Consider the following 72,089-nt stretch of genomic DNA (forward strand, 5'->3'; position numbering starts at 1 on the left):
ATACAATAAAGTTTTTGAATAAAATAAAAAAATAAAAGTTTTATGTAAAGTGTCGATATTGAAATTTTTAAAGGTTAGTAGTAAGTTGTTACAATCTAATGACTTTATATTCATTAGTGACGTTTTTGATGTCATATTTATACGTTTATGTAGCACTTTAAACTATTTTCGTTTCAAAGATGTCACTAAATTAATTATAATTTGAGTTTGTTTATTATTTGTAGTCTTTATATTTTTTTTTTAATTTTCGTTTCTGCAACGTAGTATCTTTTAATTGTACAATTACAATTTTAGTATATAAAACTAAAAGTTATAACTATACGTTTTTAACATCTGCATAATAGATATTAAAGTAAAGTAAACCCTAAGATTTTTAGTATTTATGAAAAACTAAACAAAAAAATTATTAATACTTAATTATCAAAATATGAATATAAATTTATATAATTGATGAAATTTAAATAGAATTTAAAGTTTTCATATGGAACTTAGTGAGTAAAAACTTTAGTTTTTAGTTGTTTGAAACCAGTGTTTTGCTTTTAAATTCATAATGAAACTATTAGGGTACACAATTTTTGAGAAAAAAAGAAAGTTTTCTAGAAATTAAGTTGTTAGTGTCAAAAGAAAAATCTATGTTTTGTTTCGTAAATCAACTACATATTTATTCAAACTAATGCGAAAACACAATGTTATTTACGATAAAGGTTAATTATTTTCATTACTGATATGCTTTGAACATTTTATTCTTGATTAAAAAGTTAGTTCAGTAAGCAAAAAAAAACTACCCATATTAAATAAAGTCAAAGGTCGGCAGGTATACTGTGGTCGCGGGCTAAGTTTAAAAAATAAAAACGTTTGCCAGCCGCAGTTGTAGCTCCTGTTTTGTCTCTTCACTTCAAACGTCAGAATGTACGTTTCAATATTTTTTTTGCGAGCCTCACTTCAAGCTCGCAGGCTGCAGGTTGAACCTTTCATGGGCTGTTTTGAAGTAAAAACATGCTTGCGAGCTAAACTTTTACCCTTGATGGGTCGCAGATTGCCGTTCCCTGCTTTTAGACATGTTTAACTAATTTTAGGTATCTTAAATAAGTGAAGTGTCAACATAAAGAAACTATTCTAGTGTTTTATAATATCAAACATTTAAAACATTAGGTATTTTTTAATAAAACAACTGTCTATTTTTTGTACTAAGTTAGTGATTTTATTAATTTTATCCGTTTAATTCGAGTATTAGGAGATACTATAAATTTAATTGTTTGTGTTTTACCGAACTAGAACTAAGAATTTAAACTAACTAACAACCAGAGAAATAAAAATTCAAAAACACCCTAAAATGTGTTTATAAGAAGTGGTAAGATCACTGGTTTTAGTAAGTTTAAATACTAATACAAACTTATAAGCTTTTCTATAAATTCCTTTTTTTAACAACTGGTTTTAGTTTAAAATAGTTTATGTTCAGAGTCAAGTTTACTAACAACGGAGTCTATAGGTATTCAGTTTTAATTATAAATGACTATGGTTTTTTTCTTTCAAGAACTTATTTTACAAACTAAGTTTCGGTCAAAGACCTCATTAAAACCAAAACATATAATATTATAAATGACTATGATGTAAAAAGTTATAGACTGCACTGCTTTAAATGATTTAATATTTCTAATGTAATTGATTTATAGATCCGATTTTATCTACTTAACTCATAATTTTTTTTACAATTCCAATTAAAAAAGTCTTAGTCGCTTTTTATATAGACTAGATACCGTTTAATTTATTATTCCAAAAGCTAGATCGTATAAATTTTATTTTTTTTTTAGTTAAAAAATTTAAACTTAGTGTAAAGAATTAAATAACGAAACAATGAAAAACAAAATTTTATTGAAACATTTGTTGTTAAATTTCTTTATATATAGCTAAAATATTATTTCCTACATTTAGTTAGATACATATTTTTTGATATATAAAGATTTAGCTTGAAAACATAATTAGTCAATCAAAACCGAATAAAAACCAAGGTATTCTTAACGGCGGAATTAAAAAAAAAATTAAATAGTGACGTTTTCAGTTGATAAACAATATAATTAAAAAACTACTAAGCTTACTAAGTATCTTTAATGTTGTTTTTTAAGAAAAGGTGAAGTTATTTAATGATTTATTTCAATAAAAAATGGTAAAAAATAAAAATATTCATACATTTTTCGTCTAGTTTAACTTGTGTGAAAAATAGTTAAAAATTTAGCTTTAGCTGTGAACTTTTATTTTAAACTGCTTTAGCTTATTTATAGTTTGTATTTTTTTTTGTAAACTACATCAACTTTTCACTGTACGCAATTTTGTCTGAATACGGATATTGAAGTTTAAATGCTTTTTAAAAATATATTCAAGAAAACGAAAACAAAAAATTCTTTGTTTTAATTAGAGTTTTCATATAAAAAGAAAATAAATTAAAAATAAGAATAGAAATTACAAAAGTATTACTGCACTCAAAGTATATTCTTTAAATATACAACAAGTATAACGAACAGTGCAGTCAGTTATACTTACATATATCTTTATTTAAACATAAAAAGTATAAAAGCCATAGAAATAATTGATAATAACTGATTAAAAGAAATAATGAACAGTAAAATTTACATATATTTAAATTTTTTTATTAAATTTGAAATACCAAATTATAATATTATACTTTAGTTTGTTTCAAGATTAGCTTGTTTATTGAACCTAGCAGTCATTTTTTTGTTGGAAAGTTTTGAAACAAGTCGTTAACTAATCTAGAAGTTAAGAAATACAAAATAACGAAACTGTCATTAACTAAATCATAAAATATTTATGGATGGTTGTTTATCTTTCGTTTTACATAATTTATTGATCAGTTATAAAAACTGTTGGTTTTTTATATAATCAAACAAGAGTTTTTAAAAACCAATTGCATCATACACGATATCCTAAAATTACTAGAAATTTTCCTACAATAGTATAATTAGATATGATGTATAAAATTTTAGAACAATACTTCTTGAGTACATACTAACGGTTGAGAACGTATTTTTCTTCAGTGTCTAAAGTTTTAACTAGAACTTGAGATTAATATAGTCTAATTAAAAAAAAAAGACAGAGACTTCAGTTATTGTTTGTATAAGTTTAACATTTATTTCTAGATATTTGTTTAAATTTTAAAACTAATATGCTTTTATTTATGGGATAGGATTCAGGCATAATTTAATATTTTAGTTAAGCTTTAAAGCATTAAGGTAAATGTTAGAGTATACGATTTACATGAAAAAATTTGTCAAAAAACATAACTATATTATGATAAGATGTAACGTTATAAGGCGTTAAATCCTGGAGATCCTGATAAGCTAAGCTTATCGGAATGTATATCACAGATGTTCTTGTGCTAAAACTTTATTTCAACTAACGGCGTTTCACTGCTCTCAAATAAATTGAGACTCCTTGAGCTTATTGAGACTCCGTAGATCTGTTCTTAAATTTATTTGAGAGCAGTGAAACGCCGTTAGTTGAAATAAAGTTTTAGCACAAGAACATCTGTGATATATTATGATATTATATTTATGACTTTTAGTTTTAAAATACTTGTTTTCAGGTCTAAAAATTGTACTTTATCTATTTACAAATGTTATCATCAAATTTTGCAATTTATTCACATACTTATATACTTAAAATCTTTAATATATTCTCAAATTTCTTTTAAACTTTTCCTAATCCAATTCAAAGTATCGGTTATATGTTGAATATTTTTATATATTTACCAAAAGAATTAACGGAATACCAATTATTTGAAAAAAAAAAGGCTTTTTTAACTTTTCTACTTATAATTTTTAGCAAACTATTGAACAAGTACAATTTTTTTAAGCTAAAAACTAGTTAAATTTTATCGTAAGTAAATACATGTACACTTTAGAAGCATTCAAACGAAATGTCTAAAAAATATTTTTAACAATTTTATTTTTACTGTTTCACAGTTTACAACTTTAAAGATTAAAAATTTTTCATTTACTAAAATTTTATTGGTATCCAATCAACATTTGTTTTAGCCAAAAAAATCTTGATAAGTGTATTCAATACAAATGTTTCAGGAGCTAAATATAAGTTTACTTTAGACTAAAACAGTAGCACGTTTCAATATTTTGCTTTATATACAAATAAAGCATAGTTTAAAGTTTAAATTACAGTTTTAAATTTTCTAGTACTAAGATATTAAAGCCTAAGAATTATAATTTACTTAAAAAAATAAAAATCACGAGTATAAAGCAACTATAAGAGCAAGTCAAAGTTTGATGTTCACAAAAATGTTGAAACTTTTTGTTTTAGAATAAGTAAAAAATTACTTAACTTGCAATTTAAAAAATTACACTATCATTTTATCAACATTTATACTTAATAGTACTAACTTCAGTATAAATAATTAAGCAGCACTAATTTTAATAAATAATTATTAATAATTATAATAATATTTATTGTTACATGTTAATGTTTTTTTTTATAAAATATATATCTTACCTAATTAATAAACTGCTGTTTTAAAACTAAGACTAATATGACTGTATAATTCCAAACAATACCTTCAATAGATTACATTAATGTTATCCGTCGATTAACGTGATAAACTTATTTTACTTTTTAAATTGTTTTCATTATTTTTTTAGTATATTTTAAATTTATTTGTTAAGTTACACTTTTGTTAAATTAAATAAATAAAACTTTACAGTTCTTAAATAAATAAAAAATAGATACGATTTCACTAGAATTATTTTTATCTTACTTGCATAAACGTTTCAAGTGTTTATATACTTAAAACAGTACACAGAGTGACATATGTTAGAGGCATATAAAAAATATATTACTTGTTTAAACACACGTCGTTTGAGTATTTTGTTTTTCACAAAGAGGACATAGAAAAATAAATGATGAACTGACAGCTTTAAATGCTACAGTAAATTTCTTGAAATCTGGAAACCTTTACAAACTCGTAGCAAAAAACTTTTTGATTAATAAGAAAATAAAACTTAAAAAAAAAAAGTTATCAACTAGTTCTTTATTCTTGAACCCTATTTGAGGTGATATGTGGTTGGAAATATTTAAATATAACTTAAGAAATCAAGGTAAACGGTGTTGCGTTTTGAAATTTCAGTTTAATTAAACGTTTTTTTACGTTAACTAATAACTAGTAAACTTCTTATTGAATCTTGAAATTTCGAATTTAACCTTGATTCAAACTTTACTAATCAATTGAAATATAAATCTAATAAAACGAAGTTAATTTAGAAACATAAATTAAAAAAATCTTAATAAAATTATTTCAGTAAAATATTTTTTTTACTTGGGAAAACAGATGTTTTTATGAAAAAAAAAAACTAAGTTAAAACGTTTTTTACTTTATTAATATTAAAGCGTAGTTTGTTTAGAAGTTATATAAATTGTACTAGTATAGATAACCAAAATAGTTGATTAAGTATTGCTTTAAATGAACATTTTTAGAAATTTTAAACACAGTAGGTAAGTAAATTTTAGTTAAAATATCCTACTGCCTACTAGTTATATACCCTTGGGCGCGTTGTTACCGTTAAAACTATAATTTAATTTGAAACATAATATTTTTTCTTACTGCTAATGTAAAAAGTCGATCAAAAGCAATCATCACAATAAATATATCTTGTTTTTTGTTGAATTTGCATTTTAACTACAAGTAAAGATAAAGTTGAAGCTATTTTTAAAGAACAACACTTGATTTTACTATCCAAATATTTTAAATGATATTTAATTTTTATAATAAGTATAAACCTTAGAAAAAGTTAAGTTTAATACAACAAAATAAAAACACAACAATTTATATTTTATGCAAAAAATGACCATTTTTTTTCGTTTGGTATATACCAAGTTAATATTGTTTCCAGAATACAAACTTAGGTTTTTTTTTTAGTTTATAATTCATAAAATAATGGTTTATATAACACATTTGGATAATATAATAAATTATTCGTATGAAGAAAAAACCTGTATATAGAAACTCAAATTCTAGTAGATTATTTTTTGACAGCTATAAAGATTATTAAAAAAAATAGTTTTTAAATTATTTCAAGTTCATAAAACTTCATCATTAAATTAAATATTTACTGTATAGTGTCTTATAAGGTTTAGTTTATGTTCAAAGCAATTTTATGAAAAATATAGCGTACTTTATTGTCCACTATAATTTTTTTATGTTTTTAGGTATAGTTTCATTTATAACTTTCTGATAAGTTTTTTTTTAAACAGGTTTAAACTATTAAAAGAAATAAGAAACCAAAATTTAATTATCGAAATAAAAAAATAGTATATAAAGGTCATTTTTAATTAGTTTATAACCCGTAGCACTATGTTCGAGAAAGTAAAAAGAGCGTTACAAAAGTTTTATAGAAACTAATACATACTTCTTCTTACTAAATTATCTTTTACCTACTTTTATTAAGAAACTTCAGATAAAAAACATAGTACGAATTGAGTTTAGAGCTTTTAAATAGTTTAAAATAAGTTGTTCCATTTAAGTTCGCATAGATTTCAAAATGATAAATTCTCGTAAAATAAAACACAAATAGGCTGTTAAATGTTCTAAACAGCTTCAAATATTTTATCTGATTTGTTTAGCGTAAATTAGTCTATTAGAAGCAATTTACAATTTAAATTTTTTATCTGACCAATTTTGTTATAAGTTTTCAATAACTGTAAATAATAAACCGTTGTTTAAATGGCTTGTTTGAATTAGATAAACTTTTTTTTTTGAAGTTAAGCAAGCTTTATGTTGATATTATAAACTATTTTAACTATTTTAAAAATATTTTTTTTGAAGACAGTGAAACCTTGAATTAATATCATACCTTTAAATAACAGCTCATTATAAAAAATAATGCATAGTTTTATTTTACAATAAGCTTTTTTTATTCAAAAATAATTACGTACATTTTTTACTGAACTAAATATTTTCTTTTGGGGTATTTTAACTTAAATAGTTAAGTAAAGTTATAAAATTGTAAAAAAATTAATAAAAAAAACCTTTAAAATAGGTTATAGTTTATTCTGTATTTATAACTTAAAATTTATTAAATGTATAGTGTCGAATTGTTTTTATTTTTTATTTTTATAGAGCTATATTAGTTTTTTTAAACAATAAATTCAAAAAAATGTCTAATATTTCAAGTTTAGTTTTTACTATATAATGTTTAAAAAAAGTTTATGCTGTTTCAAATTTCAAAAATGTTACTTATTTTTTTGAAACTTGCTTGTCTTAAAACTCTAAGCGTTTGTCAATTATGTTCGTTAGTTGTTTTTAACGAGTAGTTTTTTTTGTTTAATCTTTTATAAATTCTTTTGTTTGTTCTATTGTACTCTAACTTAAATAAAGTTTTTATAATTTTTAGAGAGACTAAATAAAGTACATTTCTTATCGCTATAGTAAGCTTAATCTTTTGTATAATATCTACCTTGCAGCAAAGTTTTAGTGAATAGTATTCAATATTAAGAACTTAGCAGCTATTAATCAATAACAGTTATTAAGTCACTAGCTTAAAAAAAGAGAGTATCTGCATTTTATGAATTTTCTTCGATTCTGAAAGTAAAATTATCTTGCTTTAAAAGTTAAAAGCCATGCATTAAGAAATGTAGTAAAATGTTAAAGTGTTTATAATGTATTTTGTTCTAAAACTTATTTGAAACGTAGTTATTATAAAATATGAATAAAACTCTAAGTATAAATAAATATATACATACAGGTATATATGTTTATAATATACTTTATTTTTGAAGTCCGTGGATGATAAATGAGACTCTCTAATTTTCGTAAATGCCAATTATAAAATTATTACTTAAAAATAACCTTTTTTGAAATCTAAATAAAAAAAATTCTGATGACCCGTAGTAAACAACTAGATTGCATTTCAGAATAAAGTTTTGTTATTGTGTACTAAGTTTACGTATGTATATATATATATACATAATATATATATGTATTTGTAGATAAAATAAAATCTAAGTATGTTAATAAATTTTGAGTTTGTTTAATAAGCTTTTAAATAAGTTTATTGCAAAAAACATTATAAAATGATAGTACAAATACTTTAAGTTACCGATTCTCACTTATTATTAGATTGAAAAAAAAAGGTTAAGCATTTATTTAAAAAAAAAAATTCATTAGAAAAACAAACATTAAGTTTGAAACCAATAAAGTAAAACTATTGAAAAATAATTTTGCTTTTAAATTTTGTTTTTACAAAATAAATCATTTTTATTACTTTAAAGTCACAAAAGTAATAAGTAAAGTTATAAATCAACGATAGAGTAAAATTGAAAAGTGAAGTATTGGTATTGCTTTAGTTGACATATGGTATTTCACAGATGATCTATCTTTTCCAATAATCAATATATTCCGATCTCTTATCATTTTAGAAAGAAACTTATCTAAAATTACCGAAAACTCGCATCGGGAGCCATAAAATTAATTTTTACAGTCATCAAGTTAATACTAAAGTATTATTGTTGAACGTTTGTATATTTAAATTAAAATGGAGTCCTTGAACAAAAAAAAATCTTAATATTAAGATGATTCTTAGGCTTTATCAAATGATGTTTTTTTTTTGAAATAATGAGTTTATTTAGATAAAAAGTCTAATTGCATTTATGTATGTAAGTATTTAAAGATCCTTATCAAATTTAATCGAGCATTTTATTAAACTTTGTACTTTCTTTTAAGTTTTAATTTTTCAACTAAAATAGAGTTTAATATTTAAATAACGACGTGTATTTAATTTACAAAAACTTTAAGTATTACTTACCTTTGAAAAAAATGATGACATAGATAAGACTAAAATTTATTTTAAATATTAGATTTTCAATAAAACGAAGTGCTTGAAAATTTTTATAGCCAGCAAATTTTGCAATTTGTCTCAATTTGAGTAAAATTAACTTTGATTTTTTTTACTGTTTAATTTAAGAGCAGTTATTTATTATTATCAATCAATAGATGAATAATCTTTAAAAACTAATGAAAAGTAACAAAATTAGTTATTTTTTTAGATATTTACTTAGATTAAAATGTTCTCAATAAATACTGAAATAAAACTTATAATTTATGTCTAGTCGTGTTTAAAAATCATAAAATAAACATATGTTTTGACAACTAATATCACTTTTAATAAGTTTAAATCAAAAATTAACCTTACTGAAACATGAAAAGATTAATGAATAAATTGGTATTTCTGAGATGTATATTAACTATTAATATTTGTAAGGAAGACAACTTCAAAAGTATTTCTAACATAGTATGCCACATTTTAAATTGGCTTTTAAAAAATATGAGCTAATTTAAAAACTAGTCGTAAGCTGTCAGAAACTATCTCTTAAGTTTTGAAATGATTTTAGCATAAACTAAGTAAGTTGAAGTGCTAATCAAAGTTCTAAACGTTAATGTTTTATTTAAAATCTATTTATTGGTATATAATTCAGAAAAAAATAGTTTTATTTAGACACTTAACTATTATTTAAAATTATAAAACTTTTACGTAAACAAAACTGCATCTAGCTGGTTTATTTATTTATTACATAAGAAAAAATGCAAGTTAATGATACGAAAAATGTAACAAAAATATATACCAACTAACAATAAAAAAGTTTATAAGGAATGATTTAAGGTACTGTGTTTTAAATTGAATATTTTCAACGAAACTAATGAAAAAGTATTTCTAAACTAAATGATACGTAAGTAAAAAAAAGGAACTAAAAGTAAGTAAATACAACTTATTATACTTATTTTATCGACTTTATGCGTAAAAAACTAATTAATAAAACTTTTTTTTAACTTCATGAAAAAAACATAGTACTTTTTTAAAAAAAGAAAGTTTGAAGATTAATAATTTTTTGTTAAACAATGCTGTTTTTGAGTTTGTATTTTAGGTATATTTGTAACCAAACTAAATACAAAGCTTTACCGACATAATACATAACAACAAAAATGCTTTTTTGCTGCGAATTCACTAAAAAGCATTAATTTTTTTATTTAAGCAATGTAAGGAAATTATAAAATCAATTCAAAGTTCAAACACAACACTATTACAATAAAAAAACGTTGAGTTAAATAAAACAATGTAAGTACGAAAAATTTCAAAGCTTAAGACTGTTACAAACAAACTAAGTGATACACCATTGATGAGTGAAAATGTATTTTGGTAATATTCTACTGTCTAAAAATTTTACTAGGTTCGACTGTAACTACTTCATATGTTGTTACATTTTACTGTAATTATCTTAAAAAACATATTTGAAAAACTGCATTTTTATTGATGTTCAAAATAACAGTTAAACATTTGGTTAACTTGTATTTAGTAAAACACAACACAAATGATAATTTGATTGAAAATCATTTTAAAAAGTCATAAACCTTTTTTTTAAATGAAATACATAAATGAAAAATTTTTGGAACTAATATTATACAATTTATCAGTCTAGTTCTAAAAGAACAATAGTTATTTTAGATAATAATAAAGTATAATGTGCATTAAATTTTTAGCATCAAATAAATGAAGTTGAAACAGTTTATAGTTATTAAGATTCGTAAGTATAAAACAAATAATTTTAAGCCTAAGGATTATTTGTACCACTTAATAAGCTTTAATACTACAGTATTTTTGAATAATAAACTGTAACTCAAGTTAAGTAAATAAGCACAGCTACAAAAATTAAAACGTATATTTTTGTAAAAACATGTTATTTTTAAGTTAATTTTATAAAACTAATGGTACAATTTAGTTCAGTCTGTAACTAATGAGGTTTTACATAATACAAAAATTAGTATTACTAGTAGCATTAACATATGTGTATTTAGAAAACGGCTTAAAAGAAAACACAAAATGTTATATTTTATAAATTCTCTTAGTTATCGATAGTTTAGCATACATCCTGATTCAATTGATTTTAACTGGTAATACTACATCATTACTACATCGAAAAAAATTGATAGACTGAAATGTTATAGTTTTTATAATTATCTTAAAATATAAGTACTCTATGTTTTATTTTATTTTTCTAATAAACTGATTATATAATATAATTATTTATAGTCTAAACCATAAAAGTTTATCTTTTTACTTAAATTTTAGTTCTTAAGTAAAGTTTATATTGTATTTAGTTCAGAAATTTATAGTAAAAAACTATTTTTTGTAAGCTTTTCTAATTTTTTCTACAGAGTGTTCAAGACAATCAATACAACAATTGTTAATTAAGGTACAAAGGCACAAAAAATAAAGAATTGAGAACAAAAAGAAATTTGAAAGATATTTCTTTAACACTTTAAAAGAAAATATATCAAAGCTATAGTTACTTTATGTCTAGCAAAAGTTAATTATTATCATAATTCAAATGCTTTTTCAAAGCCTCGCAGTAAAAATTATTAATTTTTTTTAGTTAGTTATAAGTTTTTGCTTGTAAAAAAGTTTAATATATTTTTCTAATAAATTACTTTAAAATTTTGAAAAATTTTTAGGTAGTTTAGTAGATGACGAAGTCAGAAAAAATAACGTCTATTTTATAACAAAAGTATACTAATATCTAAACAGTTGAAACTTTTTTTCTTCTTTTTGTTTGTAAACTTGAACAACTATCAAAAGTTATTAACCGTTCACCTCAAGTCTTCGTTTTTGTATGATCCCCCGGAAAACCAGATATGATTAAGTATCTGTTTGAATTTCAATCTATCTTTAGGGTTTTTTCGCAGCATTCGAGAAAGAAGATCTTTCGCATGTTCGCTAACATCTGAGGGGTACTTGGTTATTTCCCTGTTATGAAAAAAAAAAGTTTTAAGAAAAAGGAAAGAATCTTATTTTTAAACTATATCACTCCATAATTTAAAACTAAATGTTTAAAGAAAAAATAAATGTCGCTGTTTATAAATATTTAAATAAATTTATCAAGAAACTTAACAAAGCCAATAAGTTGAACCAATAAAATAGTTAAAAAAACAATCTAAAAATAATACACTTCAAAATTTCACTTTAAAAATTTCAAAGCACGTTTAAGAAAATTATAATACAACTTTTTAATATTTTTTTATGTTTTAGTTGGGAAACATAGCTATATTAAAAAAACCGTTTTAATTTAAAAGTAGCTAGTTTTTATTGTACGATTAAAACTACAAATTTTTTTTAGTATAAATTTAAAATAGGTTTTCGGTTGTATTTTACTGGTTTATGATAGTTTTTAAAAGTAGTTGAATCAATGTTTAAACCATAGAAAAAAACATGACGCCAGTATTAAACTGAAAAGCATTACAAACAAACCACCAAATAAAACAAACTGCAAGAAAACAACGTTAACCATAAATTGTTTTGAGTAATTACAGCCAATGTCACTACGTTACCCCAGGCTAAAAGGTTTTTCCCATACGTTAAAATGAGTATTGTATTTAAACGATAGAACCCTTTTTACGTCGAAAAAGCTAATTATTGGTAACGTTTATGTACAATAACAATCTTTATTAGTTGTACTTATACATCCCTTTTCTTAAATGTTTAGTAATCAAAGCATGAACTGAATAAGTATGTACTTCATTAATTATGTTTACAAAAGTTTACTTGGGAAATTCTGCTTCGTGACATTAATTGATAATTTACAAGCATTGACGTTTTTTTACACAAAGTTTTATTATATGTACTAAAACTAATGTAAGTGGAAGAAGTGAAATCAAGTTAAACTGTTTAGGATCTTTAAATCAAAAAGCTTAAAAAGACAAAGTTTTAAAATAAGTCAAACTATAACTATGAAAAAACTGTAAAAAAAATTAGGTTTCCTAAAAGTAACTAGCAACGTAATTGCAAAAAATGTTTGTTATACTAAATGTATAAAAGATTTATGAATAGATTTAGTAAACAACTTTAAGACAAGTCAATGAATTTTTGATGAATGTTTAGTATATTTACTACAACTCATGATGCATTTTATTTTGCTACTGTTTAAATGAAAAAATATACAACAAAATATCGATTATAAACATTTAATTATTATTAAATAGTAGTCTAAAGTATAAAAACTACTGAAATATTGTTGAAATCAAATTAGTTCCACTAGAACTTTAGTTGTTAAAGCTGGTATATAATCAACTGAACTTTTTTATTTGTATTGACCTTTAGTGAAGTATGGGCGCGCAAACTTTAATTTATATATATAAATTACATTATTAATTTTGTTAATCTTTTTTTTCTTTGAAGGTCTTAAGTTTAATGATAATATATTTTAAATTTTAATCAAATTTATAAGTTTTTTCCATATAAGATTAATATAATAATTTTAAAAGGTTATTTTAAATGTTTAGTAAAAGTATAACTATACTTTTAAAGTTGTACTTAAAACGTTTCATTTGTTTTTCTTAATAACTTTTCTGTACATAGTTTAGTTTTATATCATAAACCTAAAGTGAGAAAAAATAAGTATCAAACTGTTTTTAGAAAATAAGAATCGAAGAGTTTATAAATCTTGAGTTTATAAGTTGATGATTTTTTTTTTGTATAAATCAAAACATAGTTTAAGTAGTTGCTTTAAAACAGTTCAATTGTAGGATCATTAACAAGTATAAACTATTACATTCTACAACATGTTTTAGTTAATGATTTTGGACAATTACAGCTTGAAAATTGTTAAAAGAAAACCTTTACGAAAAACGTTTTGTCTTTTCACAGACAATTATATACTTCCAAAAAAACTTAAACTAATTGGTTGTAAAAATAAAAAAAATTAAATCCATAAGATAGAACCCTAAAAAGTTATTTTATCAGTTTTTTTATACATTTAATTGCTATATTACTTAATATAAATTTTATTTAATTGTATTATTAAACCTTTGCTTATGCATAGTTGCGTTTTAATAGTGATAAATATTAAAAGAAAAACAAAAAAACAGATTGTTTGAGAAAAAACATACAAACCAAATACCTCCTCCTTAATCTATAAATCTTCGACTTATAATTATATTTTTTTTTTTAAAGTTAAAACAAAATTTGATGCACATTAAAACAATATATAACGTACACTACGAAAAAGATATATTTATTTGTTACCAACGTTGCCTATAAGTTATTTTTTTAAGAACAAGGAATCGCTTTTATATGTTACTAAAAAGACAATTATCCATAGCCATCAATAAAAAAAAATACTAACATATTACCACAGGATGTAGTATCGTGTAAGAGGGTGGAACATTTTTGCTTAAAACTAAAAAGAATTGATTTAAACAGTATAAATGTCAATAAAATTCAGTAACTTTCCACGAAAATAATAAAGAAAATAAATAAATAAATTTTTTATAGCTTTTATCCCATCTAAACTAAATAGTGATTTCTTAATTTTTCTATTAGTAATATTAATTAGTTTTATTTCCCTACGCCTCCCCCTAACAGACTATCAATTTACTTTTATTAGTTTTGTACAAATGTGTTTGTATGTACTAAGTTATCGCCTTTTAAATCAACAAAAAAGTTTAAACTTACTAATGAGTTTTTTATAATTCTAACTTTGTTCAATGTTTTGTTTATGTTTATTTATTTGTGGAGAATAAATGTATTTTATTTATTTTTATATTTCACATTATGTGTCTTATTTAAGTGGCTCAGGTTTTGATGCCTGAGTCTAACATTGCAAAATAAACAAAATAATAATAATAAATCAACGGAACATTAAATCAAATTTATTAATACAAATCTAATGAAGTTCTCTTTTCATAGTTGCTTTATTTAAAATATTTTTACGCCAACTAAAGACGAAAAGAAAAGTATAAAACGATTTATATATTAAATTTTACTAAATATATATTTTTATTTTTTATTCAAGCGGTTGGTTTAAAAAGAACAAAAATTTAAAATCAAAAGTATGAAACTAGTTCTTACATGAAAAACTACCTAAATAAATTTTAAAATAGTACTGGATATATTGAAGTTCTACAATACTTTGTATAAATGAATAAAATGAAAGTATTATACTTTTATTAATTATGTTTCAAAAATTCTATTATGTTAGAAAAATATTTCTTTTTTAATAAAAAAAGCTGTTTAATTTTTTAGAACTTTTACGACTCTTAAGGCCAATAAATACAAGAAAAAAAGGCAAAAAAAGGATAACAGTCTAAAAATTTAAATTAATGTTGTTATAGAGTTAACATTTCTACTTAAATATTTAAATATTATGTTACATACAAAAGGTTCTTTTTCCGGAAGTTTGAGTAATTTAACCTACTTTAATATTATGTTACAAATATAGTATGGTATCTAAAAACTAAATTATTGATATGTATAAGAAAAGTTTAAACAAGTATTCAGCATTAAAACTGATAGTTAAGTCAATTCAACTAAACAGTAGTTCAAAAAATCACTTTGTTTGTAACTCAACTCAACTAAAACTTTGTTGTATAATTAAAAAAACAAACGTTTTCATTAAATTTGTAGTATCATACCACCAGAGTTTGTTTTTTTATTTCGTTTTACAGTATTGAAAACAAAAAATCTACAAGTTTTAAATTATAGTAACTTTATTAGTTTCAAGTTTATAAACAGAAAAAGCATAATAAACTTAAGGTTAACTACTAAACTTCTAATTAAAATAAATCTAGTTATTTTACACAACACACATTTTAAATATGATTTCTTCTTCATGGTAGTGAGCTAACACTTAAGGAATTAAAAAAACATAGGGTTGTTATTTATTTATTTATTAACCACGAGACAAAAAAGTTCTAACTTAATTTAGTCTAAAAAATAGTAAAAAAAATAACACAGTGTATATTAAATGTATACTTATGTATTATAACTAAAATCTTAAAGGTTTAAAAAATAATTTCAGACACACTTCATACCTACTTAGTTATTTATAAATGTCATTAAAAGTTTTTAAAGGTATTTAAAAGACAAGATCGATGAGTTGAAAAATGTTTTTTTAATGATAGATGACCAATAAGTAGCATATAACTTCTCTTTTCTAAAGTTCAATATTAGTACAGCAAGTAAGATATCAGTAAGACTTTTTTTTTAATTTTTCTGTCAAAACTTTAACATGTGAGTTTAATGCGTATTAAGCAATAGAACTATACAAAAAGTTTTTTTGTGTAGTGGCTTTTCTTTTAAAAACAGACCTAAATGTAACAAAAGTAGGAACAAAGAATACAAAGAAGCTATTTCTACTACTACAACTTTAGTAAAAAGTTAAAAGAAAACTTAATTCAAAACTCTGTATAGCGTTTTGTCACAAAGCGACTTACTTTTCAGTGATATCCTTAGGGCTTCTGAAAGGAAGGTGACCACAGATGACCGAGTAGAGTAAAATACCGACGCTCCACACAGTCAACTGGTCTCCGTCGTAACTCTTCTTGACGAACCATTCCGGCGGGTAGTACTCCGGTGTTCCCGCAAATTCTGTATTAAAATAAATTAATTAAAATTGAATATTTAACAGAATATTAAAACACATAAGCTAGAGAACGTTATAAAAAATCTAAACTTATATGAAAGAAATTCAAAAACGTATGAAGTATTTTTTTCTAATTTTAATAAACTTACAGGATATTATTAAACCTTGGTATTACTTCAGGAAAGTAAACAACTAATAGAAAATATTTCTTATAATGTTTTTGATTGAAAGACAGTTCAGTGATAAAAAGTACAAACAGAATTTGTTGTTTTCATCTAAAAACCACATTTTTCATTCTTTAAAAAATCGTAGACATTTTGGTGTAAGCTTCAACAAACTTGTTTTGTAAAAGTGCCAAGCTAAACTAAATCTAAATATAACACTGTCACAAGTTGAAGGCTTTATGTAAAAACGAGGAAACAGCGTAAAAAGTTTTCGCGACATTACTTTCATGTTGCTTAAGTTATGACATCATCCTTGACGTAACTTCGAAAAATCTTAAAGAATTTTTTTACTTTTATAGTTTTTGTCGTCAGCTTTCTTATAAATAATGCTTGTTTTAGTCTTTAATTTACTGATATGTCCAACACTTAAATAAAATGTTGCTCTTTGAATTTTACTAAGAAATTTATAACTTAACCCAAATGCTGAAAAACTTTGAAAATTAACTATATAGTTAACCACATTATGCAAGTTAATTTCTCAATTTTTTTTATTTTCTAAAATGTAAATTGCTTTTAAATTTTACTGTAAAGTAATAAAAATTTAATAATAGAAACAAAAAAACTTTTTTTTTTGAATTATTGAAAGAATATTAACTTTGTTAACTTTTTAGTAACAACCTTCTACAACTTTGAATTCATAAAGGTATTTAATATAAATTTTATGATCCTTTCCAAACTAGGTATTGTTTTATAGTTTTACGTTAATTTTTTATAAGATCATTATCAATTTTTTTTTTTAATTGATGCACTACTTAATTATATAAATGTTATAAATACATTTGAATTTTCTATCTCATATTAAAACTTAAAAAAAAATACAATTTAAAAATTATTTATGTTTGCACATAGTTAATCTATCTTAAAATTTTTGTTAACAAAATTTTAGTTTATTTTTCAATTTTAAAAAGCTTATCAACACAAGCATAAACCTTTGTATGAGTGGCTTCTGACGTAATCACCACATCCGAAGTCAATCAGTGTTACCTCATGAGTTTCAGGATTGAAGAGCATGTTCTCCAGCTTTACATCTCTGTGCAAGACTCCACTGGACTTACAATGTTGAAGCGCTATCATCATCTGTCTCCCTATGTGCCTATATTTTTTTTTACAATAATGTTTAAGGCTTTCGTTTATTTAACATTTTCATTTAAATAATTGTTAATAAAAGAAAGTAAGTAAAATATACATAACTTATTACGAGTAAAACAATTGAACCTTCACTGTTAATTTATAAATAAATAAAAATAATATAAAAATAAATGTTTATAAATTACTTTAAAAGTTTGCATCCAATTGAATCTTTTTAGTGCAATTATTTGTAGCAACAAAGAAATAAGAAAATAATTTAAGTGAAACAATATAGGTGCGGTCAATACAGTTTGTTTTGTTCTTAGAAAATAGTCGTGCTGAAGAACTGCGACTTATATTCATTGTTTAAATGTTATAAAAATGAGTTTCTGTTCTTTACTTTTTATTTGTTTCAGAACAATAATTTCAGCTTATAAATTATTTACCTTACCTGTTTGTACTACATTTTTACTACAAATTTTAAGGCTTTTAAAAGAAGACTTAATAAAAAACTTTGAAAATAAAACTTTTTATGCGATTTGTAAATATTGTTTTAATCTACTTAAAAAACAAAGTTACAATTTGATAAAAAAAATCTTCTTTGAAAAAATCTTCTTTAAAAAATCTTCTTTAAAAAATCTTCTTTAAAACAATCACTAATCGTACAATAAATGACAAAATTTGTAGCAGCACCTGGCCAGGTTTTCTTTCAATCTTCTGTGCTTGCTGACGTAATCGTACAAATCAACAGCCGGATGCGGTCGCACCATGACGATAAGAAACGCTTCAGTAGTTTCGTGCCACTCCAGCACTTCCACCACTCCGCTGCCTCTCACCTTAATAATATTGTTGATGTTTATCAATAAGAATAAAAATCACCTGAAGAGAATTAGCTGGTTAAAAAAAAGAGCCAAACAACATCAAAATGATTAAATAAGTAAATCTTGTTAAGATCGCATTTTGAAGTTTAATAGAGTTCAAATTCACAAAAATTTCGTTGTGTTTAAACACTTTTAGTACATTTATAGCTAATTATAGTTTTTTTTGTGCTTTTTGTTATAAAAAACGTTTTTTGTTAAATTAAGATAGTTTTAAAAACACTCTTGATAATCTGACAAGTTTTTTGGTATAGTGTAACAACAATGGTGTAACACTTTTAGGAGTTTTTAGCCTACTTAGTACGACAACTTTTAGATAAAATAAACTATCACAAACTACAAGTAAATAACTTAAAATTTATTGTTTTAGTAATTTTAGTGTACTACTTTTTTGCTCAAGTAGCAGCAAGCGCTTTCGTAATTCGGCTGGTATAAAACTTATAAACTCAAAATTATACTTACTTAACTAGTAAATTAAAAAAATCGAGAAAAGTATTGTATAGTTATAGTAAAAAGTAGATAAGCTGCATTTCACAAAGCTTATGTTTGATGAAAATTTAAATAAACAAAAATAACACGGTAACGACCCTTTAGGCTAGGATTGAACGTAATTGCGTATTAATTGACAATGTTTTCATTTAAACGAGTTTAACCTCACAAAGTTTGCCATTATATTCAAAAACTTTGTTCTAATTCTTATGAACTTATTTTTTACTAATTTATGAAATAGCTTAGAGTGATTAACTTTGAGGTTTTGAAATTTAAATTATCTTCTAGTAATAAAACTGTCTACTTAAGAAGTTAATGCAAGTTAACAAAGATTTCGAAATATTCTTACACGCGTGCTTTTAAATTATAACTTAATTATAACTGAAAAGAAAAAAATTACATTTAAAATCGTCTTATTATGCAGAAGTTATATTAGTTTTTTTTCTAAAACACCTCTACATATTTTTTATAAAAAAAGTGATATTTAAGTGATTCAGACAAAAATTAATTTTTATTTAGTTTTTAGAATTGTGTAACATTTTTTATGTAAACAAACTTTTAAAGTCATTAAAGTTAAGTTTCGTTTTTGTTTGTTCGTAAGTGGCTTATATTTTTGCACAGCAGAAGTAAGAAATTACCCAGCTCTTGTTTGAGGTAAACTTAATTTGCGGATAAAAGATCAATTTGAACATCTTTGTGCAACTAAACCTCAAAATAAAAATAAAAACACGACCTTGAATTGAACTTTTTGTTTAAATCTCAGTATTGTTTTGTTTTAGGACTTTTTTTTTGTTTAATTTTTTTTTACTATACGCTAAGTTTCACTTTATTTTTAGTTAAAAATTTTTGTTTAAAATTAGAAAAAGTATATTAGCTGAAAGCAATTTTTTTATGTAACTTCACAAAAGTTAAACTTGTATAAAATAAGTAAAATATGCTTTTGTTTGATTAAATAATAAACGTAGTTTTAAGTCTTAAAAAAAGTTAATGTTGTCATAACTAACCAGTTTGAACAGAAAAAAATATACAAAAGCAAAGTTTCAAAGCAGCAAAAGTCATCCAATAAAGCAAAAACTTCAAATATTATTGAGAAAAAAGTAGTATTTTTATTATTGCTTTGAATTTTTTGATGTAATCAGAGAATTCTTATCGTTAAAATTACAGCAATTGTTTATATAGCCTCTAGCTGCAGATACTGCTGGCGTAAACTGATGTTTCAAAAACTTTAAAGTCACACAGAGTTTTCAAACCAATAATGTTTTTTACTATTTCTAAATACGCTTTTACAAAAAAAAACATTTAATTTATGATTAATTAAGTTGTTGATTGAAAGCTTACAGATTGGTAATAAGAAAGAAAATTATTGTTTTAAGTTTAGTTAACTTGTATTGAATAAAATAAGTAATTTTTACTAAAATATTTTTATAATGTGTTTGATATTTTTGATATAAAATTAGTTTTTAACTGATTGAGTTAGAAAGTACTAACAAAAAAAAAATCAATCTTCAATAAAATACTTATATACAACAAAATTACAATAATAAACATTGAGTTTTCAAACTCTTGTATTGTTAAACTAAACTATTATTATTGTATTGAAGTTGTTTAACACAAACAGTAAAATACCAAACTATTTTTTGTCTAAACACAAAAAGCCATTTATTTTTTAAAGCAAATTATATTTGCTTTAACTACAGCTGAACTACAAACCTCGTTTACTTGGCACAGGAGAGTGAGTTCAAGAGGAACAACTTTACCACCCAGCCACCCCCACCTCGATGTTGCGCACTTGCTTATCCGTTTGATCGCCACACGAAGTCCATCCGATCTCCTGTACCCGGCTATAACCTGCGTTTTGAATTTTTAGTATGAAAGAATGTTGTGTAAAATGTTTGTGTTGCTATTAAATAAACAAAAGTGCTATTAATGTGTTTGAAAGCATTTTTAAAAATTAAGGCTTTAACTTTTACTGCACATTGTAAAAAAGTTTAAAAAATAGATAAAAGTCACTTCTCAACATTACCTAAAATGATACGCAAAGTTTATATCTTCTAAAAGTAACTTTTCTTACAACTTTTTAGAACAAAAAGCAATTTATCTTTTTGTTTTCTAAAAATAATCTTGTGGCTGATAATGTTTGTTTGTTCAAACTATTTTTGCACAAACCGCAAAACTATACTATAAGTTTGAGAAATTATATGTTTTTTTTTTGCAAATTAAAAAAAAAACTTTTTTAACGTTTTGATAGATTTTTAGCATTTAAGGTCGATAAGATATACATGACTATTGTTTTACTGAAATTTTGTAAACTATAAACTAATTTCATTTATGTAATTATGATCATGATTTGTATACACTCGTTTTACTGATCAGTCTAACTTACTTATCTACCTAACTTAAATTATCTAATAAAAGCTTGTATCTACACACAGCAGTTTTCACAGTGAGCATCAATTTATCGATTTTAAAGTATATACAAGCGGGCTCAAGTAAGAAGATTCAACACAGAACTTTCATGCACTTTTCCTCTCAATTTGTTTTATTGGCAGTCGCTTGTTTACGCCTATTATTTTTTGAGATCGTTTTTGCAATTCATTGGAAGCTTCAACTGATGTGACAAGTCTATTATTTTGTTCGTGTCTTCCTTATAGCATCAACACATATAAGTTTTTCATTTATTTAATATTTATTTGTTGCGGCAATATCATAAATTGAAATAAGTTTTTAAATGTATTTCATAAAAAAATACTTGGCCTTAAAGTAATTTTTGCAGCAGTTTCCAACAGATGGTATCGTTATAGAAAAGTAAAAATACTCCATGAATATTTGTTTTTACAGTTTGTTAAACCTTATTTAAAAAGTTTAGTTTAAGTTTAAACAAAAAAAAACAAAGTATTGTTTTTAAGAGTGGAGAGCTCACATAAAAATACGCAAAATTATTTGACAGTAAAGAATTTCTTCTGTTGCTGAAAAAATGTTCATTTCCTTTTATATGTTGCCTATTTTATCAAATTAAATTAAATGCTACCTTCATCTAACAACGTTAGATTGTGTTTTTTAACTTTAGCCATACAACTTTCAAACAGTTTTTTATACAAATTGCTCTAACTTGTAAACACGCTTACATTACGTAGGACAATTATATCGCAGCCTTATACAGTAATTATGGCAGAAAAAATGACAAACAGTTACCTTGTTTTTAAGGATGTTAATGTTATATAAAAAACTATTTTTGTACCTCAATAAATCATTCTGATAAAATTAACAACAAAGTTATTTTAGTATAACACTTCATACTTTTAGTTTAAATATCAAAGCACAATTTTTTTTAAGATTCACGTGATCTTAAGTACAACGAAGTACAACAAGGTTCTCATCTTTAATTTTATTTTTTCTATGATACTGAATAAAAAAAAAGTAATATTAAAGCGTTTATATAGCGTTGATAAACGACGAAAAAAAAATTATTGAGCAATTAAAACAAAAAAGTAACTTTTTAACTTTATATAAATAGATTTCTATACTTGCTGCTATTAAAACGAAAGTACTGCGTTTGATTTTGGTTTAAACTTGTTAAAAAGTTTATTTTAAAAAGCAATGTAGTTAGTGTACTTATATATTAAATTTTAAAGTAGACAAAAAGCTAAGGTTATTTTTTTATTTCTAACTACTTAGTAAACATGTTGATCTTACGCTTATAATAAAATTATGGATGCATTTTTGCTATTCTATTGTTGTTATTAGTAAAGTATTCAGCAAATGTACGTATCAAAGTTTAAATATTTTGTTTTAAAAAGTCTAAGTTTTAAGTATTATTTATCTCAATCTAAGTATGTAACTTTCTTAGTATGACTACTATTTTAAGACTTTAAATTTTTTGACGTAAAAAGCGAGTCAGCTTATATTTAAATATTAACTTTTTAAATAATTTTTTGCTTCCGTTGGTCAGGATTAAAATAAAAATAACATTATTTTAACCACAATTATTAAATTTGCGGTCAGTTTTCAATTCACATTGTACTATTTAAACTCGAAAAATAGTATATTTGTCGTAACCTACCAACACAAGGCACCTGCCGTTGCCATAACAATTTTATACCATGCCACAAATCCAATCTTGGAAATAATCTCAAACACCCAGTTTAGTTTGTTTCAATAAAACGTAGGAATTTCTAATAAAAAGTAGTTGCCAGAAACAATGGACCATTGATCGCTTTTAGACACCTTCGTTAGATTTATCGACGACATATGTTTATCCGAGCGACCACCGATAAAGTTGGTATTACCAAATGCATACGTGTTCCAAAGTATAAATATTTTACAGTTCAATTACACGTTGACAAAACTGTTTTTTTCAGAAGAAAAAAAGTTCCGAGAAGTCATAAATTTTTTATAGAGCATTAAAACACAAATAGTTTAAAACGAAAGTAAGGTTTTATTCTTTTTGATGAGCGTTTTATATTTAAAAAACTTTGTAAGTTATTTAACGTTTTAAAACAAAGACATTGTAAAATTTATAATAGTGTTAACACTTTAATATGTTAGCAAATTACATTAATAATTTTTTTCTTTAATATATAAAAAATCTCTCTCAACTCTTTTAAAAAACAAAAGTCAACAGATTCATAGATTTTTCTTTTGTTATATAAACGAAACATCTTTGAATCTATTGTTTATATAAATTTTGATTGATTCTAATGTTATGAAGTTAATGATTTTTTAAGGCTTACAGATGATGCTGTTCGTAAAACTTAGTTTCTAACTTTACAAATTTATACATCTATATAACAAAGAGTACAATTGCACTTAAGTTAAATAATTCGCGAATCAACGCTGTGTTTGAAAAACTTCGTAAAAAATATCTTAATCACAACTAATACATTTAGAACGCATTTAAACATTTTAAAACTCATCACAAATTGATAATTCGAGTTATGCTAAGTTTTCATATCTGCAAACATACAGGCCCTTGCAAGGTTAACTCGCTCGCAAACCGCTGTTCGAAGTGATTTCTCGTGTCACGGGTTCAGGGGTGAAATTCGTAGCTCGCTGTGTATCGATTTTGCAGCGGTTAGCGACGAAGTACAAGTGAAGCTGGCTCAATTAAACAAAGACAAAGCTTCGATTGCTTTTAGTGCTGCCAAAACAAGCTTGTATACTTTAGGAAAATGTCAATAAATGTCATTAAAAATTCAGTTTAAACTGAAGCTTTTTAAATAGTTAAATCTTGTTTGAAACAACTAATTTTTTGTTCGTTTATATATGTTTGGACGTAATTTACTATAGATTAGTTGTAGTTTTTGTGAATCGTAAACAATTGAAAAACCTAGACTACATATTTATTTGTATACAAAAGTTTTGAAATGTCTTGTTAGTAAGTCCAAAAGTTAGGAATGAATAACTCGTTTTTATTTATAAGTTTGTAAACAATAGACTTTAGTGAGTGTTATCGGTCTATTTTAACCTATAATGACAGTGTTTGTAAGAACTAATGTTTTTAACTTATAAGTTAATGGTATATACAATTATATGCAGTACAAATTTATCTCAAGTTTAATTAATCATTAAACATTTTCCAATATCTAAAAAATCTATTTAAGCAAACTTTAAGTATTTTTTTTCGATTTCATTTGTTTTTAAGAAGTTTTTAATATTCCTTTTGCTAGTTATAAATACTTTAAAACAATTTAAATTTAAAGTTTAAAGCTTACACTGATTTCAATTAAAGTTTGCTTTTACTTAATTAAAACAAAATTTCATTAAAGAAAACTATATTACAACTAAGGCTGTATAGTTTTCTTTAAAATAGAAAGGTATATAAACGAACAATCGATAGAATAAGAATTTAATTTATTTAAATATTAGTCTCCCACTTCTTATGAGGATTACTTTTTTTTACGATATAAAGCTTCAAAACTTTGCGACGTACACAAACAAGAAAATTTTCAACTTACTGTTTTTCGCGCAGTAGGGAAAAGGCTAAAGAATAATTAATAAATTAATTTAGCTAAGTGTTAAAAACCAGCACTTCACATATTAATACGTTTAATAAAACAGGCAAAGTATCGAACATTTAGAGAGCCGGGAGCGAACGTTTATTGAATTTTTTTTATAGCAGATTATCTATAACAGCTTGATTTTATCAATTTAATAATTTAATTTAGGCAAATGATTTCGTTCACTCAAACTACTTTACACTTGATGAATTTATACCGATATGTTTTAAAAAGCAATTTTTAAATTAAGTTAAGATTAAACTGGCAAGGTTACAAATTTTGATGTTATCTAACAACAGTTAATTAGGTTTACTGATAGTTTTATGGCTCAGTATTCTAATGATAAAAATCTAATATTATAGGCTACTTCAGAATAAAAAGTAACTATATTTTTTCTTAGTTTGTTTATATACATTTACTGAAACCTTAAGTTGTTTTGTTTCTCTTAGCTTTTGATAACAAAGTTAGGTTATAAAGTTATTCAAGCATACTTTTTCATTTTATAAATAAACAAATATTTGCATACATGCTAAAAACAGCTCTAATACTTTAGTTTCGATTTTTTTTTTCATATGTTGCTTGTAAAGCTTGAAACAATTTTAAGATTTATAAAATGTTACCAAGTTTTCATGGTGTGCTTAAACTTTAATGTCAGTAAAGTATAAAATATCCGCATAAAATTGTTGAGCCTAAAATTGTTTCATTTTAATCTTAATTCAAGATTTTATACGAACTTTTACAACGAACACACATTGCAGATTAAAAAAAACTTAGTTTAATCTTTAATTAAAGTTTTTTAAACAATTTTTTCCAACAGTTTAAATTTTTCTATTTAATATAAAAAAAATATAACACTACCTACCGTTCCGTTTTGTGTGTCAGATAGGACGTTGTGAAGCGAATAAAGATCCCTTATCGTCATGCGACTCCCGTCTTTCCTAGTTTGAACGTTTCTATTCCGACTCTTCCCGACAAACCTCTTCTTTTCCAACTTTGTCGGAGGTACGACCATTTTTCTTCCTTCGTTCGCATTGCTGTCGGCAACTGCGTCTCGATCGCCAGGCTTCCTCGAGACGACCACCAACTGGTGATGCTGCCACTTCGAATGGCACTCTTCGTCTTCCGCCTTCGCGCTCATCCTAGACGGCCGCTCCTTCCTCGGGCCGAGCCGATGAATTCCCTTCTGCGCATCCTTTGGCTTTTTGTTGAAACGGGACATTCTTTTGTTTTCCGTCGACGCTAGGCGTCTATTTGCCTGTAAATTAGAGGATTTAGACTTGTACTTTTGGTTTTTGAGAGCGGTGTCTTCCTGATCAGAGTCGGATCTCAACGCCGCTTGCTTTAATCTTGGCTTCCAGTCTTTGTTTGTAGCCGAACATTCGCTGCCCTCGGAATTGGTCACGCACGTGTAAGATTGGTATGACGAGTGGGAGGTCGCTTCCGATGATATGTTGCTGGAGGAGGTCGACGCGGAAGGACAGCTGTTCTCGTAACTGCCCACTTGCAGCCACTTGTTGTGAGCCGAGGGTTCCTTCGGCTGGTGCGTCGCAGTTGTGAAGTAAACCGGATCTGCTTTGCTTGCTTTCGCTCGGTTTTTCGCGTTGCTTTCTAGCTCGGCGAAGATCTTTGTCATTTTGAAGTTGTTTTCTTTTGTCGGCTGCCACGCCGTGTTCTTTTTAGTTACTTTCTTTTCTTCTTTGATAACCGGATGGCTTTTTTCGGCAATAGGTTTTACATCACCGCTATGGTAATCATTCCATTTACGCGCTGTTTCTTTGTTTATTTTGTCGATATTTGTAGATGCATTTATCTTGTCGAGACGTTTATCTTTTGTCACAGTTTTTTTTTTGTTTTTCTTTTCTTTTACAGGCGAATAACCATGAGGTTTTTTAAGCTTGGGAGACGATCGAGGAAAGCCTTCGTCGGATGAAGTTAATTTTCGATCACTTTTGAAATTAAACTTGTTTGATGACATCGTGTTGTCTTCTTCTAAGGACTTCTGCTTTTCATAACCTTTCTGCATGTCTTCATTTCTAACTTCTTTTATTACTCTTCTTGGGTTTTTATTAGAACTTTCTTTGTGATGACGATTTTTTCTGGTAGTTCGATCACGACCGTTACTTTTTGCGGACTTTTTATAGCTAGTTTTGCCAATTTGAATGTGAGGGGGTGCGTTCACCATTATAACGCTGTGATTCGCTGCGTCTTCGTTTTTGCTCGCAGGCGTCTTTTTGCTACCGGTCACGCAATTATTGTTGTTGCTGCTGTTGCCGTGATTGACGACATCTCCGCTGTACTTTGCCGGGGATTTTTTTCGACAGCGAGCTTGCTGGTACCGATGGCTCGGACGTCCGATGACGGCTCCGCCGTTCGCAGCAAAAAAGCATTCGTTCATGCTAGCTTTGCTATGCTTAGTACTACTTAAACTAACTTTTATTCCAGTAGTGATGTCTTCAAAGATTCGGTTTCTCGTATACAGTTTATCTTTACTTCTGTACTTGTTGTTTCTTGAATTTCTTTCAAAGTCAATCTTTTTATCATTTAGACTTCTTTTAAGCCTTTTATTAAGCTTCGATGTTTTCTTTCTACCAAAACTCGGACTAATCTTTACACTGCTAACTGACTGTCCTTTTTCAGTATCAAACAAATCAGTTTTAGCCTTGTCAAGCTTGGTGGTGCTGCTAAACGAATAAAGTCTGGTTTGCAATTCAACAGCTAACTCTTTATCGCGGAACGTTTCGGCGAAATTGTCGTTCGTGACTTTGCATCTGTTTTTTCGTTCATCTCGCGCGTTGCCGTTTTCTCGCCGCCTTTTTCCCTTTTTTCTTGCTTTGTCGCCGACTGTCGAGCAGCTACTGACGACAGTGACGCTTTGCAGCTGCTCAGTGCTGTCACCTACTGACAAGTGAGGAAGCTTTGCCACCGTGGCAGGACCGAAATCGGGCAGCGACTTGAAATCTCTTTGCGAAATAGTTTTGTTGGAAACTGTTTTTCTCGGTTCACTGCTGGTTTTCAGGGAGTTTTCTATTTTCGACATGTTCAAAGCTTTTTAACAGTTTGCGCATCCTGTTTGTATATTTTTAAAACTTTTAAAAGTATATTTTGCATGAAATGATCTTTTAAAATAAAGTATACTATAAATTATGAAGCATGAAGTATATTTAACAAGTTATTATACATTTATTGCTTTTTGAAAAAAGCTTAAAAAGTTATTAAAAGCTTGTTGTAAAAGGTCAAATATAAGTTTGTAACTAAATAGTAGTTTACCCATTAATTAGCGTACAATATAATTTAGAAAATTTTTATTGATGTCTTTAAAATTCTAGACTTAATTATCTTAAACTGCTTAAACTATTTACTTACTTGATATGATAATAATATATTGTAAAAAGGTAGTAATTTAACTTAACTAGGTCGATTATTATTTTTCTTGTAATTATCACAATACAAAAAAAATGACACTAAACTTCGGTTTTTTAAATATTTCAATTGTTATAAATATTAATAGTTTTTGTAAAATGCTACAATATAATGCTTCACATTTATTAAAACATTAACTTTAATAGAATTTTGTCTGTTTGGTCATCAATATGTTTCAAACAATATTCAAACGACTAACATTTAAATACAGATGTGTGAAAAATGTATATAGGCGAATAGCTACCTTATATCTGAGTTTGCGAAAGTTTAAATATATGCATAAAAATCTAATGTTTCAAAAAAAAATATGTTTCATGTAACACACAGAATCTGTTTAAATTCAATTTTAGATCATAAATTACTCGCTCAATTTATTTTTACGTAGATAAACTTGGAACTTAAATTTAGAACTTGATTTTTATTACAACTAGTTTAAAAAATTCAAATTAATTATAATACTGTTTTAAACTCAAATTTAAGTTTATATTTATTTTAAAAAACATATTAACTCGATAATTTTTTTAATTTAACAAAGAAGATAAACGCCTGCTAACAATATAACTACTGAATCACTAGTTTTTCGAGAAATAAAATAAATCTGCAATTATACAGTACAGATAAGTTTTCAAAGTAACAAATTATTTCTAGATAGGTTTTAGAAAAATAGAAGACTGCTTTTAGTAAAATTTTCTCGGTTAAGCAATAGTTTCAGACAAGTGATATTACTTTGTTTACTCTTTTTCATCCGATTTAAAATTCGTTATTTTTGGTAAGATTCTGTTTTTAAACTTTTATACCTTATAAATTTTACAATGTAAAACCAAAATGTCGACTGTGACTTGAAATTTGTTTTCGTTTTCAAAGTTTTGTTTCGAGTAAACATTGAACTCTCCTGAGAAACTACATTCACTTTTTGACATAAATTTTCACGCCCTACAGTGCGCAGGAAACATTTTACGTATTACAAATTTATGTAAATAAACATTGTTTTCACTACTGGTTAAGTTCCGTCAGTGTTACTTAAAACTTTTAAATACTATATTGAAACTTTAAAAGTTTAGTTTTGATTACTAGTATTTTAAATTATTGTAACTTAATAACAAAATGTCGTTTAAATAGCAAAGGTAATAAAATGTAAGTTAACGAAAAACTTTACTCTAACTGAATGAGCCTTTTAATTTTTTTAATCCGTTCTATGACGAAATTTGCTTAATTTATAATGTTATAAAAATTGTTTTTTATTAAAAAAAATATTATAGACTAAATCTAATTTATAATAACTATTTTTCTATACTACTTGACCCTAAAATGTTCTGATGATCTAACTTATAACATAAAAATTACTAAAATAATAAACTATTTAGATTTAGAATCTATCTGTCTGTTATCTACAAAAACTAAGAAAACGGTGATTTAGTTTGAACTTTTTTGACTTGTTATTTATAATTTTCATTTAATTTTGTTTTTAAGTTCACTTGATATAAATTTGTTCCTAATATTTATCTTGTTATAAAATTACTAAGGCAACTTCCTTTTACTAAAATCTACTCTATGGTAAAACTTATTTATATAATAAAAAACCATAAAGACCAATTTAGTGGAAAATAAAAATAAATAAATAAAAACCTACATAAGTTAATAAAGAAGTTTTAGTCTGTTTCATCGTCGTAGTTTGGAAAATTTAATTTAGATTAAATAAATGTTTTAGCACTTTTTATAATCTAAATTAACAAAAAAAAACTAAGACAATTAAGAATAAAGCAAAAAGTTTAAATAGCAAATAAGAAAACTCCAACTTTAAAAAAAAAATTTATGCTTAAAGTGTAAGTTAAGGTAAAAAATACAATAGGTATTTTATCATAGAATCAGTTTTAGTACTTATAAAGGTAAATTGATTTGTTGTTTCGATAACTTTTGTAAGTTAGAAATTTTTGCATATTATTACTTTAAAGAAACCATATAGGTAAGCTTTAAGCAGAGATAGATAAAAAACTCTAAAAGTTACTTAAGTCGAGTTTATTTTAATCTTTAGCTGTTCATGAAAAAATTAAACATTTAAATTAACTTGTTAAATTTCATTAAACTTCAAATTGCTAAAAATCGTTTACTAAGTTTAGGATATCACATTTAAGTATATTTATTTTTTGTAGTTTTTTTTGTTTCGTTACTAGTATTAATTATAAGTTATTACAAACTGTACCTAAAGAACAATTACATGGTAGTTATGTATAAATTGTTTTACACATTTGTTTTATCTTTTTATTAGTAGCTTTTAACGATATTTATAATTTGTCTTTATTCACTTATAAGATTAATCTTTGACAACCGATATTTTTAAGCTCTCATAATTGTTTTTACTTCAAGACATAATTGATACAAACTTTAAATTATGTCTTTTGCTGGGTATAATTATCTAATTTATTTTATTTTATTAAGCCATGCCTGGGGGAAACATCATTCACACTTGCATATCAATTATGCTGCGCTAGTTTGTTAAATTTTTATTTTTTAATAAGAAAATATGTCATTAATGCATAAAAATTGCTACAACGTACATGAGAAGTAGTATATTTAAATTAGTAAAAATAACTAAAATTCCTAACTTAACTTCTATAAATTATCTTGTCTTTATAGAGTTTATGTTATTTTGAATTTTTTAGCAAAACAACAAAAAAAAAAAAACACTAACTGTACTTCACATTAAAATTGCTTGTTTTAATTCATCAAATTATAGTTTAAAAGTTTCAACTGATATAACTTTAAAAAGGTTATATTAAACTATACGATTTTTACCTATATTCAATGTAATGTGTATATATAACATACATACTATACTTTTTTCTTGATGCAAAAAATTTTTGTTTTATATAACTACCTTTATCCTAATTGTTCTTAAACATAATGGTATCCATAAGTTTTAAATATCTCATTTATTTAAAATTATTCCATTAAGTAAACATTGGTAAGCACTTTTGACAGCTTTTATTTTACATATGTATTTTATAAAGTGCAAAAGAATAAATCAAACTTTTGCCTTTTTAATATAAAAGAAACAGAGCAAGTTCAACAACTACTGATGAAATAAGTTTTAGAAAATGTATTTGGAGTACTATCAAATATAACAAGTATAAATTTGTTTTTTGTTGTTGTTACATGATATTTAGAAAAAAATCTAACTTAAACTAATAAGAATATTGTTATTTGTAAGATTTTACCTTTTTTAAATGGAAAAAGTTTGTATATTTATAAATTAAGTTAAAAATTAGCCACTTGATTTCACTGCTTAAAAAAGCTTTTTGTAAAATAACTGCGAGCCGAAAAAACTCAGTTTTTATAGTAAAAGTAAAGAATTTAGTTTTGAAAAATTAAAAAAAAATATTTAAAAACCTAATAATTACAATGATTTTTATGTATACATATTATTAAATGTTTATTAGATATTACTCAATTATAAATTATTTGAAAAAGTTCCTTTTAATATTAAATTACCTCCTCTATGAAAAAACCTTTTTAACTCCTCTATAAAAAAACTTCAATTTTTTTTTAATGTGCCTATGTTAGCTTTAATTGAAAAAAACATAAGCGAAAGTCTGCAGAGCTATGCCGTGAGACAGTCTCAAGTTAACAAAAAGTTTGACCATACCAATTCGATCAGCAGACCACAAGCCTTTGGTAGAACTTACGTCACTGGTCAATACCAGCAAACAGTCAATTCATGTCTTACAATATAAACCGTTTGTAGATTGTTGACTATATGTTTTTCAGTTGTGACTGACTAAAGAGTCCTAATCAGTGCGAAACCGGTCTCTATCTACCGAAAGCTTGTGGTCTGATGATCAAACTTTTTGTTAACTTTTGTTAGCCTTATTATTTTATTAAACCATCATATAAACTTTATACCATTTTAAGAGAACTATAACTATTTCGAAAGGGTAACAACTATACAAAAATAATTATGTTTTTTTAGACCGTATTTTATTTTTGATCTTGATTGTTAAAGACCAACCTTAAAAAACACAAGTCATAAAAAACATCAGTATGTTATTTCTTAAACACTGTTAATGCTCTTTTTACTCCAGTTCAAAACTGTATAAAGCTTTCCTACGTGAACTTTTTCTCATAAATTAGTTGTTTTAGCTGCTAATTCTTCAAGTGATAATAACAGTATATGTAAAGTTGGGGTGTTGTAATAGATTTTTAACAATTGTAAAATTTTAAATTATTAAACCTAAGCAGTTTTGTTTTAATTTTTGTAATATGTTTTACAGAATTTTTATGACAGTCAAAAGCTTATATAAACTTGAATAAAATTCTTACCTATCGTTATTCTAATTTTTATGCCTTAATAATACTTTGTATTTTTTTAACATTATAAAAGTTACTAGCTATTAAAATTAAGACATTTACATTGCACTTGTTTAATAGTAAAGTATTGATACATGGTGGCATTGTACGTACTTTTGTATTTTGTTATGCTGCATGAGACTAAACGTATCCTTTTGAAATTAGGAACTATTTAAAAAAAAATCATTTTCAAAATAATAAACGTACATAAAAATAATGACACAACTTGTTTGTCGAATATTTTTAATGATTTTTTTTTTACAACTATACATAAATTTTTGAAGAAGACTATTAAATAAATAAAAACCAGTTTTAACAATAAATAGTTAAATTATTTTTATGAAGATATATAATTATTGTATTTTGATAAAAAATTCTTAATAAAAACTTATAAAATGTTGTAAAAACTTCTTTTTTAAGTACAGTAATTTAAAAAATCTAAACCTAACCAATAAATTTTTATAGAAATATAATTTTTTAAGAAAATTCCGTTTTCTGAAAAATAATTTTCAAAGAATATTAAAATGTTTTTAGTTCTATGAACTTTTACAGATACTCAAAAAAAAGTTAGTTTTGACTTTTTTAGAGTATATAAAATTCTAGGTTTTGTACAGATTATAGTTAGTAAAAGATGCATTTAAATAACAGACGTCTTCTTAAATATTTTATTTAATCGTTTCAATTTTATTATTTGTTAATTTTATCTTGAAAATAGTAAATTGTTTAAGTATTCAAGCATTTACCTTTAAAACCACATATAATAAAAAGTTTTGTTTAGCTTTTACTTATTAAAAGTAAGAATTCAAAAAAAAAAAACTAAAGAGAAATATTTATTTTACTTAAATATACTACTCGTATTTTAATTTTAATCTATCTTTAAAATAACCATTATCAGTTTTCAAAATAATCTTAACCAAAACTTATGGTAAAAATATCTAAATTCTAGTTTTCATGTATAATGATAATTTTCCAAAAAAAAAATTGTATAACTTAATTTATAAATATCAAGTAAAAAAAGTTGTTGTCTAGTTCATTTAACTTATTTGTTTAATCTTTATATTTAAACTAACCAACGTGTGTATCTTTCGCAATTATTTTGTTAGATTTCAATCTATAGATATTTATTTTGTTTTTTGTATAACTATACTTTCTGAATGTGCTCTAAGTTTAATCACTTAATAATTAGTTTTTTTTCAACTTTTTTTAAGTTTTAAATTTAAAATAAACACTTTGTGATATAAAAAATTTTTCTACTAATGTTTCAAACAAATTATAAATAAAGTAGTTTACTAAAATAATTTAATTTTTGAAAACAGTGATACAGGGAGTGTCTAAGAATTTTTTTAAGAAAATAGATCTCATGTGATTAGTTAATGCTTGCTGATAAACTTGTTTTTCAGCGTTCTGTTTTTTGTAAGTAGTGCATAAATTATCTTTTGTTTTATATTTCAAGAATATTTAAATACCAACTTAGTGTTTTACGCAACGTTAAGAAAAAAAAAATATTGTTATATCTTTTAAACATGCATTAAGAGAAAATAAATATGCTACTTATTTTTTAAAAGTGTATACACATTTTGTAATTCCTAAAACATTCAACAAATATAAATTTTCTAAATCATAATAATTTTAAACTTCAGCTTGACTACAATTGTAATACTAGTACATAATAGTAAAAAATGTTAACATAACCAAACTAGAACATAGAGCTACTTTAATTTTCTATAGAAAAAAGCTAATAAAAAAATCTAAACTTGCTGAGAATATTTTGCAAAAGTTAACAAAAAACTAGACAGAAGAAATCAAACTGGTCTGAGTGCCATTTGAGCTAAATTAAAATAGTTTAAAAACTTCCAAGGAAAACATTTAACCAAACACGTCTTTTACCACATTAAGTTTGGAGAAACTTCTTTAGCTGTAATTATCCTTGATTAATTGTATGTGCTTTTTATGTTATACAATTTTATGGTTGGATTTTATAAAAGCGTTTATCAAATAATCTTTTTTATTTTGTCATGTTAACAATATTTGATTACTTTTATAAAAACTAAAGTATTTACTTACTGAAAATACCTATCTTAATAAATAGATAAAAAGTTCTAAAATAAAAAGTTTCTAAAGCAAATTTTATAACTAAACAATAAAAAAGAAAGGCTTAAATTATGCAAGTTATCTTTAAGGTTGAAAAATTGTTTTGATAACAAATAAAAAAATATTTAAAACAGAAATATAGATAATATACGTGATAAATTTGCATATGATATGGTAAACTTTTTCTTTGTTCATGCTTTCTTAAAACACTTAGTTTGAGTTTTACCATTAGACTTAAGTCTATATAACGTATTTAAAAATTCAACAAAATATCTCAGTAAATACTTCGTTGGTTTTTACAGTTCTTTTTAAAAGTTATTTTGCTTTAAAGTAAGTTGTTAATTTTTTTTATAATCCTAGTCCAGTAAGCTTTTAGTTTTATAAGTAAATCAATAAAGTATGTCAACAAAATAAGTACTAAAATAAAACACTTAACAGTAAGATAGTTAGTAAAACCTTTCTCTTGATAAGTTTTTTTATAACTATTTGTTGCTAAGCTTTTGTCCTTTACCTAAATACTCAAAACTAGAAATACTTTTTTTTTTTAAATATAAAACATTCGCAAAATGAACTATTATTTTTAAAATAAAGATACTAAAAGATACTAAAGTTGTTGTTTACTAAACTTTATTCTCATAACAAAATATTAAGCTTAATAACAACTTTAAAAAAAATAAAAAGTATTTTATTATAATTTGTGTTAATTTACTAAAGTTTAAGCTAAAAACTATATGTAATCAACTGTCTAATACTTTTTGTATGGTTTAGGATTTTAAAATTCTAAACTTCTCCTAAAATTTTCAGCTTTTACGTATACAATGTGTCCTAACTTATAAAAAATGTCTTAATTTTATTTTTAGTATGAGTTTTTACGTAAAAAAAACCTATTTACACATATTTGCTTAATATTCAATATGTAAAAAGTGCCAAAGTTAAATACGGTGATTGTAGCAAGAAAATTATTTGTAATTAAACCAACAAGTATCTTAATAAGTTCAAATTTGTAACGTTCTAAACTATTAATTTTACATTGTCATTCACATTCTAAATATCGTTGTTACGATGTAAAATAAACAATTAATTTTAGTAAATATCAGCATGCTGCAAACTCTCTTTATAAAATTATGATATGAAGTAGTAAACCAAATAAAATAGAAGTAACTGACTGAAAAGGCAGTCGTGTAACGCTTTACTATCAAAAAAAAACTTAAATGTACAAACCAAATGTATAAACAAAAATAATTTATTTCAGCTAATAATTTATGTATTGGGAGTGTTTTAATGTTTTTTCTTTCTTAGTAACAAATAAATAAAACTTTATTAGAACCTAGTTTCGATAATAAAGAAATTAACCGTAGTTTTTTTGCAAGAATTTTAAAACTTAATCAGTTCTAGAAGTGAATTTTGAATGTTATTAAATGTTGTATCCAACTGCTACTACAACTGCTAATATTTCAGGCATCGAAAGTATAAACTTATCGCTGCAATTAAAGTTATAAAATAGAAAAGTATAACTAAAAGAGAGTATTTTATTAGCGTTATAAAATGTAAAATATAAAATAACTTCTAAAGTTATGTTAAACCTTTTTATTTTTTAATTTTACTGTTGTAAAATAAAACTACTACATTTTAACAACAGTAACAATTAAAAAAAAATATTTTCTGACGAAACTTTGCAAAAACTTAAAAAATTAATATAAATAATACTATAAACATGTTTTTTTTAAATATTGTCTGATAAAGTTCTCACGTAATTGGTGGTATGAAATAGTATAATTTTAGTTTATATATTATACAAAGGAAAAAACCTGCTAAATTTTAAAATTAGTTTGATAAAAACAATAAAATGCCAATCAAAACTCTACGATTTTTACTTTAAGTAAAAATAATATGCAAATACTTTATATTATTCAAAAACCTTATGGTGTAGAATAAACTTAAATCAAAGTACTATATATTTACAAGCACATAAAAGTTTTATCAAAACTTTAAAGAAATCAAACATCTAGTAGTGAAACTTATTATTGTTTACAACCAACCTACGAAGGTTTAATTTTTTCGTTATCAGGTGTATTTTAGTAAAGATTATACAGTACATATGAGTAAAAAAAACAGTATTTTTAGTACACATAGGAATTAGATTATAAATGGGTAATTTACGGTCCGCTAGACTAAAAATTTGGCATGTAACATGATTTTTGATTGATAACTAATTATAAAAAACAAGTGAAAATTAGCTAATTTCTAGCTAGTTTTATCTATAAAATTTTTTATTGATCAATAATGGATGGTTGTAAAATAATCGTTAAAGCTTTGCTCTTAATTTTTTCTAAGCTTTTATATTGTATATTTTTTAAATTACGTTGCCTGCAAAAATTATTTTTAACTAAAAAATATATTTTCTTATAAATCTGTCCCGTCGATTAGGAAATTTGCCCACCCATACTTTAGACCAGTGGTCGGCACGGTGTACACTGGTGCACACTAGTGTACATGAAATTTCCTTTAGGGTGCACGAGACTTTTGGGGTGCATGAAACTTATTTTGGGGTACATGAATTTTTTTTTCGCGCAGAAAGTAAATTAAAGTTTTTTTTTAAATCTTTCTACATTTAAGACATATTCAACCTTTATATCTAATTGACCATTTTGTTGTTAATAAATCGACCATTTTTGTACTCTCCTAGTTCTATTCTGTTACCTTATGTAAATTTCTTCCACCCTTAACTGTTCAAAGAAAACCCGAAGTGAGCAAATCTCATAGATTCTTAAAGCAAAATAAAACGGTTAGTATTCTATTTATGTTTAATTTTATTAGCTCTTATTGTTTAAAAGCGTTTTGCTACATTAAAAATCACTATTTTAATCAGCTTAATCAACTGATATTTGACTAAAAATTAGTTGGCCAAAAAAATTTAATTATGTTTTACTTATAATAAATTTAAAGTATAGTAAGGGTCAATAATATCAGGGCTGTCACATACATAGCTCTCTAAGAATAATTAAGTCTAGTTTTAAATCATGGAAAACCTAGACCAACTGAGGCTAGTTTTAATATATTTACAAAAACTCAGCTTGACTGAGACTAATTATAAATTTATTAAAAATCTTGGGTTTATTTTGATATATTTTAAAAATCTTCAACTGTTGCTTTACTTGAAATTTTTTAACTTGTAATTAATTATTAATATTTAAATAATTCAAGATCTATAAATGTCTAATTTTCATTGTAATTTAAATTAGTTTTTTGCTTTTACATACCATTCTTTAAGATTAGCTTGTGTACTAAGTCCAGTCTTTAGTCACTCAGGCTTATTTTCTGACTCAAAAGGAGTTAACATGTAATAGTGTCAAACTTACTTGTTATTATTTAAATACTAAAACTCTGGTTGTTGTAAAAATTTGATCATCGATATTAAAAGTTTATTAAAATGGATAGGGTAAACTGGTAAATTTAAAGTTAGCGTGTAAAAATTAACTGGGTGTTACCGAATTATTAGTAAAAACACAATTAAAAGTGTTTACATATTCTTAAACACTAGCGGCGCTAAAGAATGCAAATTGGGGTGCATAGAATTTTAATTTTGTGATTTTGGGTTCACGGATTCGAAATAGCGTGCCGACCACTGCTTTAGACCCTAAACTTATAAAATATAAACCAGTTTTTTTTTTGCTACTAATAAACTCAAAACTTTAAAAATATTTTTAATGTTAGTTTGGAAATGAATTATTTTTGATTATCGTTTAGGTATAAAAACACTAGTATAAATACTAAAAATTTTATGTATTTTAATTTTGTAGTTTCGCTTAAAATATTTTCTTATGTTTTCAAGCATATACTTTAGATCAAATATTGATAAACTATGAAGAAAAACTGTATAAGTATTCAAAGCTTAAAGTTAATCGTTTGCTAATAGAGGTCCTAGCGAAGCAAGTTCACTCAATTGTGTAATAAGAAATTCTCACAGTACTCTTTATCTATTAAGCTAATATATATTTCTGTGTGTTAACAACTTAACACATTTCAAGGGAACTATGAAAGTCTAAGAGGCAATCTGTTTTCAAGAAAAAACTGTTATTTAAGTTTGGTCTAAAAACATTATTTTTAAAAAATGCTTCATTTGTTTTTTATTTTAATATTTTAGTGATAGAAACTATTAAATTTACTTTTAGTGTATAAAAATTTGTGTTGTATCTAAGAAACTCTATGAACAAAAATAAAAATTTTAATTTACCATTATATTAAACAACGAGTGCTAAACCTTTAAAACTTAAACAAATTTTTGATTTTTTAACAGAGTAGACAATAAAAACTATTTCGTATGCTACTTAAAAACTACTTTTTTTAAAAGTAAACTATTTTTTTTTAAAGAGTTTACTTAAATTTTGAATTTAAATACTTAATTTCAAAAAGTCAAACAGTTTTTATATAAAGTATAAAACTTAAAACTTACTCCCAAAATCAAAAATTGCAAAGATTTTAACTAATACAGAATGGTAATCAGATCTAAAATAGACTATTAAAAATAACTTAAGTTTGTTAATTTTACTTTAAATTGATAAGTTTGTAGGATTTCAAGTATTTTAAAAAAAGAGCTGTTTAATAACCCTAACAATTAAAAGACTGCAAACTCAATTACGATAGTTGTTAATTAAAGCCTTAACTTTTAAAACTTTTATATAGTTTTATCAAACCAATGTTTTAATAAGTTATCTTAATTACAAGCAAACATACAATGCTATAATACAAACTTAACTACAAGTTAACTTTAAGTCGGTTTATAATTCATAAAAGTAAAGAAAAAACAGAATTCTAAAAAAAAACTTTATTATTAACAATATAAGCTTTTGATTATGCTTTTGAATTTAGTGTATTATAATTAATTTTTGAGCTTACGAACAAATCATAAACAAATCTTAGAATATAAGTTGTTATTAGTTATAAACGTAAAATAAATTAGTACTATATAGAAAAAAGTGGTGCATAAGTTAAAAGAACATTGTTTTCAAGTTGTTTATAAAGTTATAAACATACATACATAACACAAAAAGTATAAAAGTGAGTACTATAGTAAATAAAAAAGTAAAGTTTAAAAACAACTTTAAAACTTAAGCAATTTTAATAATAAATATACAGTAGTTATTTAAAGAATTATGTTTTGCTTTATTATAACTAGGGACCTTCCGGGGGTTATTTAACCCATAACTTTGAAATGACAAATAAAGATTCTTTTTTTTCGATAAAGATCAAGTTAGATAATATAAGTTTTCAAAGAATAGGTTATGCTAAATTATACTTGAAATACAACTTTTTAATTTCCTATTATTATGTTCTAGTTGTTGTTTAGATGAATTTACAAAAATGATTTACAGTTTAGTCTTTATTTTATTCAACTATGTTATAGAATTGGAAAGAGTAACTTATGGCCGCGGAGTAAAATGATCGGCCCGCCATTTTATGCAAATTTTAAGTGTAACCTGGACCGCAAGCATGTAAATCTGGCCCACAAAGTTATTTTTGTAATTTGAATTTAGTATTCTAGGATTTGAATGAAGAAATTAGGGTCTCAGATAAATTTATTAAAGATCTAAAACTTAACAAAAAATATTCTGTTAGAATTAGTATTTTGTAAAATTTAACTGAATATTAGAGTAATTTTCGTGACTAATCGATATTGAAGTGCTCCGGCCTACCAAGGACTAAATTTCCACAACTAGCCTGCCGACTAAAAACGATGCCCACCTTTATACTACTGGAAATGTAAGTAGTGTAATAAAAAATTTATGTTTAAGTATATTTTTTATAAAGTATAGAAAAATTGGCTGATTCTGGATTACAAATTAATATTAAAATTTAAAATAGTACATTACGGTTGCCAGAATAAAAGCTGATGTGCCAAAATAAAGTTGAACACTTTATAAACGTTTGTTTTTTTCAAAATTAAATGTCATGTTCAAATAGTATATTTTAAATAATATTAAAATTTATTTTGTTGAATTTAATTGAAATGGTAACTCTGTACAACAGAGTTAAGTATGTTGTTGTGTTATGGAAAGAAGGGGATAATGACTACTAATCAATCAGCAAAGATTTATAAAACCTTTAACATTAATATTAAACCGGCCTACACCAGCAAAAAAGTTTCTGACTACTTCAGCTACAAAAGTAAATGCTCGGAAGTATTTGACGCAAATGTTATTTATAAATATACCTGCTCTGCAGATCAGAGCATCTCTTACATTGGAGAAACATCACGGCAAATATTCTGACGAATTACAGACCACTGCAGAACAGATAAAAACAGCGCGATATTTGAACATCTTTTCAATTGCACACCCTGTCAAAACTCTGACATTGTTCAAAATTAAAAAGTAAGGATGTAAGCAAAACGAACTCTACAGCCTGGAATCAATATTGATTGAGAAAGAGCGACCTAATTTAAATACGCAAGTAGCATTAATTGGAAAAACAAAATTATTAACAATCTACAATAAACATACCTTTAGTTTTTAATTGCTAAATCTCTAATTTTTGTAATTTTTGTATTTTTCAATTTATTTATACGTCATGATTCAAAGTTATTATTTGAGCCGTTCACTTAAAAAATTTATTTTTCAAATTTCATTTAAAATTTATTACTTGAGAATGAAACTCGTATGGTTTTGAAAAGCTTTGTGTAATAAAATATAAAAAACAAAATGAATAATCTATTGATATTAAGTTGAAATGGTATATAAATACAATTAACAATATATTACATATTTAAGAATGTTGTATAACCCTTAAAATCATACATCAAAAATTCAAAAGTTTATTTATATAACTTTATGCTTGTTCTTTTGGAATTATTCTTATACATTATTGAAAATATTTGAAAGTTGTCAAATTTAAAACTCAGAATTTAATTGGCGCGCACCTAAGTTAAATTTTCAATATGCTAGATAAATTAAATTTATTTACTGTACGCTATATATTTAATGATATTAAAGATTAATTTAGTAAAGCTTTGAAGTTTATCACATTTTTTATTAACACTACTTAAAACAATTATTGTTTTTTGATGTTATGCTACGAAAATTTATCTGCTCGGTTGGCCTGTTTTTAATCTTATCTAACATGGATAGATAGTTTTAGTCCGGATTTTATAACATAAAAATTCACTGATTAAATTTTACAAAATATGCGGTTTAAAGTCGTAAACATTTTATAACGGTTTCGAAATAAGGTAGGAGCTCATTCAATTGTACGTACTACTAAGCGAATGAGTGTTATTTTTATTTATTTAATGATTGACTTTTTAGATCTAAATAAATGATTTATTTAATTAAGTTACTTAAAATTCAGACACTTGTAAGCAAAAATATTCTATTTTAAGACTTAGTGAGTTAAACATAGTGTTTAGGTTTGTGCTTTAGAAATATGTTTTGTCTAGTTTGGTTTGCATAAGAAAGCTTTAAGATATTACAAAACTAATGTATTATAATTAAATAATAACAAAAAACATTCAGAGTTAAGGTCATTTACTATTTGTAATATATCCAATATCTAAAGTAAAGATGTTTTTATGTTAACTATTTAGTCCCAGATGGTTTGTTTAAACTCTAAACTTAAGAGCTTGTGTCTTTTAAGAGATTTTTAAAACACAAACTCAATGTTCTTATTTTTAGTAACAAAGGGTTTCGATTCTTTCAAAAAAAACTTGACTCATACTCTATCCAATAACCTAAATCCAATAGATCACTGCTTATAACCGAGCAACAAGTTTTAAGTCTAAAAAAAGTTTAATATCAGTTTATAAGTGTTTTGGATTCACTCAAACATAAATACAAAACATTTATACAAAAACTCAAGTTATTACTTAGTTGTAACATTTAATAGCTACTAGTGTTATTTTGTGATTATTTTAAGTTTTTTGAAATTAATGAATCTTAAATTTTTTTATAGATAGTTTTATTAAGGAATTACTTTGTTTTATAGGAAGGCTTATGTGTTGTATCTTAAAAAAAGTTCCGCAAGAAAAAATAAGTAGTTGTAAAACTTTTAAATTGAGTTCAATTTTGCGTCATGTTGGTTCTCTGTTAAGAACTATAAAATTACAATTTAAGTATTAAAGTAGTTAGACAGAAAAACCACAACATAAATACATTTATATCTTTTTCTATTATTATATGTTAAATAATTTAATGTTTTAATTATTTTTTCAACTAATACTTCTTTAAAAAAAATTGTAGTAAACGTTTTAAGCAGTTTTATTTTTGTTTATTATGATGGACTTTCTTAAATGACATTTTTTAACAATGTACCTGAATACTAAAAACAATTTTTCATTTCTAAGTTTTTGAAAATTGTTTCAAGTACAAACTTTAGTTTATTAATATAGATCAAATTATATGAATTACTTCAATTTAAAGTTTTTTCAAAGGTATTAAAATTGAGAAGTTTAATTTAGATTAAGTTTAAATTAAGTTTTTAATTAACAGTGTTTTAACAGTTTTAACAGACTTTGTTTTAACCGTAACATTTTTAATAAACATAGAAACTATATTGCGAATACTTTTAAGTTTTTAAGGTTTTTTAAGCTAAAGTATAAACTAAATGGTTACATCACATTTAAATTACGACAACTCAAACTTTTATAAAGATTTTTAAAGAGTCACATCTCAAAAAGTATCAAAAGTAATTAATGAAGTTGTGATGGTAAAAATATCAAATATAATGTTTTTTAATAAGTAAAAATAAAATTAATAATATATTACATATTTTAGAATGTTGTATAACCTTTTAAAATCATACATCAAAAAATTCAAAAGTTTATTTATAAAACTTTATGCTTGTTCTTTTTGAATTATTTTTATACATTATTAACAATACAATATTTAAAAGTTGTCAAATTTAAAACTCAGAACTTAATTTGCGTGCACTTAAGTTAAATTTTCAATATGCTAGATAAATTAAGTTTATTTACTGTACGCCATATATTTAATGATATCAAAGATTAATTTAGTAAAGCTTTGAAGTTTATCACATTTTTTATTAACACTACTTAAAATAATTATTGTTTTTTGATGTTATGCTACGAAAATTTATCTGCTCGGTTGGCCTGTTTTTAATCTTATCTAACATGGATAGATAGTTTTAGTCCGGATTTTATTACATAAAAATTCACTGATTAAATTTTACAAAATATGCGGTTTAAAGTCGTAAACATTTTATAACAGTTTCGAAATAAGGTAGGAGCTCATTCAATTGTACGTACTACTAAGCGAATGAGTGTTATTTTTATTTATTTAATGATTGACTTTTTAGATCTAAATGAATGATTTATTTAATTAAGTTACTTAAAGTTCAGACACTTGTAAGCAAAAATATTCTATTTTAAGACTTAGTGAATTAAACATAGTGTTTAGGTTTGTGCTTTAGAAGTATGTTTTGTCTAGTTTGGTCTGCATAAGAAAGCTTTAAGATATTACAAAACTAATGCATTATAACTTTAATTAATTTTTTTTATTTTTTTGACAATATAAAAACTCCTGTCTTTAAGATGAAGAACAAAATTTAATTAAACTAACTCTTTATAATTAAACATAGTTTCTATTGGCAGCATTACTACTTAATTTTTTTTACCGATTTATACCTAACTAAAATTTATCTAAACCACTATACGTTTTTTAATTGTTTTATTCTAAAACAAAGTTAAGACTATAAAAATGATGCTTTTGATATGATAGTTGTTTTTCAACATTTAATTAATAAAATAACTACCAAAATAAGTGATAACCGCAAAATGGTAAAACTAAATAGTACTAATAGTAAAACAAAAAAAAATATTTTAACAACAATTTATTACCGATCTATACTTTGAATAGTACCTAAATGACAATACGTGAATAATTTAATTATTAAAGGTAAAACAAAATAATTATAAACATACTTCTTACGCAAAAGCAAAAAAAAATCTAATCAGACGCCATATGTACTTTATACAGTACAAAATACTAGGGTTTTGTACAAAGCAATCTAGGCATTCTGATTTTTAGATAAGACTTGAACTTATAAAAACCTTTATTAAAAGTTGCAAAAAAAGAAGAAGAAGTATCTAAAATTTATTTCTATACCTTTTAACTTCACAATATGAAAATCAGAAGTGTATAATGATATTTCGTTTATTTTTTTTACGCTTGATAATTTAAATTAACAAAACTTTTAAATAAGTTAACCATTTAACTTTTTTATACACTAATTGTTAAAAAGTTGTGATAAAAATAAGTAAAGTTACAATTAACGTTTAAATGAATATAGTTTTATTAAAACAGAAAGGTTTTAAAAACTGTTTATGTCATAAAACTTGCTAATTTTTTAGAAACTTAAATTGCTTTTGCAGTATAGTATGTATCTATTCTAAATAAAACTAATGATACAAAAAAATAAATCTAAACTGATAAGGATGCGATAAACATACTACAAAAAAATATTTCAATTTTTTTAAAGTAATTACAATAAGTTGTAATCAAAGCTTTTCAAACACCGATTATTATTATTTGTTGTTTAAAAGCTGTATGTGTGTTTAGAACACCTGCTAGAACAAAGAAACAATGTCATGTTGTAAAAAAAGCGCTATAAAGTTTTCGTTGGATGAGAAAAAGCTTTGAAAGTTTGTACGATCAGAAATCAGCAAAAATAAAGTCGTTAACAAATCTAATGAGATAAAATTTACACATCATTACTTTTGTTATTGCTCTGTAACAGTAGTGGTAAAAGTGTTTTTTTAAAGTTTATTACCTAAGTAAATACAGACACAGAAAAAAATTCTTTAAATGACGCTCGTAAGATTATTATAAAAAGGCAAAATTCTTAATCAATAGAAAGTTTTTGCTGAAGTCATAGTTTTGAAATGGCACCAATATGCCTCAAGAAATAGTTTTTTTTTTGTTGCGTAATGTACTTCATCAAAAAAAGGAAAAACTTTTTGTGAAAGTAATTAAAAACACTACTGTACATTTTGTTATGATTTTAAATATTTTAAACTGAAAATTCACTATTGATATTGTAAAAATAAAATCATGTTTTTAAGATGTCAAATTAACGTAAAATGTGTTATTTTTGAACTAAGTTTAATTTACTTTTAATTCCTCTACTAAATTTTTAATACATAGTTGTTAGTTGATTCAAAACGACACCTCTTTAGATACAAAAGATTAATTAGTCTCTAGTAAAATAATGTGGAAAACATAAGTTTACTCTTTCATATAGCGAACTTTAAAAGCATAAATAAAAGCAAAATATGACAGATGCTTTCAAAAAGCATGCAAAAATATCCGGAGTTCTAAGCATGATTGGAACAGTTTGCTTAACTGTTAGTGCCTTCACACCAGACTGGATGATAACCGACTCTTACAAAGTAGCATTCTTCAAGCAGTGCAGCCTGAGCACTGGAGAGTGCGGTCCAGCATGTAAGTTTGCTTTCCATAAAAGAAATATCGTTTAGTACAAACTAAACAAATTATTGCTTAAAAAAGTGCAGATTAAACGTTATTTAAACTATATTCAACATGTGCTGTGCATTTAAAAGTTTAATGTAGTCTTCCAAACTGCTAAAATGTTTTTAGTTAATATTAGAATCTTTTTTATAAGCTTTAAATATATACCTTTAAAAAATTGTAAAACTGTTTGATAACTGATAATATAAATGATAAAATAAACGCTCAAATTTTTAAAAGATTTCATTTTCTTTAATTATAAACAAATATCAGATTTAGTTCGAATATAGCAAAATATAACTAAATTAGTACAAATTTTTATATTATAATTAAAGTGCTATCAGTTATTCGAAAACTATGTACTTTTTGTTCATTTTCTCATAAATTTTTTCCTTTTTGTTTGATTTAAATTAAAAAATAAATTAAATAAGCTATAGTTTGAATGTGTATTAATTACAAGTATTGGTTAATTAGATCAGAAAAAATAATTATATTTAAATTTAATATTTTAGCAACAAAATTAGCCTTTGACATAATACGAGGTTGTCTGATTTCATCGGTGGTTATTTGTTATCTCGGCATGCTTGGGTTCATTGTCGGATGCAGACTTAAAAAACAACCTTTGCTCTTCTTCGGAGGATGGATGGTTTTTATTGGAGGTACGTTTTATTTTTTTTCTGCGTTCAGTTCAAACTTGTGATTGAGAGAATTTATATAATTAATATATTTATAATATTAGTTATTTTGATTAAGTATTTTGTATGCATATATGTATATATGTTTTCAAATAATAGATTTTTTTTTATACTTTTTAATTTTAATTAAGAAAAATCAAATTGTAATTAAACACATAAATTAGCTTTAAAGTAAACTGTCGTTCTTAGAGAAAAAACTTATAAACTGTTATAGAAAACAGTTTAGTAGTTGTTTAATTGTGTTTTTTTTTTTGGTAGGTCTAAACTTTTTTACTCTTTAAAAGCAAGCATGTAAATTCAAAAGAGTAATGCAAAGTTTTGTTATGCAACCATGAAAAAATTATGTTTATCATAAATTGTTTTTCAGCGTGTACTACAAGGTATTCTTTTTTATAGCTTAATGTCAGAACAAACCAATTAAGATGGTAGAACTCTTTTTTTCATATCAATTCTGTCTTTCAAACTTGTCTTTAATAAAATACTACCTTGCACAATTAAAATGTCTAAAATAAGTTTTTTGTTTAAGTGCTTTAACGTGTATAAAGTTGTTTGTAACAAAACAGAATAACTTAACTTTTAAAGAGTTTTATTATTTTTCGTTATATTTATACAAGCTAATGAGACTTCTCTTACTTAATTAAATATTTCTTCTAAGTATTTAATTAAACATTTTTCTAAGTATTTAATTAAACTGAGTTTCATGCAATGTTTATAGTTAGAGATTACAAGTTTTTTTTTTAATTTGGTTTTGTCAGTTGCAAAGAACTTTTTTTCAATGAAAATTAAGTTAAATGTGTTTAATATCAACTTTGAATAAATTTTCAACGGATGGTTGATCTCATTTTTACATTTATTATACTGTACTATCACTATTGCATTACTAATAAAAATAATTTTTGTTTGTTGTTTCGATTGTCAAAGAAATTTGAAATTTATCGACTGTGTTTATACGCTCACCAACAACAAAATACCGTTTTAGGTCTTTTAATTTTTGCTGTGTGCATAATTACAACGTCAAGTGTAAGATCAGAGGTTCAAGGGTTCCAGCACTTTGGGTATTCTTTTGTACTGGGCTGGATAGCCTGTCTGTTCTTTTTGTGGGGCAGCTTATGGAACTGCGTAGCGGCAGAAACCGTCGACCAAGTCGTTACCATTGCATTAGTCTAATGATGTATAAAAATGTGTATTTATTATGTGTTTTCTTTTATACTACTGTTTTAAATATTTTAAATCGTTTGTTTTTTAAATTGCTCGAATAAAATCAAGCCTGTATGTCTTTTGTAACGCTTTATTAATTCTTAGTTATGAAACATAACCACTGCCATAGTATACGTAATAAAGCTTAGATTAGGAGTTGCCAAATTTAGTTTAGAGTTTAGTTCATTTTTTATTTGAAAACAACATTTGCAAAACAAGAAGCGTTGATACTATTTGAATAAAGTTTTTGAAAATTGCATTTATAATTTTAATGAGGAGCTTATTTAAAGATATTTTATTTAACAATACGGTCTAACTTGTAGATTAGTTTGTCTTGTTTATGCGTTGTAGTTCAAAATACTCATCGCCGGATTATTTTTAATTTTGTGAAGAACATTAAAAAGTATTAATTTCAATTATCATAAAATTTATTTTTATCGAAGGTAAAACAAAGCTACTTTGCTACTAAAGTCCTACTAAAAGTTAAAAGCACATTGTAATTTTAATGTGTATCTGTAATTTAACTTGTAGGATTATGATCCTTTTATACTTATAGGAACCTTAAAATGATTATTTTAAGCGAGGTTTTACAAATTTTTAAAAACTTTCTTACTTTTTTTTAAATAATATAAAGTTAGCAGAGAATCTAATTTATACCTAAATTTACTCCATACTTTTAAGTTAAAAAACTTGTTTAAATAGGAAACAAATTCCTAAAATAAGGGCGAGTTCTACACTAAGGAAAAGCTAAGTTACTGCAGTAAAAATGTTTAAATGCTATTCAAAATTTATTTTAAGTAAAAGTTTTCACAGTACCAATACAATTATAAGAAGCAGTGTATTCTGAAGTTTATAAAACTTTCAAAATTTTATTTTAACTAAAGTAAAAGTGAAAAAAGTGCTGTTAGAAACATAAGGTCGTCATTTTTGATGTTGTGGGTAACTAAACTATTATTGTTCCTCTACATAGTTTTATAGTTTCTGTTTAGTTAACAACAGTCTGAAAATTATAAATATTTAAATTTATCAAAATTTTAAATTTTTTTATTATTCGAATGATGCATAAAATTTATCAAATTTTTAAAATGTGTTATATACATTTACGTCTCTTAATTCTAAAACTAATCAATAACTCTATAAACAAAAAATATAACGACGGTTACAATCTTTTATTTTATAAATTAAACAGTACATTTTTAGAATACCAACTTAAATATATATATACATATATATAATATTTTGAATTAATTTTAGTTCACCTTTTAAGAAAATACTTTTTTTTTTAATTTTTACTATTTTACTCTCAATCTTTGTTTTTAAATATTCTGAAAAAGATTTTTTTCCATCAAAAATTACTGCTCGTTTTTAGATGAGTTTCAAGTTGATATATAAGAATACTTATATTAGTTTAAATTTACTTATTTGTATGAAAAAATTAAACTTATCATTATACTTTATTTAACTACGCAATAAATCTATCTAAGAAAAATTTTAACAAATCAAACTTACATAAGTACTAATACTTTACGTTTGTAAACCAAAAATAAATTAAACACTGTTATTTAAGAAATAAAGTATATGAAAGTCAGTAAAAGAATTTTTTTGGCAGAACAAAAATGTTTAGCCTTAAGTTTTTAAATATTTAAAATAAATTATTCTGTTTACAAATTTATCTGAGTTAAATTTAAGGAACCAGTATTAGTTAATTATATAAGTTATTGTGACTAATCAACTTGCTAATTTTGATTCAACTGTAAAATATTGTTAAGCAGGTAGTAAATTTATATAACAATAAACTATGAAGTACAAACTTACAATTTTAGACTTTTAATTAACAAAACATAATAAAGGATTTTTAGTCTGAATATCCAAAAATTATAATTAAAATCATTATGCACTTAAAAAATTTTGAAGAGGTAAAAATATTTTTTAAATGATTGTTTATAGAATATGTCTAAAACCCTTTTGATTCTTAGTTTTAGACTTTAAATTTGTATAATACTATTATATGCTAAACAGATTGGCAAGCTTGTTAAACTAATAAAATTCAAAAAATTGATTTAAAGCTATAGTAGATAACTACTTAACACATTTTAAGTTTTAAAGCCTACTTATTAAATTTTCGTAAACTAAAACAAAATAAAAGTTTAGTAAATATAAAGTAAACTAACTTTTAAACTTTTAAAGTTTTTTTTATTCAAAGAAGTAAGGTATCTAAACATTTTTGATGAAAGTCAGCTTTTCTAATAAGTATAATAAACTTTTTTTTAACAAAACATAAACAAAACACTTTAAATATTTTTACGGCTGATAAAATATAAATATTATTATTGCTGCTATAAAGCTTTCGTTAAAAAGTTTGAATTGCCTGTTATAGCAATCAAAACTAGGCTTATTAGATTTTTAGATAAAATAATATTTTAAACTTTTTGAAGAATGTAACTTAAAAAACAAAAAGCAAATAAACCTAAGTAGCTGGGTATCACAAAAATCGAATTAGAATGCAACTTTAAGAAGCAATACAACAAAATATATTCATTTCAGTAAAAAAAGTACATTTATTATAAACAACGAAAAACTGTAAGTGATTTATAATATTTAAAAAGTATAAACTAATAAGTTATTTGCAGATAGAAAAAAAAACGTATCAAGTCTTGGTAGTCTAAACCAGTGTTTTTTATCCTAATTTCACAGTTATGCTTCTACAAAATTAAAGTTTGGTAATTTTCATAAATACTCCTCTTAAATTTTTTGAATAGGCTGACAGTGCATTACATGGTCGTTATGATAGATTTCATCTTTTTTATTTAGTTTTCTGTCTAGATTTAAAACGTTAACAAAAATTATTGATTCTATTTTTTTGTATTTGTTTAAAAACTTCTGTTAAATAAGTTATAACACTTAATTCTAATAATATATTTTTGTAATTAAATGTGAGTTCTACTCACTATATATATTTCCTTGTTCAACCAAACAATATTGTTAAAAATTCAATTTATAGACAATTAATTTCCTATTTTTATTCAATAAAAAATGTGGAAGTAAATTAGAATTGAGCTAAAATATTAAAAAAAAAAATTCTTTTTAAATTTTTAGAAAACATTAGTGCTTTTTAAATGACTATTATGTTATAGAATTTTTGATTTTAAAAATGTTTTGGTTATTATAGTATAATTTGTGTGAACTAAGCGGTGGGCTAAGATTTTTTAATACGTCCGACGCGCATAAAGTTTGTTTGTCAAATCTGGCCCGCTGACTAGAAAAGTTGTCCTAAACGAATGTAAAGTATGCTTAGATTTTTATAAAGTTATAACTTGAACAACTTATGAATTGAATGCAAATCTTTTTCTTTTTAATACTTGATAGTATTAAAACACTTCTGTGAACAATTGAAAAAATAAAAAAGATGCACTGCATAGTGCTTTTCATATATGCATACACTGAAACACTGGCAAAAAGCACCATTTTAAATCATTTCAAAATCTATAGACTTTAAGCATTGACCTTTACCCTAAAAGTTATTTTTTAAAGCAAAACTAAGCTGCACAAGCTTTATACTTGATGTTTTAAAAGTAAGATAAAAATAAAAAAAAAGAGAAAGTTCTGTTTTACATAATCAAACTTTTATTTATTAAATAGTTAACATTTGATTATACTGCTGTAGTTTTAAAAATAATTAAAACTCATTCATGACTGAGTTATTAATTTTTTTTAATAATATATTAAACAGCTAAAGTATAAAAAATCATTATACTGGTTTAATTAAATACTATAACAAAACTTCACTCGAAGTTTTGTTACAGTTCAATGTCTGCACTTGTCGTTCTTGCAACTTTTGAAAGAGCCGATAATTTCAATGTTTTTTCAAAAAACATTATTCTAGTTAAGAAATTGAAAATATTCTTTTATAACAAAAACAGAAATTTAAACAATTATTGTTTTTTATGATGTATTGTTATATACATACAAATTTTATAAATAAAAAACATGTTTGTCAAATGCTTCAAAATAATATTTTATTTAATAAAATATACAAATAGAAATAAACAAAAACAAATATAATATAAAAAGGTTAAAATCTAAAAGACACAGTGATAAGTTAAACAAAAGTATTTAGGAATCTTAAATTTTCGTTAAAAAATATCTAAAACGTAGTTTAATAGAAATATCAAAATTTTTATATTGTATATAGCAGTGCTTCTGAAATGGGGTTCCGCGGAACCCTAGGTTTCAGCGAAGCCTTTCGAAATTAAAAAAAGAACATTTATTTAATTAAACATTTTATGTAAAATTGAAATTAGGAGTTCCGCGGAAAAGTTGAACTTTGGAAACGGGTTCCGCCACTAGAAAAAGGTTCAGAAGCACTGGTATATAATACCTATTTTTAATATTCTATAGCAGAGGTTCCCAACCAGGGGTGCGAGGCAGCATTCCAGGGGGTGCGAAATGGCTTTTCATTTTTATATGATAAATAAGGAGATTTTTACTCTCTGATGAAATATTTAACATTTTTAATAAATACTCATTGATTCCATAAGCTTAATTTAAAACAGATGATTTTTATTTTTTAAGTACATATATTCATAACAAAATGTATAAAAAGTTTAGTTTTAAGTTTAAGCCTAATGTTTATTAATTTTCTAGTGCTTTTTCCTCACTTTTAATATTTTTTCGAATCTTAAAAAACTTAATGACGAAGTCATAGGCTGAAGCATTATTTTTGTATAAATTTATAAAAAATAATTGTCTTAGTAATTGACCTTTTTGTTTTTCTTAGAATACAGTTTATTTAATTAGTACTCAATCATGTCAAAGATAAGAAAAGCAAAAGACATATTTCAATGTGTCATGATTTTTTTTTTGCGAAACATGACTTAGACATGCAAGTTGTTGGTTCTGTGTGTTCAATGAATATGTTTCAAAAACTTAATGAAAAAGCACTAAGTACTCTCATTCCATTAGCAACGACTTACTTGTGCGAGTTTGCATTTAGTACTCTTTTGTCAATAAAAACTAAATAAAAAAAAAGCTTGAATGCACAGGCAGACATGCGAATTTCCATCAGCAACAAAATGCCACGTTTTAAGAAAGTTTTATACAATAAACAGGATAAAAAAAGTAATTAACTTTAGAGTAGATTTAAAATTGAGTTCTTAATCTTTTCAAAATATTATTGTATGAATAGAATTTTAACAATTTTTTAAATACTTTGTGAGTATAACGACGTGTAATTTAGGATTTATTTATTAAATATATAAGATTAGTTTTTCTTAATGTTAATTGATTTTTTTTTTGTTTTTTATAAAGATAGATTTGTTTTTTTTCGTTTAATTGAAAATTATTTAATTTTTTTAGTTATTTTAAAAATGAGCAGGTAGAATGACAAGTGATGAGCTCCAAACTTACTTTCTTGACGTTTATCGTTGCAGAGGGAAGAGTGAGTTCTGATGTTTTCTACCTTATAAAAAATAGATAAAACTTGTTCGAATATAGTTTTTTTTTTAATATCCAAGTATTTTATTTTTGTTAATATAGTACACTATCATAAAAATTAAAATACAAATTATTAATTAATGAAATGAGTGATTTTATAATCAAATTATTAACAAAATTATAATTTTGTATAAAATTAAGTTACGCTTTTGCTTATGGAATAAATTTGCTAAAACAAATTAATATTTAATTCGATAAAAAAAAATATGCTTTACGTTTATCTTGAAAGCTTTATAAACTTGTTTTCTTGTATAAAATAAAAAAAATAAAAAAAAACCGCAGTGTGACCTACAACAATTTTTGTTCACTAGTTTTTGTTGCAGTTTCAACGTTATCAGGTATAAATCTACCGAAGGCCACAGCAGTGCCAATAGTCACTCCTTCTCGGCGTAATCGTGAAGATATATTCACGAGCTTGTCTGCAAATTGATAGTACAGATAAATTTTAGCATTTATATAAAACAAAATAGTTTTACGTATTTGAAAAAATTTTAATTTTTGTGATTTTATAGTTAACTAAAAGTTATTTAAAAAAGTTTATTTTCCAAAACATTGTTCTTTTCTCTGATTGAAATTTACTTAAATTACTTCTTTACTGTATCTTACTTTCAATTATTTCATTATAACTAAGATTTATAAATAACTATAAAATATGTTTAACATAAATAACGCTATAAAATTAGCTTATAAAATTAATAAACTGACCCATTATAAGAATTCCCTTTATTCAACTAATAAAACAATTTTGTTTTAGTTGTACAATTTAAAAATGTTATACTGTCTAGAAAAGTTTACATGCGTGTTCACCCACGTAATTTTACATTTTGAAATGTCTACAAAAACAAATCTGAATTTTGATAGTATTTTTCCTTTAGTAGTTTGTTATCTAACAAACCAAGTTTTGGCTATTATTTTAAAACTAACCACTAAGTTTACAATAAAATTTATCTCACGCAACAAGATAAGAATGTCATTATTAACAGATTAAAACCCTTTTTTATTAAATTTTAAATAGATGTAAGATTTTTATCTAGTGTTAGGGTATGTTAAAGTTTAAAAATTTTAAATGTACTTTAAAGATATACATATGTACATATGTATATATATATTCAACCAAGTAAAAGTAAACACTACATGGTTAAAATGTACCAAATGGCTGATAAACTAGTAAGAAAAATGCGTTAGAAGGCTTTCCATTTTAATTTGGATGATAATGAACCAGTTACGAATGAATACAGTGGAATTTTCCCATCATATAGAAATCCAAAGGAAGATAAACACCTAAAAAGGTTTGAAAATGATTTATATGATCTATTTGAAAGTTTGATGTTTAGAAAAATAAAAAACTCGTTGTTTACAAAAATGAGAAATGATTTAAATGAAATAAGAAAATCAAACAAACTAATTGCTTTTGCTGATAAGTCATTGAATATTTATAAAATTGAACCTAAGTATTATAAAAAACTATTAAAAGAAAACATAACAGCAAACTACAAAAAGTTTGATAGCAATGCAGTAGAAATAATTCATAAAGAAACTCAAGAAATTTATAAATAACTTACAAATTCCTTGTAAAATTCCAAAATTACAACAACAAGATGCATTTATAGCTTTAAAAGATCACAAACCTGGATTTCCGAATAAACTTAAATGTAGAGTAATAAACCCGTCTAAAACAAATATTGGCCAAGTGTCTAAGAAAATTATAGATAGTTTAATTAACAGAATGAGGTATATTATGAAACTTAACCAATGGAAAAATACACAATTATTAATCGCTCAATAATATTGAAAACAAACAAAAGCATAGTTTCATTAAGTTTGATGTCAAAAACCGAGAAATACGCTGCTAGAAGAACTGGCATTAGCTAAAAACTATTGCGCAATAAGTAAGGACGAAATCGACACAATAGTTCACTGCTGCAAGTCAGTCCTTATTTACAACAATTTTGCGAAGAAGGATATGGGTGATTGTTTTGATAAACCGCAGGAAAGTTTTCATGGTGCAGAAGTATGCGAACTAGTAGGGTTACTTATACTGAATGAAGTTAAGAAAGAAAATATCTTTGAGCAGAAAAAGTTTGGAATTTACAGAGACGATGGCTTAGCGATCGTAGAAAGTAAGTAAGGTCTAGTTAGTAAGCGGTTTTCAAAAAGACTCACAAAAGTGTTCAGTAGATTCGACTTACAAATAACTATAGACTCCAATCTAGTAAAAACTGATATTTTGGATGTAGAGCTAGATCTTCGCAATGACACTTATGCACCGTACAGAAATCCAAACTTCCATGCGACCTATGTCAATGCCAAGTCAAACCACCCTCGATATGCTGTCAATCAAGTACCTAAATCCGTCAACAAAGGTTGACAACCATATCTAAGAATGAGAGCTCATTTAAGAAAGCGAAACAGCACTATCAGGAAGCGTTAATTAAAGAAGGTCACAATCACGATTTGAAATATAACGTTGGTAACGAGAAAAAAACCAAAAGGAAAAGGAAAAATATCCTATATATCACGCCACCATTTTGTTTGTCGGTAGAGACAAAAATCGGTAAACGGTTCCTGAAAATCGTTTGCCGAAACTTTGGCCCAACGCACCCATACCATAAAGTTTTCAATAAAAACTGTTGAAAATTTCGTACTCGTGCAAACATGAAGAGCCAGATAATGTCTCATAATCGCAAAATGTTAGAATATAAAGCAGTGGAACGAAAGCAATGCAACTGCAGAGATAAATGCATGGTGGATGGCAATTGTTTATTAACAAATGTTATCTATAGAGCGACGGTAATAACATCAGAGAAAAGTAAGCAGTATGTTGGCTCATCAGGTTTATCGTTTAAAAGTAGGAACACACGATATAAATGTTTTAAAAACAACAGTAAATACAGACTAAAAACTACGCTTTCGAAATATATCTGGGATTTGAAGGAGAAAAATAAAGATTTTAGCATTAACTGGAAATTTTAGCACGAACAAAAAACAAATTCAATTTAAACATGGCTGCACTCTCTGCAATATGGAAAAAACGAGATCTCAAAATTAAACTCAAATCTAGCTTTAAATAAACGAAATGAACTTTTTAGTAATTGTAAACATTTTTCAAGCTTTTATTTTAAATAGTTTTGAACATATATGCAATCTTAGTGTGTCTTATATTTTTTAATGATTTACTTAGTGACGTAACAATCCTTAAAATTTTTGCTTAGTTTCATGTACTTTTTGACTTATGTTTTAAAATATTATCACAATAAATAAACTGAAGATCTGTTCTGTTTAACATAATAGTGAAACAATTGTATTTGTAAAACTTTGTGTTTTATTAATATATATGTATATACATCAAAACTTAATGTTTTTAATATTTAATCTGATGTTTTTTTTTCATCCACTCCTCTTATGATCAACTTATTTTTAGTTTTATGAAAAATATTTGTATTTTTATCGTTTCAACTAATAGATTTTTTTGAAACTAAAAGATTTATGCAAGCTAATAAGTGATCAACTAAATTTTGATTGATCTATTGATTTCCGAAATACAAAATATTCTAAAATAGTAACATTAAACCAACCAGATTTTTTGTTCTGATTATCTACCGGGTCGTTCTCACCTCCTCTCCCCTGCAACTTGAACGTTTTAAAGTCAGGGTATTCGATTTGTGGTGGACGAAGGTAGTACGACACCCTGTGACGTTTACTTCTTCTTGAGTTTTGACGCGCTCGTCTTCGAAGTGCGTAACAAAGAAGTCTGAAATAGTAATTTTTGACATAACGAAATATGTCAAACGTTAGTAAAATAATGCTTGTCTAATTTTTGTAGTTTATTTGTTGAATTTTTTGTATGCTTTACTAAAAACTGATCAAAAAAAAGTTACCTTAAAGTTGACCACATTCTGGGCATCTTTAATGAGTAAATGATTGGGTTTACCAGAGGATGTATCATTGCTGGGACCAGACACAAATCGAAGCTGATTCGCAGTCCGTTTTCCATTGAAGTAATTTCGCTTCTGTTAACTATATCGTACACAAACAAACTTGTCATTGGAAGCCAGCAAGCAAAAAACACTCCCATCACACCACACAAAATTTTAGCCAACTTTATTTCTCTACGTTGATGAATTAAAACAAATGGACCCATAGAGTCAGGCAGAGTTCCTACTATGTTACCTGGAAAAAATTAAATTTATTCTTAACACGTTTAGAAAAATTTTATATTTAGTAGCCGAAAAATTATACTTATATTTTGACAAAATTAAGTTTAAAAATAACTCTAACAATTTATTTATCTTATACTACTGCTGATGTTTTTTTTATTCAACTGAAGTATTACCTGGTTTATTAAAACTCGAAATTTTCTTAACGTGCCTAAATATAGCAATGTACAAGCCACTCATAAGTACAAGGCACAAATAAAAGTAACAAGTACCAACAAATAAGTATGACTTAGTGAAAGGTGCGAACACTACACTGCAAGATGGATGTTTGCAGAAACAAGCTGAATTTTTTAAACATTTGCAATGCTCCGGTGGACAATGCCATCCTGCAAAATTGTTAATTAAGTTGAATAGCTTCGAAGTTTGTATAATATTACTGTTTTTCAGTAAAAAGTCAAAACTAAAGTAAAGATGTTTACTTTCTTAAATGAAATTAAATACCAAACAAGTAAAAGTAATCAAACAAAGATAAAAATTAGCACAATAATTAGTCAAGTACATATATAAGTATTAGTAAAATATTTTGAAAGTATAAATTTTTAAAATATGTTTATTATAGAATAACTAAATACTATTTTAATTATACTTGACTTAAGTAATAAAATTTGAAGTTTAGGAAACTTAGGGTTTAATTTTTAAATTCTAGTTTAAAAAGTTTATTATTTAATAACTAACATTAGAAAACTAAAAAATATATATAACATTGCTTTTCAGTTTATCTGCACTTAAATTATCGATAAATATATTTTTTCTACTGCTTAGCTTCCTATATAAAACGTAAAAAGTTTATAAAAAATATAAAAAAAGAACTTAAACTTAGTAATATGACAATAAGCAATAGTATAAACATTTAGAATATATACAAAAAAGCTTATATAAATGTAAACCAACAAATTTTATATGATCTTTCAGTTCAAGAATTGATTCTTACTAAAACATACCAGCAGAATTTTTAATAAATCTAGATTTGTGTTAAATTTTTAATAGTAAAGTTCTTAAAATTTTTAATATTTAATTATCCTTAAAACTATAATTAAAGTTATTTTTTATACAGCGAAGTGTTTCATTTAATTTGAAAATATTTAAAAAGAGTGTCTTATACATCTCAAACTTTTAGGTTATCCGTTCAAAAAAAAACCTAAGTTAAAAAACTAAAATTTCATAATTTTCATACATTTTATAAAGTAAATATAAAAGCAAAAGAAGCTAAAAAAGTTTTTTTAATCATTGTGAAAATTTTTAACCTGCTATTGGTGAAATTGAGAAAACTACTATTGCAGAAAGCCAACATATTAAAATTATCATTATTGTGTTTTTTGTTGTAAATACTTTTTGATACTTGTTGTTCTTACAAATTTTCCAATATCTAAATTAAAAACAAATTTTAACGTTTTTATGAGAAATTTAAAAAAAATATAAATTTTACATAAACAATAAATTGTTTAATAAAACTGTTATAACATTCGAAACTGTTTGAGTGTAACATCAAATTAGTACGCCATCAATTCAATTTTAAATTTCATAAAAGTTTAAATTTAACAAAGTAATGCCTAAAATTTTGGAGCTTTATTTGTAATTTAATTTATTCAAATGAACATGTTTCTAATAATTTGAAACTGTACACTTAATCAATTTAAAATAAAACCTTATAAAAGCTTTTACCTTTCCACAGCAATAGCAAGTAAGTTGTTGATAGAAGCGCTAAAGCAAGACACACTGACACCCCTCAAGACAACTCGTTTCCATGGAAATTCCGGGGATAGAGGAGTTTCAAAAGCAGTTATAACTGTTACTCCGGTCAGCAAGTCAGCTAAAGCAAGGCTGCTTATAAGGTAGAAAGTTGGGGATCTAAGTATTTAAATGATAATTATAATTTTTTAAACAAAACAACCCGTTAAAATTACTTAAGCTAAACAACTGTAAAAATGTTTTGTAAGGAAATTAAGTTTATTATTGTTTATATAGTTAGCAAAAACTATTGCAATAAAAAAATCACTATGACACTTTTATATCTAAGTTTGTTAAGTTTGTTAAGTTTTACGAGTACAAACAATTTATTCTTAAAACCTTTAGGAAAGAGTCGAAAATGTTTTACAGGAATAGACCAGAACTAGAGAAAAAAAATCACAGGACATACTTTTTTTAAATTCTTGTTTTAAAATCAAAAAATATACATAAAACAGCAAGTATGTAATGAAATAACAAACAAAATAAAGCACAGTGAACTCAAAGCAAATTTAGAGCATATTTGTAAACATTTACTATAATATAGCTTAAACCTGCTACTTCTTTATAAAATATTTTTTAGCTAAAAAGTATCTCATGGTCAAAGTTTTTTGTTAGGTGGACCATATTTAGCAGAAGTTTCTTTAACTAAAACTAAACAATATCACTTGTAAAAAACCTTAATAAATATATTTTCTGAATTAAAGTAACCAAAAATAATAACAAACTATTCAATTAAGTGTTCCGATTCTATCAACAGTTCAAAATTGATTATTTGTAATATTTATTTTAAATTTACTTTAATAATATCTTTTGAATTTACAAACCATTAAAATTTGTCTATCTAGCTTTAGACATAATTAAGTAGATGTTGCTAATAAAAACAACCATTGTAATTAATTATTAGAAATGTTTTTATATTAAGCCTATTGCACTAATTTCTAAAAGGAATAAGAAAGCTCAATTAATAGGAGATTTTTTAGTTTATAATAGATAAAATGTACAAAACAAAAGTAAAAAGTTTGTATGGAATTTATAAAAAATTACTAAAAATAAATCATTGCTATAAATTCATAAAGATTCTGAGATGATCTTTTTTGATACTAATGCTTAAATTAAATATAATGCATGGTAAATTGTTTCCACGCTTATTAAATTTTAAGAGAAGGCTAAAATAATAAATAAAAAAGAGAAAGCTGAAACATAGCATGGAGATTCCATTATATTCGATTATGACCTCATAATCAAATTTAAGCTCTTCTAGTTGCATAAACAAACTCGTGAGCTTTTCTCAAAAACAAAAAATTGACAAAAACATTATTCAAACTGTGTGCACGACAACTAAATGTCTGACAATTCGAATTTCGAAAATTCTTATTTTATTAATTGTTAGTATTTATAATTTTATTTTTAAGCATTTTTGTTTTTAAGACACATTTACCATAATATTTATTATTTAGACCTGCATTTTTTTAAAGTTTTATCTATCATTTAAGATTTTTCTAAACTAAGTTTTAAAACTTACAAAAATACTACTAACTTATTAACTATGAACTTGTTTTTAGTTTTTTAAATAAGTTTCTCAAACTTTTTTATTCATCATATTCTTATTAACTAAATCTGTATGAGCATATTTATATTTTTTAAGTTTAATTTATTTTTAGATATATACTTTCAGGTTTTTACATTAACTTGAATTGTCGTAATTCGAGTAGTGACGTAGCCATTGAAACTTAATGTTTTTAAAGTTTCGTTTACTACTTGTTGGTGACATTTTATTACTACTAAAAAAGTAATTCACATGTCAAACAGCAGTAACAAACAATTCGAACAATCTAGATAAAAATAGGTGAAACTTTTTGTAATTAACTTCTTTAAACAAATTTAACTCTGGTATAATAAAAAACAGTTTTTTACTAAACAATTTAATAATGTTTTGTTACAATGTTTTGTAGATTTATATTTCCTATAATCAAGTATTTAAAACACTACAGGTACTGTTCTTTATCATTTCAGGTCGAATAAATAAAAAACACAATATTTAAGATATCTTTGTCATAATAGAGTCATTTTTTAATTATAAAAAGAAAATATTTTAATCTATATATTAAAATTTCTATACTCCTATTTTTTTTACAAAACCTTCTAAATAGTTATAACAAAAGTAATCAAAATGCAAACAAACATACCTTAGTTTTGTTATTAAAAACTTTGCATAAAGAATTTGTATCTATGTCTTAAGATTTCAAAAAAGAAAGGTATTTGAATAAAATAAAATTTTAGTTTAAGTTGTTTATTTTTATTTGAAAGTTATAGTTTGTTAATAAAAAACGAGCAATGTTATAAAAAGTATTTATACTTCTATAAAATATTTTTAAAAACGTCTTAATTCTTTGTATAACTTTAACTGTTTTCGTTTAAGAAGTTTTCTAAAATTTGTTTGTTTAAGTTTCTTTTAAAAGAATATTTTTCTACTACATATTAAAAAAGAACCTTACATTTACTTTAAACATTTGAGAGACAAAGAAAAACTTGTTGAAAAATTTTTGGGTTAAAAAACTTAGTATACGTAGTTTTAAATATGTAATAAGTTATACATATGTATCTCAAAAAAAAAAGTACTCAATAAAAAAAGTATTTCCAATAATTTTATTACTATTAAAGTTTAAGAAGCCTCACGAAATAAATAGTTATGTTTTAGCATAAAAACTTACCTAAAAGCCCTAGGACCAATCAGTATTACAAGTATGACACAAAAATTTACTGCAATTGTGAATAAAGACACTGAAAATGCCGCAACCTCCATAGCTGTTGATAAATTTGTGAATTTTAAATCATCACTGTTTTTTATACTATAGTTTTTATATGAAGTATTCCGAAAATTTTCCTGAAAAAAATTTTGCAAGGTTTTTCACCACACAAAAATATTCAACTACATATACAAAAAAGGTTAATTTTTTTAAGTTTAATAGTTTTCTTAAATAATTTAAAGATATACAAATGTCTTAATATATAAGTTTTTTTGAAATATTTTTAGCTCAGTTTAAATCAACTACAAAAAATGTATAGTCACGATAAGTTTATTTAATTTTTTTAAATACCTTTATTTTTTTTTCTATAATTAGTTTTATTTTAAATATTTGTTGTTTTTTAATTTAAATTGTTTGGTTCAGAATTGAATTCATTAGAGAATGAATACAATATCTTAAAGAGTTTTAACTATGTTTTAATTTTGTTTTAACAGTAAGATAACAGCTTTTTAGTCGCCTGTTTTGTTCCTGTTTTTTTATGTATTCGATTTGTTTGATTTTGATATTTTTTTTCAGGTTAAATTTATAGCTGAGAGTTTAATTTGGAGAAATATTTTATTATAGTTAAAACTTGATAAAATTAAATACCGATAATTTTTATATGAACAAAATAAGTGAATTCAATCTTTTAAATACTTTTAAAACCAAAATAAAAGTACGGAATATAAAGTCTAGTATATATATAGTAAAACTATGAATAGCATTTTATTTGATTGAATTGTAAGTGCAATAACTTATTGATATTACAAGTTGTTTTAACCTTTACACTATATATTAATTCAAAGTATTTAAGATAGTGACTTTTTGGTACAACTAAATTTTTCAATAAAATTTTTATATTAAAAAAAAATATCTTATTAACTTTTATTATAAAATTTTGAAAGTATGAGTTTTATATTTACAGAAAATTTAAATAAAAATAAAACTTTTTTATTTGAATAAAAAGGTTACATATTAAAAATATAAGTTATTTAAATTTTACTTTATAAGCTATCAACAGTTGCATATATTAAAATAATTTAAACAAGTTTTACAAAAAAAAAAAAATGTTCAGTAAAATCATAATACAATTAATTTTCTGCGATTTTTGATCGTTTCTTATTACAGTTCTATTTTAAATTAATCTTTTGGTTTTTACTGGGTTTTCTTAAAAAAGTAATTAATCAAAAATAGATGCTAAAAATTTGTTTTAGTATAGATAAAGGAAATTATAAAAATCTTAATTATGGTACTATGGTTTAAATAAACCGAGTAGAAATTTATAATACTAACTAGTAGAATCATTAAAATGATTTATCTCACCAAAAGGAATGTATATCTTTATTAACTAAATATTTCTAGCAAGTGTATTTTTGTTTTACTTCTTAAATTTATCTTATAGCACACAACTAAAGTTTTTACAAAATTTTAAATTGCACCTAGTATGTATAAATTTTTAGTCTTGTTAGTTATGTAATCAAATTAATTTTACCTGAAACGTGATGTCACTTGGAGCGGAAGTAAACTGCAATGTTAAGTTTGCAGTAAGTAAGTCTCTCATTTGATGTTTTGAATAAACTTTATATTTTGCTGTAGTTAATAAAAATATATTTAAATTCTTTTCTAGTTGTTATCATAAAAGCATATGAACTTTATTGTTTTAAACTTAGCTTGAATAAATATTTAATTGACATGGTATTTCATGTTGACTAGTAAAATTAATCGGGCCTACTTTACTAAGTAAAAATAAAAGTGCGATATATAGCTAAAATTAAAAGAAAAGAAAATTATATATTTAAGTTTATAAAACTTATTTAACTACGTTTGTATAACAAAAATTGTATATAATAGTAGATATAATTAAAATAAAATTATTTAAATGTCAAGCTTTTGCTTTTTATCACTAATTGGAAAACAAAAAACTTGCTATGAGTTATAAACAATCTAATTCTTAAGGAAATGCATCACATCATATATTTTCTCCTACAACGGAACTAAACTAACTTATTATTTAGTACGTTAAATAATTTATAACTGAAATAAATCATAAATTTCTTGGAATTATAATTATACAATCTCGTAAGTATAAGTTTTTAATATAAAGTGAAAATTTTTTAAATGTTAGGTAAAAAAGAAGAGAAATCGAATCTATATATGTTCTCATTTTTTCGATAATTCTTTCTTTAAGCGCTCTTAAAAATGATTGAACTAAAAATGATAAACTTTTTATATTAACAATTTTACTCTTTATTACTATAGTGTTAAAGTTAATATGATATCTTCTCTACACCTTATTGAAAATTTTACCTACTTACAACTTGAAATATTTTTTCTTGGCTACGTATAAAAGCAAACATATATCAGTGGTCTTTAAGTTTTAAAAGCTATGAAAACCATTTATACTCAAAGTCTAAAGAAAAGCAAATTCTTAAGTTATACTTAAAAATAAGACAACATTAAACATTTAAAAAATTATATTCACTACAAACAAAAATTATTAACTTTTTTAAAGATGGTAAGACGAGATTAAAATTTTAACTAGCTGTTCTAAAATGATCTTAAAACCAAAACACTTAAAGGTTCTTACTTAAACTATGTACCTATGTATAGCTTTATATAATAAAGCTTTTGCCTATTTCTAAACATGTTGTTGTAATTGAATAAAGTACTCGACTTTTTAAATCTACTGCTTCACTAAAGGGTTTACTAAAAACAGCGAACACATTTACTTCTCAAAATAAAAAAGAGATTAGAAAAAGTTATTCGCATTCACAACAGCAATTTTTTCATGTATACGCTTTTTAATAATAAATATTTATACATGCTTTATGCATAATTGCAATTTTTGGAGTCTAAAAACAATTATTATAATGTTTTAAAATGGTTATTCTTTATGATTAGAATTTTTTCGAAAACACTGTTTTTCTTGTGTTTTGTTTTAGAAAAAAATAGGTTTAGATATAATAAACAGCTGAGAAAAAACTAGCTAAACTTATTTAAAAATTATACAAAACTTAAAAAATTTAACGATGCAAAACTAACCGACACTTTGAGCTAAATTTAACAGAGAAAGTAAGTAAAAAATTATTGTTGTTAATACATCATAGATAGGAAATAATCAAAAACACGCGCAGAAATGTTTGTACACGAACAAATAACATTTATTACATACCATATCATATATTGCTGCAATAAATGTTATTTATTACTTAGAAGCTAAAATATACCGTTATTAAAACACCAACCGAAAAACAGTAATTAAAACTGTACGTACTTTTTTAGAAGACTTAATCACATAATAAAATCAATAAATACCAATTGAAAGTAAGTTTAAGAATATTTTACAAAAATTTACGCAATATTACAGTTCACACGCCGCTAAGTTATATTAAATACAAAAATTATGTTTATGATTTTGCATATGGTCTTTTGAATCTAAAGTTCTTGTCAAAAAACAAAGAAAAAAAATAAACCTAATTTTTTTGAACTTTTTATTTCATTATCGTAGATTGAAAAAAAAAGACAAATTAGAGGTATGCTTTCAAGTTTTTTTAATCATTTTTTGCTAATATTTGGTTTCAAACGACCGATGATCATTCAGCTCATTGTTTAAAGCACAAGATAAACATTTTGTTCGCTGCCTTCGACCGGCTGGCTGCCGGGCTGCACTTCATGATCTTCCACATGAGTCATTACTTGCGGCTGGTGATCGGCCATGTTCTCGTCGTGATCGTACAAACTATCTTTCCTGTTGTCATTTCGCCGAATGTACTGGCCTTTCGCATCATTGTCTGTTCCATGCGGTTTTTCCCTTCTTCCTCGCTTCCTATAAAGCACGACGGCCGCAACAAAACACGCAGCAAGTGCCAACCCTAGCAGCGCGTACAGCGCGGTTCCTGCATTCCGACTTTCGCTGCATTCCGACTCTATCACGCGTTCGTTGGTTGGCAGAAAGCCGTCGCAGTAGTCGGCCATCTGGTCCGACGTCAGTTCTTGTATCTCCTTTCTGGTCACGCAGCCCACCCAAGGCTGGTAGCTTGTGACGTTCGTGTACACCGCGGGCCCGTCGCCGCACTCCTTCGCAACGAAACTCTGTATTCCGAACAAAACTTTTTCCGATTCGGCGTCGCAAACCATCGGTGATCCCGAATCTCCCCTGCAGCCCTGAACGCTTTGTCTTTGCAAGCTGCCGGCGCAAATTCTGTTCGAAGTTATGTTGAACCCGAGATAGTCCGAGCAAGCTTTCGGATCAACTACATCGATGTGGCCTTCAGTGAGTTTTTCTGACGGCTGCGCGTTTTCTGTTTCACCCCAACCGGAAATTGTGCATTTGCTTTTTTCTTTGACACTGTGAAATCTTGGGTCTGCCAGTTGTACGACTTTAACGAACTCATTAATTTTTAATCTTTCATTGAGCAAAATAACGCCGACATCAAAATTCTTACAACCTTTTCTGTAACCTTTGGGCACAATGAACTTCAGTGCCTTTCTTTTTTGCTTATTTCTTGTTAAACTTGGAACGATCGGGTTCAAAACAGGGTTGTTAGAACTTATCTCAGCACCACTGCTGTAGTAACTTTTTCTGGATAAAACATTTTCTCCGGCTACGACTGAAATTCTTTCCACTTTCACTTGATCTTTGCTGTAGTCTTGAACGACTCTGCTGCAATGCGCTGCAGTCAGGACCCAGAGCTCGTTTATAATTGCGCCACTGCACAATAAGGATTGCTTGTTCGAGTATTCAGCTACGATGGCTACGTGGTACGCGTTGGTCTGCTGTGAAGCGGGTTTTCCGGAATATATGGCGAATGCTGAGTGAAGCAAGCTAGAGAGCAGTATGGCAACACAATATTTCTTCATGGGCATACTTATTGTATTTTTTATTTTTTTGATAACTAAATAGCATTGTCTTAGAAAAAGGTTTTATTAAATCAAAAGAAAAGACAAAACACGATAATATTTTTAGTTGTTATGACTACATCCACTAGTTTTTCGATTTATTATTTAAATTTAACTTAAATTAAAAAGATTTTTTTCATAACAAATCAAACTATTTTGGTACAACGAGTTTTGAACAAATTTTAAAAATAAGTTTACAAAATTATTATCAAAATAAAAGTTATTATTTGTAGAAAGACAAATTTAGATAAACTTATCGATATTAAGTGTCTGGCCTTGAAATTTTGCATAAACTATACACAAGTTATTTTGATAAGAAAATATTAGACTAAGGTACTACTGGTTATGAAGAAAAAAAAAAGCACGGTTGTTTCTTTTTACTGAAGCTTATTGACTTTCAGTTTTACAAATAAAAAAATTGAGGCAATGATGCGGAACCAAATTCAGATAAAAAATTTTTGTGAGGTTTTAGTATATTATGCTCTAATTTAGAATTTTTAACCATGAAGACAAACAAATAACTAAATAAAGAAACGTAAAATATTAAAATATTAAGATTAAAGTATCGTACACTTTCTTAAACTATAAACAAAAATTTTAAGTAAAAATAAGTCTATCAATAAGTCTATAAGTTTTATAAATAGTTTTTGATAATTTATAGTTTTATTTTTAACAAACGTTGTAAAACTATTTGTAGTATTCTTTATTATGCTTGACCTTTTTTGAGAAAAATTAAATTTTCATATCTTTTTCCGAGCTAAAATGTTTTTTAGCAGGGGTAAAAATGTTTTGATTTTTGTTTTTAACAATTTAAGTTTAATTAAAATGCTTAAAGTTATTAAGAATTTTTTTAAAACACTTTCGTTCGTTCGTTCTTATAATATATATTAAAAATAATCTTTATAAGTTCATTTTTAGCATTAAAGACTAAATTATTATTCATGTTATTTCTACTCAATTCGTTTTTTCTTGTATACCTTTAATAATGGATAATGAGATTCTAAAGATAACTAGCAAAAAGAAAAACTTTAGTGTAGCTATAATTTTTTTGTCAACCATAGTGATTGAAACTAAAATTAGACCCTGATTTGAATGTCTAGCCCAAAAATTTCAAGCTTACTTTTTTTTTTTTTAAAGTTTAATTACAAAATAACTGTTCAAAAATATAGGTTTAATAGTTTGCTAACAAAAGAAGTGAAATAACTAGTTGAAATAACCTCATTTATATTGTGACGTAATTATTAGATGAAATGAATGTATTTTTTTAATTCATAGACAACAGCAAAATTTGAATCAGTATTCCTTTCCATTAATGAGAGTGGTTTGTTTATATTATGATTTGTTGTTTTGTTGTGTATTTTAGTTTACTTTACTTATTTTAGACTTAAAAATTACAAATATTTTATAGTTTTATAACAGTCGGATTTAATATTAAGTACTATTTATTAACTATTATGTTTAGAAATTATTTTATTTTAATGAAAATATGTATACACCTACTTTATTCTATGCTTCTATTCTTTCATTACAGCAATTTTTTTTACAGAACCCAGTTGAAGTGTGTTGATTCGTTAACACACATAAACATATGTTGGTACAGTAAAGGAAGATTACTGTACAATTTGTTTTTATTTAAAAACAAAATATAAATATACCCAAACATAAAAATTTAAAGCATTTTGAAACTTAAACAATCAATTTCAATTTATAAGCATTACATTTTTACATTCATTTTCGTTAAATAAATAACTACTTATAATAAGTAACTTTTATAATATGAAGATTCAAAGTTTCAGTATAGCTAATTTAGAAATCATCTATACTTACAGTTTGAATTAAAAATCTGATTAAAGTTAGTGTAGGGATTCCTTTTAATAAATAGACTCTTGCAAATCAAAATTTTGTTTATAGGCTCTCATAGTCCAATAAATATTTTTGGTTTTTTTTTTTTTGTATTAAAGTCATTAGATTATTTATCTATTTGATGCCAGTAAAAAAATAACAAAACAAAGTTGACTGTGTCCAGAAAAAAATTAATTATCAACTTTTATCTACAAAGTTTAAATAAAACTTCAGTTAGAAAATAAAGCAAATCTGTGAATGTAAAAATTTTGTTTAAAAAAGTATTTTTTTAATCTAAAAAACCTTTTTGTTTAATTAGTAGCACGAGTCCAAAAATCGGTTTAGAGCTGCCTCTAACCCACATCTTGCTAAATTATACTGTTTTTAAAACTAAACATTAAGTATCAATATATTTCTACAAACAGTTTACAGTAAATATTTAAGTACATTTCCTATATATTTTGTATCTAATACATATTGCAAAGTTGTTTATACTATAAAATTATTATATTACAGTTAAAAAAAAACATAAAATACTGTATACAGATAGATAGTGTGTGTAAGTTTTTTTGTTAAGTATGCGTTAACATTTTTTCACAATATAAACAGCTGGTATATTTTGGTTGCCAAACACTTCTCATCAAAATATAGTAAGGAAATATCACGGTTTTATTTAAAATATTTTATACTTATTTAACAAAAACGATACTAGATTGTGTAATTTTTAAATAGTCATTAAATAGCAATTAATTACTATACATTTCTAAATAAATTTATCTTTCTTGATTGAGTTTATTCACAAACTAATTACAAGAATGATAGAGTCTGTATTACAAAACATAGTTAAAGTAGGTAAATACTTATACATCTCCCCCCAGATTTTATCTACGAAGGAGATAAAATGGTAAATTTACCTAGCAAAACAAAATTATTTTAAAATAATTTGTTACAACTTAAACACATTTTTCAGGTCTAAAATTCAACGAAACTAAACTCAAAAAGACAAAACATTTAAAAAATTACGATTAACTTAGTTCACTACTAAATGATTTGTTAAAACAAACTACAACTTAAACAAACAAACTGTTACAAAAATTTGAGACTTAATCTTAACTTTTCTTCACTTTGCTGAATACAAACATTCAAAAACTTAATTGCTTCAGCGATTTAAACTTTTCAGCTTTGAAGAACGAAACCACACGTCACTCATCTAATTAACTTGAAACTTCACTTAATTTGCCGATAAACATCTTTATCATAATTTCGACTTCAAACAAAGTAGAATGTGCATTACTGATGGCATTAAACACTGAGGAAATACTGCTACACTTATTTTCCAAGTACTCGATACCAACTAATAGTTCTAATTTTTGAAAGTCAATCCCTGCGTCCTCATCCAAGATTACTTTGAACAGATGGCTGTTAGACAAGTCTGCTGCAAAGTCAACTACAAACTTTATGACGTCACCATTAGACTGAAACTTATTCATTAATTAGACCATAAAACATTAATTTACAGTGACCATTCCAACTTGACAATAAATGAATATCAGCAACATCAGTGTCACGAAGCTTTTGAAAAGCATCATAAAGTCTTACACAGAAACACTGCAGATAATCTGACAATTTCACACACTCATCCCGGACACATTATTGTTTGCAAGTAAACTTTGGTGGTCTGTTTGCTTTTCTGTATAAAATATAAGTCAAGAAAGTATAGATCAAAGCAACTCACTTTTGAAGAAAGTCATTAGTACAGAGGGAAATTACACAACGCTTATTCAAAAAGAATCTTCCTTCTGAAAAACACAGAACATCAAAATTTTTCTTGACATCTTTTTTTTTTTTAACCTTACCAGAAAAGACAAACTTTTACAGTGGTTTGTTTGCTTTTCTCAGATAAGGGATACTACTTATACATTTGCAAACAGGAGGGGTAAATCTTCTTAGAAATTTACGATTTTGAACAGTTAAGCGACCTGATCCATCAACTTTGACAACACATTGATGACAGTCCTTCACTTCCACCACCACTCCACTTTTCCCCCACTTGCTAGGAAAGTTACCTGTTTGATTTAGTATCACGACATGATCACCGCAATTCAAAGGTGGCAAAGATTTTGTGTTCTCACTTATATTTTTTAGAGACTTAACAAAACGAATACTGAGAGATTCTTTCTTTTTATTCCAAATGTCACGCCCCATTTTTGAGATCTGCGGGTTATTGTAAGTCATAACACTCTTTCTGACTTAAGGTAATGACTTCTTATCATTTGGAGGTAGGTGAGAATTGCTTTGGGATTTTTGCGGTTTTCGTCGCCACCCAGTGTGTATAAATACATTTTTCTGTACCTGTACCTCCTTTTTCTTCTTGGCGTTTTTTACACTTGAACATATTTTTCCTACGACCTTGGCTGCAAAAGTTATCAAAGTTTTGTGTATAAAATCCACTAACTACAAGTGCATTTGACTCATCAGCATAATTTTGGTGACTTTGATAAGCTTTTTTACGGGACTTTATCCAGCATTGTGTGCAGGCAAAACACTCAATATACCTCATACTTTTACTGCTCCAAACAAATTTATCAGTTGATTTTTTACATATGCCACAAGTTATTTTACCACTTGGTTTTTGTGTGGTTTTCTTTGAAGATTTGTATGAGAAAACTGAGGCTGTAACAGCGGGTTTTGACATTGCATCACGTGCCATCTCTTTACCTTCAATAAAACCGATTGTCTCATTGACATTTTTCTCATCTAGATTTTTCCATCCTAGTACCTCTTTACGGATATCCTCATCAGCTAAACCTGTTACCATGA

The 72,089-nt window shown here is 25.0% G+C and overlaps 3 protein-coding genes across 3 annotated transcripts; 1 reads left to right on the top strand and 2 right to left on the bottom strand.

The window, feature by feature from the left end:
• Positions 1–11,656: 11,656 nt before the first annotated feature.
• Positions 11,657–28,117, bottom strand: LOC145842948 (uncharacterized). The gene is made up of 6 exons (XM_082950422.1): positions 25,943–28,117; positions 20,795–20,932; positions 18,411–18,553; positions 17,579–17,742; positions 16,277–16,430; positions 11,657–11,813 (listed from the first exon to the last, which is right to left on the bottom strand). The coding sequence occupies exons 1-6, from the start codon at positions 28,115–28,117 to the stop codon at positions 11,657–11,659; spliced, it is 2,931 nt and encodes a 976-aa protein (XP_082806548.1).
• Positions 28,118–46,216: 18,099 nt separating this feature from the next.
• On the top strand, positions 46,217–48,274 carry LOC145842949 (epithelial membrane protein 1-like). The gene is made up of 3 exons (XM_082950423.1): positions 46,217–46,385; positions 46,925–47,071; positions 48,087–48,274. Exons 1-3 carry the CDS (start codon positions 46,217–46,219, stop codon positions 48,272–48,274), a joined length of 504 nt encoding a protein of 167 aa, XP_082806549.1.
• A 5,355-nt stretch (positions 48,275–53,629) lies between these two features.
• Positions 53,630–64,107, bottom strand: LOC145842664 (G-protein coupled receptor 3-like). Its single transcript, XM_082950136.1, has 9 exons — positions 64,021–64,107; positions 62,454–62,547; positions 59,677–59,862; positions 59,259–59,380; positions 58,131–58,340; positions 57,676–57,967; positions 57,373–57,548; positions 54,086–54,216; positions 53,630–53,758 (listed from the first exon to the last, which is right to left on the bottom strand). The coding sequence occupies exons 2-8, from the start codon at positions 62,543–62,545 to the stop codon at positions 54,086–54,088; spliced, it is 1,209 nt and encodes a 402-aa protein (XP_082806262.1). The 5' UTR covers positions 62,546–62,547; positions 64,021–64,107; the 3' UTR covers positions 53,630–53,758.
• Positions 64,108–72,089: the final 7,982 nt, after the last annotated feature.

The sequence above is a fragment of the Thalia democratica genome, chromosome 8 (genome assembly GCF_965202585.1).
Source record: "Thalia democratica chromosome 8, ktThaDemo2.hap1.1, whole genome shotgun sequence".
Taxonomy (NCBI): domain Eukaryota; kingdom Metazoa; phylum Chordata; class Thaliacea; order Salpida; family Salpidae; genus Thalia; species Thalia democratica.

Excerpts from the sequence above, each read along its gene's own strand:
- LOC145842948 (XM_082950422.1), bottom strand. The coding sequence starts at position 28,117 with ATGTCGAAAATAGAAAACTCCCTGAAAACCAGCAGTGAACCGAGAAAA. Across the intron at positions 20,933-25,942 it reads CTGACACACAAAACGGAACG|GTTATAGCCGGGTACAGGAG; the intron begins GTAGGTAGTGTT and ends TTCAAAACGCAG. Across the intron at positions 17,743-18,410 it reads TTGAAAGAAAACCTGGCCAG|GCACATAGGGAGACAGATGA; the intron begins GTGCTGCTACAA and ends AAAAAAATATAG.
- LOC145842949 (XM_082950423.1), top strand. The coding sequence starts at position 46,217 with ATGACAGATGCTTTCAAAAAGCATGCAAAAATATCCGGAGTTCTAAGC. Across the intron at positions 46,386-46,924 it reads TGGAGAGTGCGGTCCAGCAT|CAACAAAATTAGCCTTTGAC; the intron begins GTAAGTTTGCTT and ends TTAATATTTTAG. Across the intron at positions 47,072-48,086 it reads ATGGATGGTTTTTATTGGAG|GTCTTTTAATTTTTGCTGTG; the intron begins GTACGTTTTATT and ends ATACCGTTTTAG.
- LOC145842664 (XM_082950136.1), bottom strand. The coding sequence starts at position 62,545 with ATGGAGGTTGCGGCATTTTCAGTGTCTTTATTCACAATTGCAGTAAAT. Across the intron at positions 59,863-62,453 it reads ATTGGTCCTAGGGCTTTTAG|ATCCCCAACTTTCTACCTTA; the intron begins GTAAGTTTTTAT and ends TTAAATACTTAG. Across the intron at positions 54,217-57,372 it reads TAATCAGAACAAAAAATCTG|ACAAGCTCGTGAATATATCT; the intron begins GTTGGTTTAATG and ends ATCAATTTGCAG.